The following is a 72,089-nucleotide window of genomic DNA, read 5'->3' as shown; positions in this document are numbered from 1 at the left end:
TAGGCAATGCCGATTCCAGGGACGGCATGGGTTGAGCAAAAAAAAAAAGGATTAAGTAGATAAAGGAGATGTCCATTATTTGGACAACCCCTTCTTATCTGCTGTAATAAATGCTTCTTAAATAACTTTTACTCACTTCCCATACTGGTGCCATTCCAGAAGCATTGGCGCCAAGACTCCCTACACTTGTGTGAAACATAGTATCACGTGAACACAAAGCCAATCAATTGGCTGCTTCACTCATACTTCTCTAAGATGGACTAAAACTAGCATTCAGTGATTGGCTTGATATATAAATGTTAATTAAGTGTAAGGAGACTCGGTGCTTACCGCCTACGATATAGGATGGTGAGTATTAGGTTTTTTGTATTTTACTAGTTGGGCTAAAGCATTTAAGAAAATATTGTCCAAGTGAGAGGATGATTTTATTGTGACCCTCACCAGCTCTTTACCACTCACAACTTTAATTATGGATAACAGTCTCAAGTGGCTTTGGGCTGGAGAATCCTCCTTCTTGTCACACGAGTGCATTTTACTTCCATGTTCGCGGTTCCAGATGTATTTTGCCTGTCGTCAATTCTTTGTGTTTCTTGAATGTTGTCATGAATTGTTGTAAAAAACATTGAAATCAGACAAAACCCAGAAAGAAAAGCAACTAATTTATGGGACTGGAAGCAGTAGCGTTCGGGAGAGGCAGAGTTTATCGGAGGCTTCGTGTTATGTATTCCATTAATTCACTTGTTCGGTTATCAATAACTCAGTATGGGGTTTTCTGTCTGAAATGTGTTTCTGGCCGCAATATAAAGGAGCCGAGCCTGGAAAATGCCATTGTTCTCTAATAAAAGCCTTGTGCAAAGCAAATGACGGATTCCAACCATCCACTTGTTTTAAAGGGAACCTGTCACCCCCCCTCCCCCCCCCAGGCGTTTGTAACTAAAAGAGCCACCATGTGCAGCACTAATGCTGCATTTGGACAAGGTGGCTCTTTTAGTCATGCTCCTTGCACACGCTGAAATAAACACTTATAAAATGTGCCCCCTCATATCGTGAAATCACCAGGAAGGCGGGACTATCCTTCCTTAGCAGATGCAGCACAGCCGTCATTCATGCCCCCTTGGCACCGGGCGCCGCCTCCTCAGCGCTGTTTGAATCTGTCCCGGAGCCTGCGCTGTTATGTTATTCCTTGGCCATGCGCAGTTAACGCTGCCCATCTTCTGACATCATTTGATGTCAGGCTGACTGCGCCTGTGCGGCTGCGCTGCCCGAGATCCCGCCCGCAGTGTCTTCTGATTTATTCACACTGCGGGCCTGGGATTCATGGGCATGTGCTGTGCATATCTTTGCCTCTCACTCATCTCCCTCCGCCTTCTTCAGACTGTGCGGCGTCAGCTGATCCCTAATCGCCGTGGCATGCGCTTAGGGATCAGCTGACGCCGCACAGTCTGAAGAAGGCGGAGGGAGATGAGGGAGAGCTGCAGATAAGTACTGCGCATGCCCATGAATCCCAGGCCCGCAGTGTGAATGAATCAGAAGACACTGCGGGGCGGGATCTCGGGCAGCGCAGCCGCACAGGCGCAATCAGCCTGACATCAAGACGGCCATTATGATTCTCCAGGTCAGTACGAGTTCACAAACACCAAACATGTCTGGGTTATTTTTTATCTAAGTGGTGGAAAAAAATTCCAAACTTTGCTAAAAAAAAGTCGCCAATTTTCCGATACTTGTAGCGTCTCCATTTTTCGTGATCTGGGGTTGGTTGAGGGCTTATTTTTTGAATGGCGAGCTGACATTTTTAGTGATACCATTTTGGTGCAGATACGTTCTTTTGATTGCCCATTATTGCATTTTAATGCAATGTCGTGACGACCAAAAAAACGTAATTCTGGCGTTTCTAATTTTTTTCACGCTATTTCATGTAGAGATCAAGTTGACCCTTTTTTTAATTAATAGATCAGGCGATTCTGAACGCGGTGATACCAAATATGTGTATATGTGATTTTTTTATTGTTTTATTTTGAATGGGGCGAAAAGGGGGTGATTTAAACTTTTATATATATTTTTTTTTTTCATATTTTTTTAAAACATTTTTTTTACTTTTACCATGCTTCAATGGCCTCCATGGGAGGCTAGAAGCTGGCACAAGTAGATCGCCTCTGCTACATAGGAGCGAAGCTCAGATCGCTCCTATGTAGTAGAATTGTTGCATTGCTATGAGCGCCGACCACAGGGTGGCGCTCATGGCAAACTGTCATCAACAACCATAGAGGTCTCAAAGAGACCTCTGGTTGTCATGCCGACGCATCGCTGACCCCCTGATCACGTGACGGTGTCAGCGGTGCGCTCATTTTCCGGCGTGATGGCCAGAACCACTAGTTAAATGCCGCTGTCAGCGTTTGACAACATTGCGGGCACATGTCAGCTGTTCAAAACAGCTGACATGTCCCGACTTTGAGGCGGGCTCACCGACAGAGCCCGCATCAAAGCAGGGGCTCTGACCCTGCTCGTACTATCCTGTCCGAGGTCAGAAAGGGGTTAAAGGTTAGGTGATGACACTTAGGGATGTGACAAATCTGGGGTCTCATGGCAAAATGTAGCAAGAGACCTAACTTTACGACCCGTTAATGTCGTTTCTCATACTACAGTGGCTTGCAAATGTATTTACCCCCTTGGTTTTATTTACCTATCAACCTGTGTGTAAATATTTTTGTAATTCGATTTGTGTGTGATACATCAGCACTGAAAAGTCTAAGTTGGTAAAGTCAGAATAATATGGGAAAAAATTAGATTTATGGCATCAAATAGCTAAAAATTGGCATGTCCATATGTATTCACCTCTTTTTCTATGAAGCCCCTGGTGTAAACAATTCCCATGCTTAGTGACGGGACGTCCCCTTGTGTGGAATCTAAATGTCACATGTCGCTCAGTATATACACTTTACCTTTACTGAAAGGCCACAACATCGTGAATACCAAGGAGATCTCCGAACAGCACCATGAAGACCAAGGAGATCTCCAAAAAACACCATGAAGAACTCCAAACAATATCATGGAGACTAAAGGTACCGTCACACTCAGCAACTTTCCAACGATCACGACCAGCGATACGACCTGGCCGTGATCGTTGGAAAGTCCTTGTGTGGTCGCACACAGACAGCTCTCCAGCGACCAACGATGCCGAAGTCCCCGGGTAACCAGGGTAAACATCGGGTTACTAACCGCAGGGCCGCGCTTAGTAACCTGATGTTTACCCTGGTTACCATTGTAAATATTAAAAAAAAAAACACATACTCACATTCCAGTGCCTGTCACGTCCCCGGCGTCCGCTTCCCTGCACTCCTCCTGCATCCTGTGTAAGCGCCGGCCGTGAAGCAGAGCGGTGACGTCACCGCTGTGCTCTGCTTTACGGCCGGCCGGCGCTGACACAGGATGCAGGAGGAGTGCAGGGAAGCGGACGCCGGGGACGTGACAGGCACCGGAATGTGAGTATGTGTTTTTTTTTTTTTACATTTACAATAATAATCTTAATAATAATAATCTTTATTTATATAGCGCCAACATGGTAACCAGGGTAAACATTGGGTTACTAAGCGTGACCCTGCGCTTAGTAACCCGATAATTACCCTGGTTACCAGTGAACACATCGCTGGATCGGCGTCACACACGCCGATTCAGAGATGTCAGCGGGTGATCCAGTGACGAAATAAAGTTCTGGCCTTCTAGCTCCGACCAGCGATATCACAGCAGGATCCTGATCGCTGATGCGTGTCAAACACAACGATATCGCTATCCAGGACGCTGCAACATCACGGATCACTATCGTTATCATTGTAATGTTGTTCAGTGTGAAGGTACCTTAAGGAGCTCTCCAAATAACACCATCAAGAACAAGGAGATCTCCAAACAACATGATGAAGACCAAGGAGATCTCAAAACAGCACCATGAAGACCAAGGAGATCTCCAAACAACACCATGAAGACCAAGGAGCTCTCCAAACAACACCATGAAGACCAAGGAGATCTCCAAACAACACTATGATGACCAAAGAGACCTCCAAACAACACCATGAAAACCAAGGAGATCTCGAAACTACACCATGAAGAATAAGGAGATCTCCAAACAACACCATGAAGACCAAGGATATTTCCTAACAAGTCAGGGATAAAGTTGTTGAGAAGTACAAGTCAGGGTTGGATTATAAAAAAAATCTCAATCTCACCATCAAATCCATGATCATCAAATGGAGAGAACATGGCACCACAACAAACCTGTCACCCATCAACACTCTCAGCCCAAGCAAGCAAGGAGGACATTAATCAGAGAGGCACAGACCAAAGGTATCCCTGACGGAACTGCAGAGTTCCCAAACAGAGACTGGATTATCTGTCCATACAGCCACTATAGGCCGAGGTGGCCTTTATGAAAGAGTGGCCAGAATAAAAGCCTTTACTTACAAAAATTGTAAGGCTCATTTTGAGTTAGCCAAAAGACGTGTGGGAGACTCCTCAAATGTATGGAGGAAGGTGCTGTGGTTATAGGAGACCAAAATTTTACTTTTTGGCCACCAAGGTAAATGCTATTTCTGGCACCAAACCAACACAGCTCATGACCCCAAGAACACCATCCCCACAGTGAAACATGGTGGTGGCAGCTTCATGTTGTGGGGATGTTTTTCAACAGCAGGGACAGGGAAAATGGTCCTAGTCGAGGGGAATATAGATGGTGCAACATACAGGGATATTCTTGAGCAAAACCTGTTTTAGTTTGTTTGTGATCTGAGACTGGGACGGAGATTCACCTTCTAACAAGACAATGATCTAAATGACAATGATCTAAAGCATACTGCTAAACCAACACTTGAGCACTTGAGTGGTTTAAGGGGAAATGTGGAAATGTTTTGGAGTGGCCAAGTCACAGCCCAGACCTTAATCCAATGGAGAATCTGTGGTCAGACGTGAAGATTGCTGTTCACCAGAAGAAACATATAATGTGAAGGAGCCTTTTTGCCTTGAGGAATGGGCAAAAATTTCAGTAGCAAAATGTGGAAAGCTCATAAAGACTTATCCAAAGCAACTCGTAATTGCCGCACAAAGAGGCTCTACAAAGTACTGACTTTATGGGGCTGAATACTTATGCACACTGAAGTTTTCAGTAATTTTGTTCCATTTTTTTGTTTGCTTCGCACTAAAAAGAAAACCAAATGTTCACAGTTTTGTTTTTAATTTCTTCAACAAGCTACTCTTAAAGAAAACTCAAAAATCTCCTTTTCTTATGGTCTCCTCATTCAAAAATGACAATGCACATCCAACCCCCTTTCACATTGTTCAACAGCCTTTGTCATTAGATGCCAATGCTATATATTAACTTAGCAGATCTGTTATTAACTGCTCTTAAGATCCTCAGGGGCGGAGCTTTTTCCAGATTTGACTGCACAAGGTATGGATGAAGGAAAAATCTTACATCCAGATTGTCTCAGGTCAGATCTTCATATCGATTTATACTAGGGCAAATATAATAAAATGAAGGATCATTGAATTTGAGAAAGTGACACTTTTCCTCCAATTATGTTGTTGTAACCCCAGGCAGAGCATAACTCCTCCCTAAATTATAATACTGGATGGTAGAAAGCAGTTATACATTTGGGTTTCATTGAAAACCCTGAGTCATAAGTGTATAATGTTCCTACTATTGCAGGACACTGCTTCACTAGCTGGCACTTGCTAATTATCACTCATCATGGAGGTATAGAGCAAGAGCTTAAAGATTTGTTAATTAAGTGGCATATTTCAAATGCCCCAATAGCTAGCTCCCTCGGACCTAGATGCTAACCTCTTAGCGCTGTTGACAATCCACTCTTCGTCCTTCCCTGGAAGCCGGATTTTCTGCCCTTGTGCTTGTTGGGTTACTGTATTACTCCACTAGACAACTCTGATGTCAACCACTCAGGCCTTAAAAGGCCACATCAGGCAGCTCTGGTCCGCCTGAGTATTCCGGTGTAAGCTCATGCTACTACCACATGCAGAAACCTCGTTGAGCCAACCAAAAACATCTATTCTGCTATTACTGGGTTCTGCTACAGTCTTCATCAAGTGTGTCTCCTGAAAAAAACACCTCTGCTAAGTCGCACACTCGATTCTGCTGTACCAAGGTTTCTATGTGTAGGCTAAATTGGCTGTGCTGTTCTCAGTTCTGCTATACGTAGGTGCTATATGTAGGCCAACTTCGTATTCTGCGGTGTGGTCCACACTTGACTCTTCCTGTCCACCCCTCTTGCTCTGCTGTTCCAAGGTGCGGTCTGCACACTTGGCTTTGCAATGCAAAGGTGCGTGTCTGTCAAATCAGCTTTGCCATTCCAAGGTGCTTTCCGCATTATCGGCATTGCATGTCTTTCTGCCTACAAAGTTTCACTTCTCCAAAATGCTGTCTGCATGCTCAGCTTTGCTATACCAAGGTGCAGGTCCGTCAGCCCACCCGTGCTGTTCCAAGGTGATGTCCACATATTTGGTCATATGTCAAAGTGCCTGTCCACCAACTTTGCTCCACGGTTTTGCTATATAAAGGTGCCTATCTGCCTAGACTGTTCCACTGCTTCAAGATGCTGTCTGCACATTCGGTTCTGCTGTATCTAGGTACCTGCTTACACATCCAGTTTCACTCTTCCTCACTGATCCATGTGCTCTTGGCCTATCCAACGCCTCCGGTCTGTGTTGCTCCCGTTAATGTGCATCTTAGGGAATCCACCTCACTGGATGAGCCCATACCCTCTTCTTTCCTCAGGGGCGGACTGATGGATATTATATTTATCAGTTTATTTTATAGTTTTGGGTGAAATTATATCTAAGCTCTTGAAGTTTTCTGCCCAGTTGCCTCCAGCTCTTTGTCTTATAAAACATTTAGGAAGTTCGGTTAGATAATTTAAAAGCTCAGGTGAAGACATGAAAATTCGACAAGCTTACGCTACAATATTAACAAGATATACACGACACATTACATCCGAGATGCCGAGAGACTATCAAACATTAAGGAGGTAAATTGTGCCATAAAGCCGAGTGCCGTCTCTCACCAGTCTATTTATGTAACTGCGGAGTATGAGCTTTATTGCCGCACATATTTGTAATTTTCTGACGGGGCTCAGAAGATGCAGATCTTATGTGAAACTAATTAGATCAGGAGAGGATGTAATACTCAAGGACAAGGAGATTATTACATTTCCAGGAGTGTTAATGATGAGAAAGGTTTTCTTTTTCTATAGGGACCTTATACTTATTTTTCAGAAAATATTTACTACGCACATGACTAAGCCATATATAGATGAGGGTGGCCATAAATGTCCACCAAAACCCACCGAAGTTCCTCACCGAGATTCCGTTGACTAGATGTTCCGTGCTATGACTTTGCCATTATAGGGAAGGGACTACCCTTTTGATAAAATGCCCCATAACAAAGTCTACAGGATGGCCAAACTAATTTACACAACAGCTAGAAGTTTAGGTCACCAAAATGTGGGTGCCTGGTTGTCAAATCTTCAACAGAAGACCTTGATTCTTACCTGTTTTTCACCATCTTCAGAGACAATGATATTCGGGTAGTTTCTGATGTTGTTAGTTCTACTGGAAAAAAAGAAGGGACTAATGAGCCATGATGCCCTGTTGACAAACTAAAATTTAAGGACGTCAATAAGATGGTCCAACAATGGTTGTCAGCAGTTGATTGCCTACAGTGTCTATCCATGTCAAGGGTGGGATTAAGGCAACTCCGCTGCCTCCTATCGTCAGGATATTGATGATTGATGGACGAGGCAGTGGCTGCTTTCATTACTAGGATGATTATTGGGGAAATCCCAGTGAGCGTATGGTACATAGATCTCTGATTCCAACACATGGAATATGTATATACCCTCAGTATGGTCACTGCCAGCTCCATAATATCTAAAAAAAACTACTAGCTTCCCCACCAAACATTTATACAGGCCGATTGGACATTCGTTACCAGTAGCATATAACTACAGGGGTGCGGTTCACAGAACAAGAGGAACAGAGCTATTGAATTGTATATTTTTTCAGATAGATCGACATTGTGCATAAAAATATACAAGATGATATGGGTACAAAACAATACGATATATACAATTACATAAAAGAAAAGAGAAACTTATTACTTCTGGTCACAGAATTGGTTCAGAGCTTAGAGAAGGGAATTATTTATATTAGACACATGGACGTTACCCACAGCGAAATGTGACTTCCATGGACTGACAATTGATCCATACCCAGTTTCTGCTTTTTACTACCTCCTACATTACACCAACACACCTCTTCTTGATGACCACATGTCTAGCGGATTGTGGGATGTCATAGGTCTGTTAGAGTTTTATGAGATCACCAACTTACAAATATCTTCACCTCTTGGTATCTGTTTTCAACTGTATTTCTGTTATGCTGTAATGTCTATTGTCTGTACAAGTCCCCTCTATAACTTGTAAAGCGCTGCGGAATATGTTGGCGCTATATAAATAAAAAAATTATTATTATTATTATTATTACATCTGAAGGTTCCAGGTTTTATCATGATTTTACCGTTACATAAAGACTAGTGATGAGTGAATATACTCGAGATTTCCCGAGCTGCGGCAAGAAAAACTAAAACTCCGAGCACTAAAAAATACTCGGAGAACCCCCGAGCGTGCTCGAGAAATCTCGAGTAACGAGTATATTCGCTCAATACTAATAAAGACCAAATATGACAGGTGTAGCATCATCCAATAGGTCATTATTTAATTGGAGGGATTCCAGTAGCCCTATAGTGATTTGAGTGAATACAACACGTCCATCCCTTCTGTGCGATGCCGAAAATATATATCCCATAAATATCTGATCTGGACAAACCCCAATATACCTATCTGTACATCCGAGACACCAAGTCTGAAACACCATCAGAAAAAACCCCTAGATGTTGTTACCTTGGAACAAAGGATGTGCTGCACCTCTCCACTTATACATAAACACTTGTCCTTTTGGTATCTTAACCACAGAAAAGATATTTTCTGTTTAATTACCTAACCACTGCAGACATCCTTGGTTTCAAATGAAGTCATAGCATTATCTTTCTCCTATTACTCTTGTTTTAATTACTTCCTCTCTTACTTGTATTAACTCCGTTTCCTCATACAGTATGTCCAAAGTGTCCCTGATGTTCTATGTGAGGAGGACAGGGGTGAATTTCCCCTCTGTAGCAATCCTATGAATTCTAATCTTTCTCTATGACAAAGACCATTAAAATTTGCATGGATGTCATGATGGTGACCACGGAAGCCTAAATTTGTTTGTCTATATGTCCATGAATATCTTAAAACCTTCTTCTTTGACCTCAGCATCTTGCTAAGTTGCTTCTATCTTGTATGGCCGATACAGCCTTAGTCTTCCGGTCTCATTGCCAAGCAAATGTGATTACGTCAACTTGTTCTCCTGACTTTTTGTCCTTCTTCCATCTCTTTCTATGTTTTTGTCACATAATTTTGTAGTATGCTGAACTTGCTGAGTTTGGGAGGACCAGAGAACCAGCTAATGTCTACTGGGGCCTCCTGATTCTCCACCGAGACAAGATGTCATGGAAGAGATGAAGATTGAATTCAATGCTCAGTACAATTGTTCTCCTTTTAGATAAGCCTCCATAGAGAGCAGTTGGGAGAGTCAGAAGAGTGTATGGGCACCTCTAGAGAAGAAGGCGACCTTTCATTACACCACTTCTGCCTCCTATCAGTGCAGGGATATCATACACTATGCAAGGATAGCCGCCCAACGGAGTGATAGAAACTGCATGTATGATGATGTCCAGGCAGGACAGTACATAGAGATTTCCTAGAGCAATGCCTTCAAAAATCAATAATGTGCACACCCGAAAACAAAAAGTTCCCCAAACATGGGTCGTTTAGAAAATGGTAGCTGAGAATTACAACAGGATCCTAGATGATTCCGCTGGCGCTACCAGTTCACACCGCAACATGGGTCATTGGATCACCTCCAACTAAAACTGATGGCAAATGACCCATTACGGATGAGATAAAATCCCCATGGACATCAGCAATCTCGTCTTCATTTTGTGTATTTCATCACTAACGATGGTAAATTTTCGATAATGATCATATAAGAAAATCCATCTGTTTCCACTCGACGGTAATTAACTCTGAGAAGATCAGCTGGCCTCGACCCCGGTGCAGGAGGCACCGGCAGATTGGATATATACATTCACATTAGTTTTTCCAATTAATCCTTATTTCAATCTTTTCCAATTTTTTAAACCATAAAATTGCTTTTTGGCTTGTTGAGATTGAGAACCTGTAGTCAGGCTGGAACATAAGCTTTATGGAGACGATAGAGTACTTAAAGGAGAAATATGCATACTTCTAGGTAGACTGGTGGGAGTTTGACCACACATAAAGCCTCATTCACACGTCCCTGTATCACGTACATCTTGTTGTCTGCATATTTGTCTCTGCGTCTTTAAAGTCCCTGTCTGCCGACTCATCGCTGCTGTTCCTGGGTACTGTCCGCACACTCAGCTCCACTACTTCAAAGTCTCTGCCACCTCTGCTCTACTGTTCCTGGATGCTGCCAGCACATTTTGCTCTGTTTCTTTAAGGTGCTTGTCTGCTGACTCAGTGCTGCTGTTCTCGGGTACTATCTGCACACTCGGCTCCACTATTTCAAGGTGTTGTCTATACACTCATGTCACGATAATGTATAAAATGGAGTAGGATCTTTCATTTTCCCTGTTATCACGCACGCTGTGGGCTCTGACCCCCCTTCTCTCTTTGTTTCTGCTGTGTGTGTGTGTGAATTCTAAACCTCTCATTCCCTCTCCCCACAAGAATTTTTACGATCTCTGTAGCTGCAATAGACAATTCTCCCATCTAGTACCAGCTGAAACTGGTCTAGTCTCTTTCAAAGACAGGAGGTTCTTTGTTCTATTATAGTGAGATATTGATTCACCGATTTGGGCTAGAAAAATAAGAAGTCCATATTGCGAATTTCCATCGGTAGATCTGTCAACCACTGTAAGCGCTAGCAGTTAAACATGAGTACAAAGTGCGGATTTCTCCGGAACCATGTGGAACAACTAGTACGAATTTGGTATCAATAGAGAGCTAATTTTAATATAACATGAATGATGGGTATGCTGTGACTCTGGCATGTTCTGAAGCCAAGATATAATAATAATAAGTTATGCTGGCAAATCTGTAACTTTGAGGGAAAGGAGAGGGCGGTGGTAAATCAGCCCCTTTCTTGATGTCACAAGCCTGCAGCTAGAAGTGACTGTCAGTGAGCCCAACCTTCAGTCTTGCCTGAGGAGCTGTAACAGAGGTCTTGTCTGATGACCTGGGACATTTGGCTCCGCTACCAGCCTGGTTAGCCTGAAATTACTTAAGTAAAATGTGAGTTTTATCTTTCTTTAATCCCTGTTTATTTTATAATTGCTGTACATACTTTGTCTCATATTGTAACATCTTTCAATATCTTTTATAAACACTGCCTAATCTTTTGGAGTAAAATATAAAATTACTAGTTTCGTCTTCTCCATACTCTGTGTGAATTTTTCACGTACCTAAAGTAATTACGCTACTAATTTGGGTTGGCTCAAACCCCTCTCTGTGAGAAATCTGAAATGGTGGCAGCGAAGTGTGTTCTGGGCTAGGTGGGTGCCGCTGGCAGTGACGGAACGGGGTTTTATAAGATATCGTCTGGCTGCGGCCTGAGCATTTATAATTCCCTCGCTCCAGCATGCCTGCTAGCCAGTCCACAGTAAAGCAGCCCGACCGCCCACTAATTATCCCAGGTGTAGTTCTCTGACTGACCTGAGGGTAAGAGGGGCGGCGGAGAGCTGCAAGTTCCAAAGCGGTACTGGAAAGCGGGATATACATAAATCCCTGCAGTTCGTGATATTGTAGCAGCAGTGGGATCACTAAAATAAGCCCCTGCGGTAAATTGATAGATAAATAGCCTTGCTTGTGTTTTCATCACATTGTAGCAGTGGAGGGATAACTAAGATAAGCCTCCTGCGCATGTGATAGCCATGTGCTGGCCAAAGGTCACCCACGATCCGTGACCGATTGGTGTCGGCACGGTGGGAATTGTGACACCTCAGCTCTGCATGAAGGTGTCTGTGTATACCTCTCTCTAATGACCCTCGCTGTCTGAAGTGCTGCCAGCAAATTCAGCTCCACTTTCCAATTTAGAATTCGACTGACTGTCCCAGCTCTGCCATTCTGTCTGTTGTCCAGCCTATCCAACTCTGCTGCATCAGCCTCACTGTTCCGTGCTTCTCCACATATAAAGTGTGTTGTCTAAGTTGGAGCAGAACTTTAAATGCCACCAATGGGACTAGTTCAGATGAGGAATTATTTGTCTGGCTCCCATTTAAAGACCACAATTGGTCAAAATATCCATTTTTTTAGATGTTGTCCAAACTAGACAGCTGTGACAAAACCCGCCGGTGACCTCCATGGGGAAAACAATGATATTGCTGATTCCAGAATCCCGTAAATGCTCCAGACAACACATTTTACATTTATCCTGCAGATAAAAGTGGATGAAAAGCGTCGGCCGCGCGGAGCGGGGGAGGGGGGCAATCGTCAGCAGATATTTATTTAGTTACAGCTGAAAGTATCACAACAAATCCCGGAACGTCCTGAACAAATCAGTCACTCACCATATGGCACAAACACCTATTGAAGTGATGAAATAATTAGCGGGAAGTAAAATCTGTGGTTTTCTACATCTTTTCATTTTAATTCGATTCCTTCCCGTCACTCTTGGGTGACGGCCATTCTGGCTGCCGGCTCTGCTTCCAAAAAGATTGTCATAAAGGAAAAGAAAAAGAAAAGATGAAACAAAGAGGCTGCAACCCTATTATTCTTATCAGGTACTGTACATTCAGCCCACAAAATACCGCCACATAGTGCCAAGATAATATTACCACATAGAGCCCTGATATTACAGCTATATAGAGCCTAAATAATAGGAACTGTACCCAAAATACTCCTATACAAAGCCCACATAATACCACCACATAGTGCCAAGATAATGTAACCATATAAAGTCCTAATATTACCGCTATATAAAGCCTAAATAATAGGAACTGTACAAAAAAATACTCCTATATAGAGCCCACATAGTACCACCACATAGTGTCAAGATAATACTACCATATAAAGCTCTAATATTAGCGCTATATTGTGCCTCAATAATATGAACTGTGCTAAAAATACTCCTATATAGAAGCTTTATAATTCCTTCGAATTTTGCTAAGATAATACTGACATATATAGCCTTCATAATATCACTATATTGTGTCTAAATAATGTGAAATATGCAAAAAAATATCTACCGCATTTTATAGAGCACAAATAATACCGACATACAATGCCAAGAAAATATTGATGTGTACAGCCATCATGCTATCACTATATTGTGCCTAAATGATGTGAAATATGCACATATAGAGCACATATAATACCGCCATACAACGCCAAGAAAATATTGACATACACAGCCGTCATGCTATCACAATATAGTGCCTGAATAATATGATGAAAATAAAAGCCAACATATTACTGCCATATAGTGCCTGAAAATAGTGCCGCATGCAGCCATCATATTCACCCAAATGATATAAAGAATATAAAATACTTTTCTACAAAGCCCATAAAATACTGCCATGTAATGCCAAGATAATATAGATAATAGTGCCATATGCAACCATCATGTTATCACTATACAGTGCCTAAATGATATCATATATATAAAAATGTATCAATATGCTCTTTTACATACAGCCTATATAGTACCGCCATATAGTGCCAAGATTATATTTCCATACACAGCTAACATAAAATTATCAACCAATATAGTCCAAAATTAGATTGTGATATGTTACAAACATCTAGAATCCAACGATATGACCCAAAGACTAACACAAAGTCAGGGACATATAGTAATAACCACTGTTATCAATGTGTTCGTTTAAAAATGACAATTTATTGAAAAAAACATTAAAAAAACACATCTAAGTATAATTATCAGAATTTAAACAAGGTGCCTTTCGTGTGAGGGAGGCGGTATCAGTCACTGCAGATATTATATCAGCATGAGTATCCAAATAGTTTTAGCTATAGATAGTATCCAAAATAAACAACAACAGGTTTATCCACCATCCAATTAACTCCTTAGTGACAGAGCCAATTTGGTACTTAATGACCGAGCCAATTTTTGCAATTCTGACCACTGTCACTTTATGAGGTTATAACTCTGGAACGCTTCAACGAATCCCGCTGATTCTGAGATTGTTTTTTCGTGACATATTGTACTTCATGTTAGTGGTAACATTTCTTCCATATTACTTGCGATTATTTATGAAAAAACGGAAATATGGCGAAAATTTTTAAAATTTTGCAATTTTCAAACTTTGTATTTTTATGCCCTTCAATCAGAGAGCTATGTCACAAAAAATAGTTAATAAATAATATTTCCCACATGTCTACTTTACATCAGCACAATTTTGGAAACAAAATTTTTTTGTGTTAGGGAGTTATAAGGGTTAAAAGTTGACCAGCAATTACTCATTTTTACAACACTTTTTTTTTTAGGGACCACATCACATTTGAAGTCATTTTGAGGGGTCTATATGATAGAAAATAATGAAGTGTGACACCATTCTAAGGCCGGCGTCACACACAGCGTAAAACAATACGGTCCGTATATTACGGCCGTAATACGCTGAAAAGTCCCGAAAAAAGTGGTCCGTAGCTCCTCCGTAGGCAGGGTGTGTCAGCGTTTTTTGCGCATGGCATCCTCCGTATGTAATCCGTATGGCATCCGTACTGCGTGGTTTTCTCGCAGGCTAGCAAAACCAACATACCGCTATAGAAGTGATCCATGTGTCCCAAAAAGAAAAGAAAATATATATATACTGTCTATATATATATATATATATATATATATATATATATATATGTCAGTAGACACATATATGTATATATATTCATATTTATTCCAGCGCTATACAGCTTGAAAGGCGGTAATTCAATTACCGGCTTTTTCTTTCTCCTTCCTAAAACCCGACATGATTTGAGACATGGTTTACATACAGTAAACCATGTCTTCTCTCCATTTTTTTTGCAGATTCCACACTACTAATGTCAGTAGTGTGTATCTGCAAAATTTGGCCGTTCTAGCTCTTAAAATAAAGGTTTAAATGGCGGAAAAAATTGGGGTGGGCTCCCGCGCATTTTTCTCCGCCAGAGTAGTAAAGCCAGTGACTGAGGGCAGATATTAATAGCCTGGAGAGGGTCCATGGTTATTGGCCCCCCCCCTGGCTAAAAACATCTGCCCCCAGCCACCCCAGAAAAGGCACATCTGGAAGATGCGCCTGTTCTGGCACTTGGCCACTCTCTTCCCATTCCCGTGTAGCGGTGGGATATGGGGTAATGAAGGGTTAATGCCACCTTGCTATTGTAAGGTGACATTAAGCCTGATTAATAATGGAGAGGCGTCAATTATGACACCTATCCATTATTAATCCAATTGTAGTGAAGGGTTAAATAAAACACAAACACATTATTTAAAATTATTTTAATGAAATAAAAACAATGGTTGTTGGAGTATTTTATTCAACGCCCAATCCAGTCACTGAAGACCCTCGTTCTGTGAGTAAAAAAACATAATAAACCAACAATATACTTACCCTCCGCAGATCTGTAACGTCCAACGATGTAAATCCTTCTGAAGGGGTTAAAACATTTTGCAGAAAGGAGCTGTGCTAATGCAGGCTGCTCCTCGCTGCAAAACCCCCGAGAATGAGTCTAAATATAGATCAATGATCTATATTTAGCTTCATTTGCGGTGAGGCTCCCTCTGCTGGCTGTTCATAGATCGTGGGAAATCACCTAGAAAGCTCCCTGGCTTTCTAGGCAAGTTCCCACGATCTATAAACAGCCAGCAGAGGGCGCCTCACCGCAAATGAAGCTAAATATAGATCATTGATCTATTTTTAGCCTCATTCCCTGGGGTTTTGCAGCGAGGAGCAGCCTGCATTAGCACAGCTCCTTTCTGCAAAATGTTTTAACCCCTTCAGAAGGATTTACATCGTTGGACGTTACAGATCTGCGGAGGGTAAGTATATTGTTGGTTTATTATGTTTTTTTACTCACAGAACGAGGGTCTTCAGTGACTGGATTGGGCGTTGAATAAAATACTCCAACAACCATTGTTTTTATTTCATTAAAATAATTTTAAATAATGTGTTTGTGTTTTATTTAACCCTTCACTACAATTGGATTAATAATGGATAGGTGTCATAATTGACGCCTCTCCATTATTAATTAGGCTTAATGTCACCTTACAATAGCAAGGTGGCATTAACCCTTCATTACCCCATATCCCACCGCTACACGGGAATGGGAAGAGAGTGGCCAAGTGCCAGAATAGGCGCATCTTCCAGATGTGCCTTTTCTGGGGTGGCTGGGGGCAGATATTTGTAGCCAGGGGGGGGCCAATAACCGTGGACCCTCTCCAGGCTATTAATATCTGCCCTCAGTCACTGGCTTTACTACTCTGGCGGAGAAAATTGCGCGGGAGCCCACGCCAATTTTTTCCGCCATTTAACCCTTTATTTTAAGAGCTAGAACGGCCAAATTTTGCAGATACACACTACTGACATTAGTAGTGTGGAATCTGCAAAAAAAATGGAGAGAAGACATGGTTTACTGTATGTAAACCATGTCTAAAATCATGTCGGGTTTTAGGAAGGAGAAAGAAAAAGCCGGTAATTGAATTACAGGCTTTCAAGCTGTATAGCGCTGGAATAAATATTAATATATATACATATATGTGTCTCACTGACATATATATATATATACCTATTCTATGTGTACACATTTATTCTACCTATTCTACTGTAAGCTGTCAGTGTGATTTTACTGTACACCGCACTGAATTACCGGCTTTTCTCTCTAACAGCGCTGCGTATTTCTCGCAAGTCACACTGCTTGTCCGTGTGTAATCCGTATTTTTCACGCTTCCATAGACTTTCATTGGCGTATTTCTTGCGCAGTACGGTGACAAACGCAGCATGCTGCGATTTTGTACGGCCGTAGAAAGCCGTATAATACTGATCAGTAAAATACGGCAAATAGGAGCAGGGGCATAGAGAACAATTGTGCCGTATTTTTTGCGAGTTTTACGGACGTAGATTCTGCGCTCTTACGTCCGTAAAACTCGCATGTGTGACGGCGGCCTAAAAACTACACCCCTCAAGGTTCTCAAAACCACATTCAAGAAGTTTCTTAACCCTTTACGTGCTTCACAGGAACTTAAACAATGTGGAAGGAAAAAATGAACATTTAACTTTTTTTTGCAAACATTTTAATTTAGAACCATTTTTTTTATTTTCACAAGGATAAAAACAGAAATGTAACCATAAATTTTGTTATGCAATTTCTCCTGAATACGCCAATACCCCATATGTGGGGGTAAACTACTGTTTGGGCGCACCGCAGAACTTGGAAGTGAAGGGGCGCCGTTTGACTTTTTCAATGCAGAATTGGCTGGAATTGAGATCGGACGCCATGTCACGTTTAGAGAGCCCCTGATGTGCCTAAACAGTGGAAACCCCCCACAAATGACACCATTTTGTAAACTAGACCCCTTAAGGAACTTATCTAGATGTGTGGTGAGCACTTTGAACCCCCAAGAGATTCACAGAAGTTTATAACGTAGAGCTGTGAAAATAAAAAATCGCATTTGTTTACACAAAAATGATCTTTTCGCCCACAAATTCTTATTTTCACAAGGGTAACAGGAGAAATTAGACCACAAAAGTTGTTGTGCGATTTCTCCTGAATACGTCGATACCCCATATGTGAGGGTAAACCACTGTTTGGGCGCACCGCAGAGCTTGGAAGTGAAGGAGCCCCATTTTACTTTTTCAATGTAGAATTGGCAGGAATTGAGATCGGACGCCATGTCGTGTTTGGAGAGCCCCTGATGTGCCTAAACAGTGGAAACCCCCCACAAGTGACACCATTTTGGAAACTAGACCCCTTAAGGAACTTATCTAGATGTGTGGTGAGCACTTTGAACCCCCATGTGCTTCACAGAAGTTTATAACGTTGAGCCGTGAAAATAAAAAATCGCATTTTTTCTACAAACATGATCTTTTTGCCCCCAAATTTTTATTTTCACAAGGGTAACAGGAGAAATTAGACCACAAAAGTTGTAGTGCAATTTCTCGTGAGTACGTCGATACCCCATATGTGGGGGTAAACCACTGTTTGGGCGCACTGCAGAGCTTGGAAGAGAAGAGTGCCGTTTTACTTTTTCAATGTAGAATTGTCTGGAATTGAGATTGGACGCCATGTCGCGTTTGGAGAGCCGCTGATGTGCCTCAACAGTGGAAACCCCCCACAAGTGACCACATTTTGGAAACTAGACCCCCCATGGAACTTATCTAGATGGGTAGTGAGAACTTTGAATGCCCAAGTGCTTCACAGAAGTTTAGAATGCAGAGTCGTGAAAATAAAAAATATTTTTTTTTCCACAAAAAAGATTTTTTAGCCCCCAAGTTTTTATTTTCACAGGGGTAACAAGAGAAATCGGACCCCAAAAGTTGTTGTCCAATTTGTCCTGAGTATGCTGGTACCCCATATGTGGGGGTAAACCACTGTTTTGGCGCACGGCAGAGCTTGGAAGGAAGGAGCGCCGTTTTGGAATGCAGACTTTGATAGAATGGTCTGCGGGCGTTATGTTGCGTTTGCAGAGCCCCTGATATACCTAAACAGTAGAAACCCTCCACAAGTGACCCCATTTTGGAAACTAGACCCCCCATGGAAATTATCTAGATGTGTGGTGAGAACTTTGAATGCCCAAGTGCTTCACAGAAGTTTAGAATGCAGAGTCGTGAAAATAAAAAAATATTTTTTTTACACAAAAAAGATTTTGTAGCCCCCAAGTTTTTATTTTTACAAGAGTAAATGGAGAAATTGAACCCCAAAAGTTATTGTCCAATTTATCCCGAGTATGCTGATGCCCCATATGTGGGGGTAAACCACTGTTTGGATGCACGGCAGAGCTCGGAAGGGAAGGAGCGCCGTTTTGGAATGCAGACTTAGATAGAATTGTCTGTGGGCGTTATGTTGCATTTGCAGAGCCCCTGATGTACCTAAACAGTAGTAACCCCCCACATGTGACCCCATTTTGGAAACTAGACCCCCAAGGAACTTATCTAGATATGTGGGGAGAACTTTGAATGCCCAAGTGCTTCACAGAAGTTTAGAATGCAGAGTTGTGAAAATAAAAAAATATTTTTTTTCCACAAAAAAGATTTTTTAGCCCCCTAGTTTTTATTTTCACAAGGGTAACAGGAGAAATTGGACCCCAGAAGTTGTTGTCCAATTTATCCCGAGTACGCTGATGCCCCATATGTGGGGGTAACCCACTGTTTGGGCGCATGGCAGAGCTCAGAAGGGAGGGAGCACCATTTGACTTTTTGAGCGCAAAATTGGCTGTCGTGTTTGGAGACCCCCTGATGTAACTAAACAGTGGAAACCCCCCAATTCTAGCTCCAACCCTAACCCCAACACACCCCTAACCCTAATCCCAACCCGATCCATAATCCTAATAACTAACCCTAACGATAATCACAACCCTTACCCCAAAACAACCCTAATGTCAACACAAACCATAACCCTAATCAAAACCCTAAATCCAACACACCCCTAATCCTAATCTCAACCCTAACCTCAAATCTAACCCTAATCCCAATACACCCCTAATCACAACCCTAATCTTAACCCTAATCCCAAACCTAACCCTAATCCCAAGCGTAACCCTAATACCAACCCTAACCCTAATACCAACCCTAATCCAAACCCTAACCCTAATCCCAACTCTAACCCTAACTTTAGCCCCAACCCTAACCCTAACCCTAAGGCTACTTTCACACTTGCGTCGTTTGGCATCCGTCGCAATCCGTCGTTTTGGACAAATAACGGATCCTCCAAATGTGCCCGCAGGATGCGTTTTTTTGCCCATAGACTTGTATTGCCGACGGATCGTGACGGATGGCCACACGTCGCGTCCGTCGTGCACTGGATCAGTTGTGTTTTGGTGGACCGTCGGCACAAAAAACGTTCAATGTAACGTTTTTTTGTACGTTGCGTCCGCCATTTCTGACCACACATGTGTGGCCGTAACTCCGCCCCCTCCTCCCCAGGACATAGATTGGGCAGCGGATGCGTTGAAAAACTACATCCGCTGCCCACGTTGTGCACAATTTTCACAATGTGCGTCGGTATGTCGGGCCGACGCATTGCTACGGCCCCGTACCGTCGTAAGTGTGAAAGAACCCTGACCCTAAATTTAGCCCCAACCCTAACCTTAGCCCTAACCCTAACCCTAGCCCTAACCCTAACCCTAGCCCTAACCCTAGCCCTAGCCCTAACCCTAACTCTAGCCCTAACCCTAGCCCTAACCCTAGCCCTAACCCTAACCCTAACCCTAGCCCTAACCCTAACCCTGGCCCTAACCCTAGCCCTAACCCTAGCCGTAACCCTAGCCCTAACCCTAACCCTAGCCCTAACCCTAGCCCTAACCCTAACCCTAGCCCTAACCCTAGCTCTAACCCCAGCCCTAACCCTAGCCCTAACCCTAGCCCTAACCCTAACCCTAATTTTAGCCCCAACTGCTGTTCTCCTGCCGGCCGGCAGATGGAGACAGATGGCGGGCGCACTGCGCATGCGCCCGCCATTTTCTTTTGCCGGCGGCCAGGAGGAGCAGCAGGAGGACCCAGGGACACAGGTGAGTATGATAGGGTCCCCGAATCCCCCTTTTTCTCTGTCCCCTGATGTGCGATCACATCAGAGGACAGAGAATTACACTTTGATTTTTTTTTTTTTTGCTGTCGCCGGTAAACAGTTAATTACCGGCGATCGCAAAACAGGGGTCGGTAAAACCGACAACGATCATGTTCTTTGGGGTCTCGGCTACCCCCGGCAGCCGAGACCCCAAAGATTCTCCCGGTGCCGGCCGGCGGGCGCACTGCGCATGCGCCCGCCATTTTGAAGATGGCGGCGCCCACCGGAAGACACGAGGAGCAACGGGGGAGATAGGTGAGTATCGGGGGGCTATCTGGGACTCCTTTTCTCTGTCCTCTGATGTGCGATCACATCGGAGGACAGAGAAATTAAAAAGAGATCGCATTTTTTTTTTGCGATCGCCGGTAAATGGTTAATTACCGGCGATCGCAAATGCGGGGTCGGTAAAAAAAACCCCGAATCATGTTCTCTGGGGTCTCGGCTACCCCCGGCAGCCGAGACCCCGGAGAAAATCTGACTCTGGGGGGCGCTATTCACTTTTTCCACAGCGCCGTTAATTAACAGCGCTGTGCTTTAAGTACCCTTAGCGGCCGCCGTTAAAAGGCGTATCGGCGGTCGCTAAGAGGTTAAAATATCAAGAGCTAGGTTAAATTTGCCATGCTAAATTGTCTAATTTCAGTCAGGATGCCAGAAAGCAGAGGTACAAGTGCCTATGTTAAGTCAGCAGTGTGAACTGTTATATAACGCAGTGCAGGCGTGTAAAGAAATTGTAAAGGAGGCAGGTTTACCTACAGTAGTAAATGTCCAAGTATGGAGTCCAGCTTGTTGATGCGGAGCTGATAGTGCTTCCCTCCACCCCGACGCACGTTTCGTGTATTCTTCTTCAGGGGGTGTGTACAGGGAAGGGGAAGTGAAGGTCCTTTTATGCTGCCATCAGCCAATCAGAGTATTGATATGTTAATTACATGGGAGCTGTCTAGAGTACTGATCGGGTTTGTTATTTGGCCAGGTGAATGTCAGCGCACCGCCCCTTTTACACGTGACTCAAACATGTGACCTGTGACCGCTGGCAGTAACGACGCAAGCCAGCAGCGCCGTCATAGTGAAGACGGCAATGCGTTCCAGCGGGCCATAGAAACCGGAAACCAACGCGGTCAGAGTTTGTACACAGATAGGAGTGCGCAGCACCTGGACAAAGTATACAGCGCAGATTATTTTGCATAAGAGGTGTAAACATGGAGCGCCAGTTGTCTTGCATAGGGGATATGTGTATAAAACACCAATAACATGAAAAAAGTATATAGCAGATGCCAATAACTATGTCTAGCATTTCTCATGATCCAGTTCTGAATTTGTGTTCAGCTGTCTTATCTCTGGACTGGTCATGTGGAAGTTAATCCTCTTTGCCTCACTTTGAAGCTGGCTGAGCTATTTAAGTCCTCTGCAGCCTGTGGGTCAGTGTCAGCTATAGTTCATGCTGCACGGTTTGAGCACCTGACCAGGATACTTGTACTAGTGTTCCTTTTGCCTCTGACTGCCTGCACCCATTTATGACTTGTTCTGACCTCTGGCTTGTACCCCGACTCCGTCTTACGTCTCATGTTATGGTTACCACGTTCCCGGCAGGCTCTGACTTCTTGCTTGTCCCTGACTATTCCTCTGACACCCCCTGTGTGCTGTGCTGATCTCTCTGTGTATGACCTTGGCTTGTCTGACTTCTCTTTCATTACCTGTGACACCTGTGTTGTTGTTCAGTGTTGCTGCGCTGTGTGTACAACCTCTTTTCCTTAACCAGCACCCCCTGGTGGAGGTTGCTCTATACTGCACTGCAGCAGCACATTACAGCATTGATGTGTAATATATATTAAAAGGACCTCATAATGCGTGTAAAATATTACTGTGTTTGAACTGAAATTGCATACACGAGTGAATAGGTGAATGCAACCTCAGTGTTAATGTATACTGTTGTTGCACAGATATCCATATATATGTTAAAGTGACTTGTGCTACAGTAAAAAAATAATGCAAATCAAGAAAAAAATATAAAAATAGAAAATAATTAGGTAGAATTAGTAAGATTGGTGTGATAAAAATACATGAATGAAAAGTGACATCATTAAAAATCCCTTAAAATTATCAGCAATACGTAAACACGTACTTAGTTATAGATATTGCTGTATGTCGTAAACACATATCAGTAAACAGTACATTCCCATTTCTATATATGAGAAAGTCTTAATTTTCCAAGGCTCTTTCAAGTCTCTGATAGTCGTATATGATTTCAACAGCCACATCAAACGTCCATAAAAGCTCAGCAGCCAAAAGCGACCAAATGGAAAGGGGTATCCAAGCATACGTTCAAAAGTTTTTTGACCAGGTCTGTCAACCAAGCATAACCGGATAACTGTAATGTACATGAATTTCTATGAAAATAAAAAATAATGTCAATTTCAAATAATTCAAGCAAGAATACGGGGATTATTGAAATCCACTAGACAATATGTGCATATGTACCATGTACCCATGCACATATATGATGTGCTCATTAAAAACCCAAAAACCATCCCTTAAAGGGAACCTGTCACCCCGAAAATCGCGGGTGAGGTAATCCCACCGGCATCAGGGGCTTATCTACAGCATTCTGTAATGCTGTAGATAAGCTCCCGATGTTACCTGAAAAAGGAGAAAAAGACGTTAGATTATACTCACCCAGGGGCGGTCCCACTGCTGGTCAGGTCGGATGGGCGTCTCCGGTCCGCTGCGGCGCCTCCTATCTTCTTTCCATGACGTCCTCTTCTGATCTTCAGCCACGGCTCCGGCGCAGGCGTACTTTGCTCTGCCCTCTTGAGGGCAGAGGATAGTACTGCAGTGCGCAGGCGCCGGAAAGGTCAGAGGCCCGGCGCCTGCGCACTGCAGTACTTTGTCTGCCCTCAAGAGGGCAGAGCAAAGTACGCCTGCGCCGGAGCCGTGGCTGAAGATCAGAAGAGGACGTCATGGAAAGAAGATGGGAGGCGCCGCAGCGGACCGGAGACGCCCATCCGACCTGACCAGCAGCGGGACCGCCCCTGGGTGAGTATAATCTAACGTCTTTTTCTCCTTTTTCAGGTAACATCGGGGGCTTATCTACAGCATTACAGAATGCTGCAGATAAGCCCCTGATGCCGGTGGGATTACCTCACCCGCGATTTTTGGGGTGACAGGTTCCCTTTAAAAAGTGATGCTACAGATATTTAAAATTATTGTGAAAAAATTACAAAAAGGCATTGAACCCAAAATTCTCGTTTAAGCCATGTGGTGACATAGAGCTCAGCCTAAAAAAATCCATTTGCTCTCCATCTGAGCGAGAGCCCTACCGATATCCCCACCCCTAGAGCCAAGAGACACTATGTCAATGCCTTTGATTTTGAGAAGATTGACATTTCTTTGATGGTGAATGAAAAAATGTCTAGGTAGTGTTTTTAATTTAGAGGGATCTTCTGCCGTTAAATTCTTCTCAATATCCCTGACATGTTCTCTGGTTCTAACCATGAGTTCTCTTGTGGTCAAACCGATGTAAATTTTGCCACAGGGGCACTCCACAAGATATACAACTCCCTTGGAAGAGCATGATAAATGATATCGAATAGTATAGACACGATCCCCTTTTGCATTTCGAAAAGTTTTACTTTTTGTCATATTTGAACAGGCCTTGCAATGGCCACATGGGAAGAAGCCCTTAGTATCCAGCCAATTGTAACCATCATTACTTTTTGAAGGTTCATAATGGCTGTGAACCAACAGATCTTTTAAATTTTTTGATCTTCTTGCCGTAATTGATGGCCTTTTAGGTAGGCATTTTTGTAGGACAGGATCAGACATCAGTATCTGCCAGTGTTTGTGAATGATTTTTACTAGCTCTGACCATTGGTTGTTATAGTTGGTAATTAGTCTGATGTCATTTAATCCCTCCTTCTTTTGGTCATTTTTATAGAGCAATTCTTGATGGGAGATGTTTTTGGCATGATTATAACCATTTCGTATAGTTTTACAAGTATAGCCTCTATTTTTAAATCGCCGTTGCAAGTCAGCAGCCTGTTTTTCATAGAGTTCATTGTTTGAGCAAATGCGTTTTATACGCAGGAATTGTCCTACGGGAATTCCTTTTATAGTAGATGGCAGGTGGGACAAGGAAGTGTGTAGTAAGGAATTTGTTGCTGTAGGCTTGCGGTATACATCGGTGGTTACATTTCCATCATTGGTGGTACTGATCTGGATATCCAAGAATTCCAGATCATGACCAGTTTTGTAAGTTAGTTTAATGTTTTTATCATTTGTGTTCAAGGTTGTCATCAGTGAATCCAGCTCAGTTTTACTCCCCTCCCATCTAAAACACACATCATCAATGTATCTCATCCATTGATGGATGTGTTCACTTCCTGCTATTGGGTTACATTGGAAGATGTCTCTATCCCAGGCACCCAAAATAAGTTTGCATATAATGGGGCGCAAGATGCACCCATGGCGGTGCCTTGTAGTTGAAGATATATTTGCTTATTAAATAGAAAGCAATTATGGGTCAGGACAAATTCAAGGAGGGTCAATATTAATGTTCTTAAATGCAACTCCATATTGCTTGAGCGTAGAAACAAAGAAACTGCTGCAATGCCATCAGAGTGTCTAAATGATGTGTATAGAGACTCCACATCTGCTGTGACCATGACCTTGCTATCAGTTAGATTAACATGATCAAGTCGTTGTAAGGCAGACATGGAGTCTCTTATATATGATGACAAAGTAGCCACCAGTGGTTTGAGAAAGTAGTCAATTGTATGGCATACAACCTCACACAGACCCCCATTCCCTGAGACAATAGGTCTTCCCGGGGGGTCCTGGGGGTCCTTGTGAATCTTAGGGACAAGATAAAGGGCGGGTGAGCAGCCTAGGTGTTAAATTTTGGAAAAACTCAAACTTTTTTTTAGGAATAATCCCTTCTTGAAATGCCTTCTCCAGGATGTGTTCTAATTCCATTTGGAAAACAGCAGTTGGATTAGTAGGAAGTTTTTTTATAACATCTGCTGTCATTAAGAAGTTTCTTGGTCTGTTTTTCATACATGGCACATGGCCATATTACTAGGTTGCCCCCTTATCGTCAGGTTTGAAAATGACATCATCCAACTGTGGGAGTTCATTTATAGCCACTTGCTCATTCCTGCTGATGTTAAAATGTGGTTTTTTTTTGTTTTTGTAAGTTCCTCTAAGTCAGATACAACAAGTTGGGTAAAGATATCCACTGCTGGACAAATGCTCAAAGCGGGAAATCTCTTGGATCTGTTGTATAGTTGCATGGGAAAATCACTAACTTCGGAAGGTGTCTCATTGGCTTCAAGATAGAGGGTTTCCAAAATTTCTAGTGCCTCTTGATCCTCTTTAGTTGGGAACAATGCCTGTTGATCAGTTTTTTGGTGTAGTTTGCGCTGGATAATTTTCTTTGCAAATAGATGTACATCTTTGGTGACTAAAAACGGGTCTAAGGAGTGAGATGGGGAAAATATTAGACCTTTTTCAAGGACTTACATTTGTGGACCGGAGCGTTCATGTGTAGAGTGTTAGAAGTCGAGTTCCCGCCGCTGCACAGGGGAAACTGTTATGACCTGGTGGTTAAGAGGCCACACTGAAATGACCTGGTGGCTAAAACGCAACATAGAACGAGCTCTGAGGAGGTGGTATCTCTACTGACCGCAGTCCCTAATCCTAACAACACAACTAGAAATAGCCGTGGGATGTTCCTGACACTCCCTAGACACCTTGTCACAGCCTCAGATATAACTACCCCTAAAGAAGAAAATAGAAAGCTATCTTGCCTCAGAGAAACCCCCAAAAGGAAAGGCAGCCCCCCACAAATATTGACTGTGAAAGGAGAGGGAAATGACGAACACAGAAATGAAATTAGGTTTCAGCAAAGGGAGGCCAAAACTAAACTAGATAGACAGAGAGCAAAGGATACTGTGCGGTCAGTATAAAAAACTACAAAATCCATGCAGAGTTTACAAAAATGAACTCCACACCGACTCACGGTGTGGAGGGGCAAATCTGCTTTCCCAGAGCTTCCAGCTAGCCTGAATAAGACATAGTGACAAGCTGGACAAAAGAGACAAAATGCAAAGCAATAGAGTCCAAACAAATGGATAAACAAAACTAGCAAAACTTATCTTTTGCAGACAAGGACTGGCCAAATGAGAAATCCAAGGGAAGAATCAAATCCAACCAAGAACATTGACAGCAGGCATGGACTAAGGCTCAGAGCAGGTTTAAATAACAAACCCAGGCAAGGCGATTAGTGAAGGCAGCTGCTACAGCCACCCAATGGAGCAGCAGTTCCACTTGAAACCACCAGAGGGACCCAAGGGCAGAACCCGCAAAAATACCATTAGCAACCACAGGAGGGAGCTCCAGAACGGAACTCACAACAGGGAACCTCGAGCCGTGTCTGCTGCGGTCTCCCATTCTGCATCAGCCGCAGTGGAGCCTGCTCAGTGGAGAAGTCGGTCCCAGCATCTCTAACTTTATCTGATACTGTGCAAAGAGTTACTGCTGCCTCTCCAGGCTCTACTATTGTACCCTGCACTGGTCTGCGGCGAGCAGGCTTTTCTGGGACTAAGTCCTGCTTTGCACACACTGAGCATGCCCAGGGTAAGATCTCTCAGTGGAGATCAAGGGTCACATGCTCATGTACTGCAGCAACTTCCATTGGTCCTCCAGGAAGGCCCTGTACCTGATCAAGTTCTGTGGCAGCCTTCCAGTGGTTCTTCTAGGAAGGTCCTGTAGGTGCTACAGCTATAAAAGGTTCTCATGACCGCACGGCTATGCGCTAGTATCAAATATGTACGAGCTCAGCGCCAGTGTGGTCGTGTGTGTGGTCAGGGACCCGGCTGAAATAAGCCCCTAGAATGCTGGTACCTCCGGCGAGGAGTTTTGTGTATGCAGTCAGGGACCCGGCTGAAATAAGCCCCTAGAATGCTGGCACCTCCGGCGAGGAGTTTATGTCTGAATTCAGGGCTGGCTAATAGCCATTAGAATTCTGGCTCCACCGGAGGGGAGCTGCGTGTTGGCTGGAGTTGGACTGCATGACCACTGTCGGCTCTACTCAGTAGCTGTGTCCCCTGTGAGCTAAACAGGGCACAGCGTTCTCTTTACTACGGGCTCTGTGAAGTAACAGAGTTCGTTTGTACTAATTTGCTTCGCCGCCTTGCTTAGCAGCAGGTTCTTTCCTGCACGGTGGATCCCGGGTTGCGAACGCACCTATTTCATTTAATAAATATATTCGGTACGTTCCGCCAACCTTAACAGTATACTAGTGCCAGGATCTGGCTAAGTAATGGTGGATGAACAGCGATTGCAGGGGTACATCCAGCTGCTGGAGGGCCGGTTGGCGTCTCTTGAGCGTGCAACCTCGGTGGTGGATGTTACCGCAATAGCTGTTCAGGCTGCTAGCGTGGCTGCAGCAACTTTACCCACTGCCACCTCTGTTCTGACTTTATCTCACCTCCCATTGCCTGAAAAATACTATGGGGACAGTAAGTCCTGTAGGGGTTTCGTGAGCCAGTGTGGTATACACCTCGAGCTCCTGGCTGCACGTTTTCCCACAGAGCGGGCAAAGGTGGGATTCATAATCTCTCTCCTGTCGGACAGAGCTTTGGAGTGGGCTATGCCGCTGTGGGAGCGCAACGATCATGTGGTGCGGAGTGTTCCTTGGTTTCTGGACACTCTGAAACAGGTCTTTGTAGGACCTCAAGTCAACCAAGATACAGCACTCCAACTGCTGGCTTTGACTCAGGGTTCGACCATGGTCAGCCATTTTGCCGTCCACTTCCGGACATTAGCGTCTGAGTTGGAATGGCCAGATAAAACCCTCATTCCTGTATTTTGGAGGGGGCTGGCTGACCATGTGAAGGATGCTTTGGCCACTAGGAAGATTCCCGCCACACTGGAGGAGCTCATACCTGTATCAACTCACCTAGACCTTCGTTTTCACAAGCGAAGGTTGGAGCGAGCCCAGTGTAGGCAGAGGTTTCGGCTGGCTCCCACCTTCGCCAGACCTTTGGAATCTCAGTCCAGGCGTCCAAGTCACATGAGGCCATAGAGGTGACACGAGCGGGGTCTAAGTCCCAGTCCGCTCGTGCACTTAAGGTCTGTCATGTTTGCCGGCAGTCAGGACATCTTGCCTCCAAGTGTCCTCAGCGGTCGGGGAAATGTCAGCGTCTAGTGGCAGTTGGAGGAGGTACACTAGACACGGCGACGTTTGCCTCTAAGTTGTCCTTCAAGGGGACAATTACCATAGGCCCATCCACTCTTATGGTAGAGCTATGCGTGGACTCTGGGTCGGAGGGTAATTTTATGTCATCCGCTTTCGCCCAGTGTCACACAATACCCCTGGTGATGCTCGCCAAACCAGTAACCGTTCGAGTGGTAAATGGGTCGACACTACCCTCACATATTACACACCAAACCATTCCTTTCACTCTTTCTGTGTCTCCATCACGTCAGGAGATTATCTCTCTATTAGTCATTCCTGAGGGAATTGATGAGGTCCTGTTGGGGATACCATGGCTACGCTATCATTCTCCTCTTATAGAGTAGTCCTCAGGGAGAATTTTGGGATGGAGTAAATCCTGTGAGGGTAGATGTCAGAGGGAGTGCGTTCAGGTTGCTACAACAGAGGTACCCGCAGATCTTTCCTCTCTCCCCAAGCACTATTGGCCCTATGCGGATGTGTTCTCCAAAAGGGCTGCGGAGACCCTTCCGCCTCACCGCCCCTATGACTGTCCTATTGACCTCTTGCCTGGTGCTGAGCCTCCCCGGGGTCGAGTCTATCCGTTATCTCTCCCGGAGACGGAGGCAATGTCTCAGTACATCCAAGAGAATCTGGCAGGAGGATTCATTAGGAAGTCAGTGTCAACAGCAGGGACTGGGTTCTTCTTCATGCAGAAGAAGAGTGGAGACTTACGTCCATGCATAGACTACAGGGGTCTTAACGCCATCACCGTTAAGAACAAGTACCCACTATCCCTGATATCTGAGCTTTTTGATAGGCTACGGGGAGCAAGGGTATTTACTAAATTAGATCTGCGGGGTGCTTACAACCTGATTCGCATCCGTGAGTGGGACGAATGGAAGACGGCTTTTAACACCAGGGATGGGCACTATAAATATCTGGTGATGCACTTCGGGCTCTGTAATGCCCCAGCCATTTTCCAAGACTTTGTGAACGACATCTTCCGGGATATGCTCACCACCTCGGTCGTAGTCTATCTGGATGATATTCTCATCTACTCTCCAGATATTGACTCCCATCGGAGAGATGTTCACAAAGTCTTCAACCTCTTACGGGCAAACTCCCTCTACGCCAAGTTGGAGAAGTGTGTGTTTGAGCAGGAGTCCTTGCCTTTCCTTGGTTATATCATCTCTGCCCAGGGTTTGGCTATGGATCCTGCCAAGCTACAGGCTGTGATGGACTGGCAGGAACCCCATTCACTTAAAGTGGTGCAGTGCTTTATGGGGTTCATTAATTACTATCACCAGTTCATCCCACACTTCTCAACTTTGGTAGCTCCCTTGGTTGCCCTCACCAAGAAGGGAGCAAATCCCAAGTTGTGGTCGGAGGATGTCTCCAAGGCCTTCCTCTCGGTTAAGTCACACTTCGTTAGCGCTCCCATTCTACATCGCCCTGATGTAGATAAGCCATTTATCATGGAGGTGGATGCCTCATCCGTTGGTGCTGGAGCAGTCCTCTTCCAAAAGGATGCTCAAGGTCGGAAGCATCCTTGCTTCTTCTTCTCCAAGACCTTCACACCGGCGGAGAGGAATTTATTCCATCGGGAACAGGGAGTTGCTAGCCATGAAGTTGGCTTTCTCAGAGTGGAGACACCTCTTGGAGGGAGCTCGCTTTCCCTTCCAGGTTTTCACTGACCACAAGAACTTGGTATATCTACAGACAGCCCAGCGGCTGAATTCTCGCCAGGCTAGATGGTCCCTGTTCTTCTCCCGGTTTCATTTTACTCTTCATTTTCTATCCGGGGAGAAGAAAATTCGCGCTGACGCTCTCTCTCGCTCTCTAGTGTCATCTGAGGAGGAGGAGCCTCGGCTTTTTGTCCCTTCTGAGAGCCTGAGAACTGTAGCTCCGGTTTAGCTAGAGTCTGTGCCCTCGGGCAAGACTTTCGTGCCAGCGAATTTGCGACTGGAGGTTCTCTCTTGGGCTCACTCGTCCAGAGTGGGTGGGCATTTTGGGACCAAAAGGACATCTGAGCTTTTGGCGAGAACGTACTGGTGGCCGCATATGGCCCGTGATGTCGGGGACTATATTCGGGCGTGCGTTTCCTGCGCCCAGAATCGGTCTCCTCGGCAATGGCCTGCTGGGTTGCTTTACCCCCTACCGGTGGCAGACAGGCCCTGGGAAATGGTTGGGATGGACTTCATGGTGGGCTTACCTAAGTCTCGTAGCTGCACCGTTATCTGGGTTGTCACCGATCATTTCTCTAAGATGGTGCACTTGGTGCCGCTTCCACAGTTACCTTCTGCACGGGCCTTGGCAGCGTTATTCATAAAGCATATTTTCCGTTTACATGGAATGCCTGATAAAATTGTCAGCGACCGGGGTCCCCAGTTCGCGTCTCGGTTTTGGAGAGAGCTCTGCCGTTTACTCAGCATAGGTTGAATCTCTCCTCTGCATACCATCCCGAGACGAATGAGTTGGTAGAGAGGACCAACCAGACTCTGGTGACATACTTGTGGCATTTTGTCTCTGCTAGGCAGGATGACTGAGCATCTTTGCTACCTTGGGCGGAATTTGAAGACACAAAAGAGAATAGTAAAACCAAAAACACTCAGTTTGAAAAAATGTTGCAGTAATCCGCAAGTGCTAGTAAAAGATGTAAAAAACAGGGTATTTGGTTGATACGTTTTTTGCAAAAAATGTATACTAAGCTGCTCTACCAATCTTCACGGTATACCCTTATCAGAGCAGTCCTAACTAATGTATGCAATCCCTATCTGATGTATTTAAAAACCTGATCATCTGTATATAACCTGTGTGAACAGGGTTCAGAGAGGAAAAATCCATGTGTGCATACAGGGTAGAACAGCTTTTGTGCAGATAGCCCAAGAGGAGTGGTGGAACTCCCCAGTCTTGTAAACACAAGAGAACAATTATGGAAACAGGAACACATGGGCTACTTGCACAGTGAACAAGTCTGTATGATCATGTTCACACACCACCAAGAAACCTGAAGACACAAAAGAGAATAGTAAAACCAAAAACACTCAGTTTGAAAAAATGTTGCAGTAATCCGCAAGTGCTAGTAAAAGATGTAAAAAACAGGGTATTTGGTTGATACGTTTTTTGCAAAAAATGTATACTAAGCTGCTCTACCAATCTTCACGGTATACCCTTATCAGAGCAGTCCTAACTAATGTATGCAATCCCTATCTAATGTATTTAAAAACCTGATCATCTGTATATAACCTGTGTGAACAGGGTTCAGAGAGGAAAAATCCATGTGTGCATACAGGGTAGAACAGCTTTTGTGCAGATAGCCCAAGAGGAGTGGTGGAACTCCCCAGTCTTGTAGACACAAGAGAACAATTATGGAAACAGGAACACATGGGCTACTTGCACAGTGAACAAGTCTGTATGATCATGTTCACACACCACCAAGAAACCTGAAGACACAAAAGAGAATAGTAAAACCAAAAACACTCAGTTTGAAAAAATGTTGCAGTAATCCGCAAGTGCTAGTAAAAGATGTAAATAACAGGGTATTTGGTTGATACGTTTTTTTGCAAAAAATGTATACTAAGCTGCTCTACCAATCTTCACGGTATACCCTTATCAGAGCAGTCCTAACTAATGTATGCAATCCCTATCTGATGTATTTAAAAACCTGATCATCTGTATATAACCTGTGTGAACAGGGTTCAGAGAGGAAAAATCCATGTGTGCATACAGGGTAGAACAGCTTTTGTGCAGATAGCCCAAGAGGAGTGGGCTCTTGTGTCTACAAGACTGGGGAGTTCCACCACTCCTCTTGGGCTATCTGCACAAAAGCTGTTCTACCCTGTATGCACACATGGATTTTTCCTCTCTGAACCCTGTTCACACAGGTTATATACAGATGATCAGGTTTTTAAATACATCAGATAGGGATTGCATACATTAGTTAGGACTGCTCTGATAAGGGTATACCGTGAAGATTGGTAGAGCAGCTTAGTATACATTTTTTGCAAAAAACGTATCAACCAAATACCCTGTTTTTTACATCTTTTACTAGCACTTGCGGATTACTGCAACATTTTTTCAAACTGAGTGATCGTTCTCTTTTACTATTCTCTTTTGTGTCTTCAGGTTTCTTGGTGGTGTGTGAACATGATCATACAGACTTGTTCACTGTGCAAGTAGCCCATGTGTTCCTGTTTCCATAATTGTTCTCTTGTGTCTACAAGACTGAGGAGTTATCCACCACCACTCCTCTTGGGCTATCTGCACAAAAGCTGTTCTACCCTGTATGCACACATGGATTTTTCCTCTCTGAACCCTGTTCACACAGGTTATATACAGATGATCAGGTTTTTAAATACATCAGATAGGGATTGCATACATTAGTTAGGACTGCTCTGATAAGGGTATACCGTGAAGATTGGTAGAGCAGCTTAGTATACATTTTTTGCAAAAAACGTATCAACCAAATACCCTGTTTTTTACATCTTTTACTAGCACTTGCGGATTACTGCAACATTTTTTCAAACTGAGTGTTTTTGGTTTTACTATTCTCTTTTGTGTCTTCAGGTTTCTTGGTGGTGTGTGAACATGATCATACAGACTTGTTCACTGTGCAAGTAGCCCATGTGTTCCTGTTTCCATAATTGTTCTCTTGTGTCTACAAGACTGGGGAGTTCCACCACTCCTCTTGGGCTATCTGCACAAAAGCTGTTCTACCCTGTATGCACACATGGATTTTTCCTCTCTGAACCCTGTTCACACAGGTTATATACAGATGATCAGGTTTTTAAATACATCAGATAGGGATTGCATACATTAGTTAGGACTGCTCTGATAAGGGTATACCGTGAAGATTGGTAGAGCAGCTTAGTATACATTTTTTGCAAAAAACGTATCAACCAAATACCCTGTTTTTTACATCTTTTACTAGCACTTGCGGATTACTGCAACATTTTTTCAAACTGAGTGTTTTTAGTTTTACTATTCTCTTTTGTGTCTTCAGGTTTCTTGGTGGTGTGTGAACATGATCATACAGACTTGTTCACTGTGCAAGTAGCCCATGTGTTCCTGTTCTTGGGCGGAATTTGCCTTGAACAACAACGTAGCCGATTCCACTGGGCAGGCTCCTTTTCTCCTTAATTACGGCCAGCATCCGCATGTCCCTGTGCCCGTGCCCATGTCATCCACCGATTCTAGGGTGGTGACTGGGCGGTGGAGGCACGTGACATTTGGGACCGCACACAGGATGCCATCCAGGTCTACAAGGAGAGAATGAATGTTTCTGCTGATACACACCGGCGCCCCTCTCCGACCTTTGCTCCTGGCGACTTAGTGTGGCTCTCCGCCCGTAACATCAGGCTGCGAGTTGAGTCCACTAAGTTTGCGCCTCTCCACATTGGCCCGTTCAAGGTTCTGGAACAGGTCAACCCTGTGGTCTACCGTTTGGCTATTCCTCCACGCCTTGGTATCACCGACACTTTTCACATTTCTCTCTTAAAGCCCGTTCATTTGTCCCGGTTTTCTGAGTCATCTGCCGGGACATTGGGTTCATCCACGGATGAGTTTGAGGTGAATGCTATCGTGGGGTGCAAGGTGGTACGTGGCAAGAAATTTTATCTGGTGGACTGGAAGGGTCACAGTCCAGAAGATAGAACCTGGGAACCTGTGGAGCACATTCAGGCTCCGCTGCTCATTGCAGCTTTTGAGCATAGCGAGGCTCAAGGAGGGGGGCTCTAGGAGGGGGGGGTAATGTTAGGAGTCGAGTTCCCGCCGCTGCACAGGGGGAATCTTGAACCATGCCTGCTGCGGTCTCCCATTCTGCATCGGCCGCAGTGGAGCCTGCTCAGCGGAGAAGTCGGTCCCAGCGTCTCACTGAATCTGATACTGTGCAAAGGGTTACTGCTGCCTCTCCAGGCTCTACTATTGTACCCTGCAGTGGTCTGCGATGAGCAGGCTTTTCTGGAACTAAGTCCTGCTTTGCACACACTGAGCATGCCCAGGGTAAGATTTCTCAGTGGAGATAAAGGGTCACATGCTCAGGTACTGCAGAAACTTCCATTGGTCCTCCAGGAAGGTCCTGTACCTGATCAAGTTCTGTGGCAGCCTTCCATTGGTCCTTCTAGGAAGGTCCTGTAGGTGCTACAGCTATAAAAGGTTCTCATGACCGCACGGCCATGCGCTAGTATCAAATATGTACGAGCTCAGCACCAGTGTGGTCGTGTGTGTGGTCAGGGACCAGGTTGAAATAAGCCCCTAGAATGCTGGCACCTCTGGCGAGGAGTTTATGTCTGAATTCAGGGATGGCTAATAGCCATTAGAATTCCGGCTCCACCGGAGGGGAGCTGCGTGTAGGTTGGACTGCATGACCACTGTCAGCTCTACTCAGTAGCTGTGTCCCCTGTGAGCTAAACAGGGCACAGCATTCTCTTTACTACGGGCCCTGTGAAGTAACAGAGTTCGTTTGTACTAATTTGCTTCGCCACCTTGCTTAGCAGCAGGTTCTTTCCTGCATGGTGGATCCCGGGTTGCGAATGCACCTATTTCATTTAATAAATATATTTGGTGCGTTCCGCCAACCCTAACATAGAGATATTAATTACCTTGCTTTTGTCGCAATTGGAATTCCTCTCCTTCCTTTGTTGTTTAGGTTGTGGGAAGAACTTTTTTCCTTTCTCTCCAAATCTGGTGTTTGGTCCAGAATATGATGATGTTTCCACACCATCCCTGGAGTAACTGCTATCGGCCATGGATACTTTGGAGTTAGTTGACTCGCTCCTTGACATTGATGGTCCTTTGGTCTTAGTTACATATTGCCATCTAAACCTTTGTTAGTCTCATAGTCCGTAAGGTCTCTAGTACATTTTTTCAATTTACCATTGATGTTCCGACTCCCATTTTTCCAAATACTTATCAATTTCTTTGAGATGTTTATCGAGCATATCACCCTGAATTTCTTTATTAATAGATTGTTGTAATTTTCTCATCAACTGTTTTTAATAACAGGGTGTTATGCTCAATAATTATCTAGTAAAAAATGGAGTTGCAACATACATTTTACACACATGGAGTAGAATCATAATATATAAAAAAAGAAGAAATAAGTATCCCATGTATGCATGTTAGGACCATATAGGGACAACTGCTTACGACAGATATCCTAATCACCACACAAATGGAGTCACAAAATCCCATAAAATATCACTTTATTCAATACATGATTAAAACCAATCCCTAGAAACAGATACAGCGGCTAAAGTGGGGACAGTAGAGCCCTATATGGCAGTATATCAACAAACAAGGGCCAAAGGTAACCCACTACATAAACACACCACAAAGTAATATATGTTGGCTAGCGGACCATAAATATGGAGGAGTAAATATATACATACGGCATATATCACTAATTAATAATCATTATCAAGCCAATTAGAGCTGAAATAACCAAATAGTACCTGGTATGTGTAGCAGTGGGGGACCCAGAGCCCCACCCCGACGCGCGTTTCGGAGCACCAAACAGCTCCTTCCTCAGGGGGCGTATCGGTATAAATGATAGAGAGCAGTTAGTTGCTGCTTCTATCCAACGTTTTGTAAGGGACTCATTCTCAAGGTTGAAAGAGTGATGTAACTGCACACGCAACCCTCTGCGAATAATACGACGCTCATACTAGTTGTCTAGAGATGTTTTAGTCCACCAAACCTTAGTTTTCTTAAGAAGTAGGGCTTTGTATTGACGTAATAAGTCTTTACCAGAAACCATAGCATCATTAAAAACACTCGGGGCACCTTGTTTGAACAAATCAGTAGCTTTTGCTTGCCAAGCCGTTTCTCTGGCTTTCTCGTGTACAGCCATCGTGCTATCACTATATTGTGCCTAAATGATGTGAAATATGCGCATATAGAGCACATATAATACCGCCATACAACGCCAGGAAAATATTGACATATACAGCTGTCATGCTATCACAATATAGTGCCTGAATGATATGATGCAAATAAAAGCCAACATATTACTGCCATATAGGGCCTAAAAATAGTGCCGCATGCAGCCATGATATTCACCCAAATGATATAAAGAATATAAAAAACTTTTCTACAAAGCCCATAAAATACTGCCATGTAATGCCAAGATAATATAGATAATATTGCCATATGCAACCATCATGTTATCACTATACAGTGCCTAAATGATATCATATATATATAAAAATGTATCAATATGCTCTTTTATATACAGCCTATATAGTACCGCCATATAGTGCCAAGATTATATTTCCATACACAGCTAACATAGTCTGACAATATAGTGCTTAAATAATGGGAAGTATTTTGAATGCTGCTCTATGGAACACACATAATCCTGCCTTATGCAAAATAAATATATAAATAATACCGCCACACACTGCTATATAATATTAGGAAGCTTTACATTGCCCCTGAAATTCCTGGTTTTGAGGCTACCATTTTACAAGTTGAATCCTCTCATTCCAGATCTGGTTATTACTCCACTATGCAGGGCTCCTGAATGGGGAATGCACTGTATTGCGGCACTATTACACGTTTTTGGCTTTCGAGTCTCTGACGATGGTTATGAGCCCGTGAAGTGGAGCTGAGTCGTCACTCAAGTGCTAATGAGTTGTCAGAGTGTCGATTTCTCAGGGAGCTCGAATCCGGGCCATGTGGGTACCACCGTCACTCATAATCACTTTTTTCCACCCAAAAGAGCCCTTGAAGCAGAAAACAAAGGCGACAATCTTATCCGATCGAGACTCAGCCACTTACTGCTCTGGAGCCCAAACTCCCAGCGCTATTATTGTGCCTTTCAGCGATGCCTCTGGGGGTTGTGGGTAATGATATGCAAATGAGCAGAGCAAAAAACTATAATTTCACTCAGATTACTGTCATGTGGGAAAATGCCAAAATATAGTGGTGCTATTCAGACTGCAGGAAGAGCGGAAGGTGTGCAGGGGTCAAGATGTGCCACCATTGCCTTCAGGACCATACATAAGGTATAGCCTGGTCTCATAATATTAATTGTGTGGCGGTATTATTTGGACACTTGATATCTTGCATTATGTATATAGCATTTTTTAGGTAACTGTGTGTCGGTATTATTGAGAAATGTGATGGTCATTACATTATATAGCACTGTGTGTTGGTATTATTCTGGCACTGTTTTGTGGCATTTATATTGCCTGGCACTATATGTTGACATTAATTTGTAATCTGTATGGTGGCACTTACTAAGGCAATATGTGAGACAGTATGTTGCTATTACTTGGTATTTTCCTATGTGTGACACAGTATGTGGGTATTATTTGAGCACTGTTTGGTAGTATATACTTATATATGACACAGCATGGTGGTGACTATATTGTGTGGCACTGTATGTTGGTATTATTTGAGCTCTGGTTGGTATTATATGATTTATATGACAGTATGGTGGTATATACATTGTGTGACACTGTATGTTGGTACTATTTGAGATCTGTTTGGTAGTATGTACTTTGTGACACAGTATGTTGGCATATACATTGTGTGGCACTGTATGTTGGTATTATTTGAGCACTGTTTGGTAGTATATACTTTATGTGACACAGTATGGTGGTATAAACATTGTGTGGCACTGTATGTTGGTATTTTTGAGCTCTTTGTGGTGGTATATACTTTATGTGACACAGTATGGCGGTATATACAATGTATGGCACTGTATCTTGGTATTATTTGAGCTCTCTTTGGTGGTATTTACTTTATGTGACACAGTATGATTGTATATACATTGTGTGGCACTGTATATTGATATCATTTGAGCACTGTTTGGTAGTATATACTTTAATGTGACACGGTATAGTAGTGCAGCGCCCCAGAGACCTGGTCGTTGCAGTATGGCGCTCTGCCGCTAAGGGGGGCTGCGGTACGTCTGATGGCACTAAGGAGTTCTCCTGACCAGGTATCACTAGAACACATTACACTTCACACTCCGGCCACTAGGGGGAGAAAAAGGCTTTATTTATTAGGCCACTCCTCACACTGGTAAAACTAGGGGCTGGGGAGGAAGTTAGTTAGGAGCTGACTGGGTTGGAACCAGGCAACATCCCGTGGCAGGGGGTGTTGCAGGGAGAAGACACAGGGGGGTCCCTGTCAGGCGTGGGAACCTGGCAGGTGCCTAGCGAACAGAACAGAACGTAACGGAACCGCACCTGCACACCCTGCGGCGGTATCCAGGAGAGAGACACGAAGGGAAGGATATTGTGGAACAGTGTAAACGAGATCAGCACAAAGGAGAGCCAGTAAGAGTCGTGCCAAGAGAGACAGGCAACATCTTACTGAGGCGCGTAGTGGATGGACCCTGTTAAAGTCCAGGCCATTTACGATTGGACTCAGCCGACATCTGTGAAGAGCCTGCAAAAGTTCCTGGGCTTTGCTAATTTTTATCGGCGCTTCATCGCTAATTTTTCTACTGTTGCTAAACCGTTGACTGATTTGACCAAGAAGGGTGCTGATGTGGTCAATTGGTCTTCTGCGGCTGTAGAGGCTTTTCAGGAGTTGATGCTTCTGAGATTGGAGCAGGGGCTGTTTTGTCGCAAAGAAGTTCTGATGGCTCGGTGATGAAGCCATGTGCTTTCTTTTCTAGAAAGTTTTCGCCTGCTGAGCGTAACTATGATGTTGGTAATCGTGAATTGTTGGCCATGAAGTGGGCATTCGAGGAGTGGCGTCATTGGCTGGAAGGAGCCAAGCATCGCATGGTGGTCTTGACAGATCACAAGAATTTGACTTATCTTGAGTCTGCCAAACGGTTGAATCCGAGACAGACTCGATGGTCGTTATTTTTCTCCCGTTTTGATTTTGTGGTTTCGTACCTTCCGGGCTCTAAGAATGTGAAGGCTGATGCCCTGTCAAGGAGTTTTGTGCTTGACTCTCCAGGTGTTCCTGAGCCGGCGGGTATTCTCAAAGAGGGGGTAATTTTGTCTGCCATCTCCCCTGCTTTGCGGCGGGTGCTGCAAAAATTTCAGGCTGATAGACCTGACCGTTGCCCAGCGGAGAAACTGTTTGTCCCTGATAGATGGACTAGTAGAGTTATCTCTGAGATTCATTGTTCAGTGTTGGCTGGGCATCCTGGAATCTTTGGTACCAGAGATTTGGTGGCTAGATCCTTCTGGTGGCCGTCTTTGTCGCGGGATTTGCGTTCTTTTGTGCAGTCCTATGGGACTTGTGCTCGGGCTAAGCCCTGCTGTTCTCGTGCCAGTGGGTTGCTTTTGCCCTTGCCGGTCCCGAAGAGGCCCTGGACGCATATTTCTATGGATTTTATTTCGGATCTCCCCGTCTCTCAAAAGATGTCGGTCATTTGGGTGGTTTGTGATCGCTTTTCTAAGATGGTCCATTTGGTACCTTTGTCTAAATTGCCTTCCTCCTCTGATTTGGTGCCATTATTTTTCCAGCATGTGGTTCGTTTACATGGTATCCCAGAGAACATCGTTTCTGACAGAGGTTCCCAGTTTGTTTCAAGGTTTTGGCGATCCTTTTGTGCTAGGATGGGCATTGATTTGTCTTTTTCCTCCTCTTTCCATCCTCAGACAAATGGCCAAACCGAACGAACTAATCAAACTTTGGAAACATATCTGAGATGCTTTGTTTCTGCTGATCAGGATGATTGGGTGTCCTTTTTGCCTTTGGCTGAGTTCGCCCTTAATAATCGGGCCAGCTCGGCTACTTTGGTTTCGCCGTTTTTCTGCAATTCTGGTTTCCATCCTCGTTTCTCTTCAGGGCAGGTTGAGTCTTCAGACTGTCCTGGTGTAGATACTGTAGTGGATAGGTTGCAGCAGATTTGGACTCATGTGGTGGACAATTTGACATTGTCCCAGGAGAAGGCTCAACGTTTCGCTAACCGCCGGCGCTGTGTGGGTCCCCGACTTCGTGTTGGGGATTTGGTTTGGTTGTCTTCTCGTTATGTTCCTATGAAGGTTTCCTCTCCTAAGTTTAAGCCTCGTTTCATTGGTCCGTATAAGATTTCTGAGGTTATCAATCCTGTGTCATTTCGTTTGGCCCTTCCTGCTTCTTTTGCCATCCATAATGTGTTCCATAGGTCGTTATTGCGGAGATACATGGCGCCTGTGGTTCCATCCGTTGATCCTCCTGCCCCGGTGTTAGTTGAGGGGGAGTTGGAGTATGTGGTGGAGAAGATTTTGGATTCTCGTGTTTCGAGACGGAAACTCCAGTACCTGGACAAGAGGAAGGGTTATGGTCAGGAAGATAATTCCTGGGTTTTTGCCTCTGATGTTCATGCTGCCGATCTGGTTCGCGCCTTTCATTTGGCTCATCCTGGTCGGCCTGGGGGCTCTGGTGAGGGTTCGGTGACCCCTCCTCAAGGAGGGGGGGGTTACTGTTGTGAATTCTGTTGTCGGGCTCCCTCCTGTGGTCATGAATGGCACTTCGGCTGGTTCTGTCCATGGACTTCCTCTGGTGGGTGTTTCTGAGTTTCCTTTCACAGGTGACGAGGTTAATTCGTTAGCTGCTGCTCTATTTGACTCCACTTAGATCTTTGCTCCGGGCCACCTGTCAATGTTCCAGTATTGGTCTAGTTCACTCCTGGATCGTTCTTGTGACCTGTCTTCCCATCAGAAGCTAAGTTCCTGCTTGTATTTCTTTGGTTTGCTATTTTTCTGTCCAGCTTGCTATTTAATTTGTTGTCTTGCTTGCTGGAAGCTCTGGGACGCAGAGGGAGCGCCTCCGCACCGTGAGTCGGTGCGGAGGGTCTTTTTGCGCCCTCTGCATGGTCTTTTTGTAGGTTTTTGTGCTGACCGCAAAGTAACCTTTCCTATCCTCGGTCTGTTCAGTAAGTCGGGCCTTACTTTGCTTAATCTATTTCATCTCTGTGTTTGTATTTTCATCTTTACTCACAGTCATTATATGTGGGGGGCTGCCTTTTCCTTTGGGGAATTTCTCTGAGGCAAGGTAGGCTTTATTTTTCTATCTTCAGGGCTAGCTAGTTTCTTAGGCTGTGCCGAGTTGCATAGGGAGCGTTAGGCGCAATCCACGGCTATTTCTAGTGTGGTTGATAGGTTTAGGGATTGCGGTCAGCAGAGTTCCCACGTCCCAGAGTTCGTCCTTTATTATCAGTAACTATCAGGTCATTCCGTGTGCTCTTAACCACCAGGTCTATTATTGTCCTGACCACCAGGTCATAACAGCGTAGTCGGTGGCCGGATCACCGTAGGAGTAACTGACTTCAGGCCTTACTTCAAATTCTGCTGGACAGTTAATCATAGGTTGGCTGTCTACCTTCTACACCTACGAAGACATAGGGGGCAACATTGGGAGAGGGGCGTCTCTAGGGTCCCGGAAGACCTCCAAGCCTTCCCGTCAAACGGGTGGCATCCTAGCCATAACATATCTGGGGGACGTTAGAAACTAGTAACATCTGGAACCAAAGAACGAGAGAGAGAAAGAAAGCTGTAGAGAATGAACGAACGAGAGCAGCAGTTGTGAGGACTATTCCGAATGCTCCGCAGAGTAGGACTACAACACACAGGCGCTATTGGTAGGCAACGATTTCCATCTGCGAAGGAAACTCTGGATGTGCCCATCGGACCGGCCGGTCTCTGATAGCCCGGTTGAACGTGCTCTGGACTGAAGATATCGAAGCCTTCAGTAAAGAGGTATAGAGACTGCAACTTTGTGTCCTCGTTATTGCCTGCACCTCACACCATCACTATCTGCCTTACTGGGAAGCCCTGGGGACATACTTCACCTGTGGGAAGGTATACCATCCAGCTGCCAGTCCATCACCCCAGCGGACCCCACAGCAGCGTCGGTCACCCTGACTGAACACCACAGGTGGCGTCACGAACCCCTGACAGACTGTACTATCACCTTTATTGGACGCCCCTTAGCAGGGTCACGACCAGGTCCAGCCACCGTGACAACCGCATAACTGAGCAGAAAGGACCGGTACCGAGTGACTTGTGGCCCTGTGTCTGGGGCCGATCCAACTTGGCGTCACGAACAGGATCGTACTTAAGCCTGAAGAATTGGGTCATGTGTGCCTTGGAACTGTGATTGAGACGTGTTGGATTATTGCAAGGACTGTGCATTGCTATTGACGCATGATTCCCGCCCAAACTGCCGCCATTACCGCGCCACGAGGAGCGCAGGAAAAGAAGGAGGGCGTGCCTGTTGCAGAGTGCGTCTTCTTGCAGTCACCGCTGTACTTAGGAAAGCTTCAATCAGCAAGATATCTTGAGTAAACAGTATTTACTTCATACTGGATAAACATGAGATACAATTCAGTGTCACACAGTCCGTGCACTGAAGACAACACATTCATGAAGAAAAGCAAAACCGAAAGTAAGAAAACAACCAACCACTGAGAGCTTCCCTCCCCACATTACAGCAAGTATATAACTTTACACACTATCGCCATCTGCTGTCTGGTTAGTATAAAGTCCTCCTTTTACTTATAATAAGTCCCAATCTGTTGCGTATGCCAACACCCTTTCTCAACAGTAAGGACTTATTCAATCAAACCCAACTTTTTTATTAGTCTCTGATGTTTATCAGCATTCAACGCCTTCGTGAAAATGTCTGCTGTCATTTCTTCAGTAGGACAGTACTCTAACTTCAAGACTCCTTGTTCCTGATGATCTCTCAAGAAATGATATTTCACATCAATATGTTTGGTTCTTGGATTGACTCTTTCCATCTGAGCAAGAACAAGACATCCTTGATTGTCCTCTTTTAGTTTTGTTGGTGCCAACTGTGGCTGTCCTAATTCTGTCAACAATTGTCTTAACCACAGTACTTCTTGACTCGCGTGTGCTGCGGCAACATATTCTGCTTCTGTTGAAGATAGTGTGTTTGACAACTGGAGCAAATGTCTCATCATAGTCTTCTCCAACAGGCAGTTTAGATATTTCTTCCCAAGAAGTAGGCTCATAGATTTTTCTTGTGCTTGTCTTGTATGAGAGACGTTTTGGTGGTTTTCCTTTGTTCTCTCTCATTGAACGTCTTGGTTCTGTGTCTGTTTGTAGTTGTGATTCTTCACTTTCAGTATTTTGTTCTTCATTAACTTCTACTTCTTTCTCATCAGATATTTCTTCAGTTGTGTCATTATTGGTTTTCTCATTTTTAGTTTCAACTGAAATCATAATATCTTCATTCAAATCTTCAATGAATGTCACACTGTTACTCACCGTAACTCTGTCTGTTTTGGGATCTAGGATTCTGTATCCTTTGCAATTTTCACTATATCCAACAAATATTCCTTCCATGGATCTGTTTTGAAGTTTGGAACGTTTTTCTGTTGGAATGAATATGAAAACTTTACATCCAAAAACTTTTAAATGATTGACACTTGGTTTCATACCTTGCCACAGTTCATATGGAGTTTTCGTCAGTTTTCTGGAAAAAAGTCTGTTCTGTAGATAAGTAGCTGTCATTGCTGCCTCATCCCAATATTTCTCTGGTAGTTTGGAATCCGTCAGCATACATCTTATCATCTCTGTTAGAGTTCTGTTTTTCCTTTCTGCTACTCCATTTTGTTCAGGTGTGTATGGAACCGTTTTCTGGTGTTCTATTCCATTTTGTCTTAAGTAGTCTTCTATTCTGTGACTTGTAAATTCACCTCCATTATCACTTCTGATGACAATTGGCTTCCTTTGAAATTTGTTACTTGATCTTGTTACATAGTCTACAAGTTTATCAAAAACTTCACTTTTGTTTTTAATTAAGTATGTGACTGTGTATCTTGAGTAATCGTCTATAAAAGTCAACATGTATCTATTGCCTCCTGATGTAGTCACTTTCATGGGTCCACATATGTCAGTATGCACCAAATCAAGTGGTCTTTCGCTTTTCATCTCACTTTCTTTTGGAATAGATATCCTTGTGGCTTTGGATTTTATACAACAATCACATCTTATGGTAATTGAGCAATCTGATATCTTTAAATCTTTTGTCAATTCTTTTCTCTGTAGTTCCCTTATACTGTCAGGGTGTCTATGTCCTAGACGTCTATGCCACATGTGAATACAGTTTTTGTGATCATGTGTACATACCTTCATCTGTTCCTTTGGTGTGTCAAAATGATATAATTGTTCATCTGCCTTGACTTTGGTTATCACCTTGTTTCCTGCAATAATTGCACACTCATTGTCTTTGAATTTCACTGTAAGTCCTTTTGCTGTTAAACGTTTCACAGATAATAATCCGCCTTCCAATGTTGGAACATACAACACATCTTGTACAAGTATCTTTGAATCTTGCCCGAACTTGTTTGAACAATTTAGCATACCTTGTCCGATACCTTCTGCGGTTATTTTGCTTCCATCTGCGAGATAAATGGCTTCTTTCTTATCTAAATCAAGATCAGTAAAGAAATTCTTGACACTTGTCATATGACTCGTTGCTCCTGAATCAATAAACCAACCAAGTGATGATTTCTTGTCTGTTACTTTAAATGTTCCATTCCAATTATTCTCACATGAATCGGAAATTGTGTTTTTTACTTTCTCTGTATGCTTTTTATGTTGTAATTTTTGTTGTTCTGCTTTCCATATGGTACAGTCTTTCTTTAAATGACCTTTTTTCTTACATCTGAAGCATTCTCTTGTCTCTTTATTATAGGGTTTTTGGAATTCTGTAGCTTTAAGAGCGTTTTCACTGTCCTTTTCAGTAGAAGAATCATTTCTTTGTTCTTTTCTTCTCTGATATTCATCTATTAGTCTTGTTTTCACAAAATCTAATGTAATGTCAGTTTCTGGTCTCGTCTCAAGGGCATTTATCAAGGCTGTATATGAATCTGGTAAACTGCACAACAATATAACCTCAGAATTAGATCATGCCTAGGTTTCAGGCAGCTCATGAAAATATATACATCCAAGAAAACGAAAAAAAGCTATAGCCTTAAAATACAAAACGTTTTATTTCAATCAATAGTTAAAATCAACATTTTAAATACGACAAAAAATAAGAAGTTGCGGAGATATAGTGTAAACCATATACGGACCAGCCTACAGGTAAATGGCACTATTGGGCTTCATGTGAAAAGGGGGCATATAGGTATTCAGAAGAAAGTAGTGAATCTGCGGTGAGAAGAAAACCTCTCCTTAAGTAGATATATTTATACCTATATGGCTTAAGTAAGGATAGTAAATAAGCCTAAGTAAAATATGGCCAAGTGTAATAGCTATATTCACAGCGGTGAGATTTATAAGGTGCAAGTGCAGGTGCAGCTTATTGAGACAACAAAGGGTTAAATTGCCCAATCAGATAGAAACCTGAGGGTTAAATCGCACAGTGGCGTAGGCACATTACCTTGGTTGGCGTGGACCGGTTCCCCAACGCGCGTTTCGCGTGTGGCTTTATCAAGGGGTTAGTGTGGAGTGTGCTACATGTACGGAGCTTATATATCATGCAAGAGGCGGGCATTGGTGGCAGCGGTTGTAAAGGCGCTCCAACGAGGAAGATCCGCCGACGTCATCGGGACTCGGCGTCATGCGGCGCCGGAACTCCTCCCCGTCCGACGCGTCAGAGCGGGGGGGGAGAGAACCAGGCCGCTACAGACGCGTCGCCCCGGCAACCCCGAAGCAGAAAAACCCGGAAGGAGCGCTCACCGCTATTGCAGTTAAGTGTGCTGCGGGACGAGTGACTTCATTGCCATGGATAGAATAGAAAAGGAGAAGTGTCTCTTGTAGTGGGCATAAGTGTGGAAAAACCCTGTTATGGGACAGTATGCCTTACTACGTATATGCTATTGGGGGAAAAAAAAGATATTTTTCGGTGGGAGTAAATGCAATAGGGAATCATAGGGTGGAATTGTGCCAAGCCTATAGGTTTGGACTGTGTGGGACCAATGTGAATACTAATGTGTGTCCAAGTGGGCGTAAAATATAATAATGTGAATAATAAAACCCGTGAATGGGATTTTATCAAAAACCATTAATAAGGGTGTAATTCCCTAGGATTAAAGATGGAATAGCGAAATTAGGATTATTTAGTCTAGAAAAAAGACGACTGAGGGGCGATCTAATAACCATGTATAAGTATATAAGGGGACAATACAAATATCTCGCTGAGGATCTGTTTATACCAAGGAAGGTGACGGGCACAAGGGGGCATTCTTTGCGTCTGGAGGAGAGAAGGTTTTTCCACCAATATAGAAGAGGATTCTTTACTGTTAGGGCAGTGAGAATCTGGAATTGCTTGCCTGAGGAGGTGGTGATGGCGAACTCAGTCGAGGGGTTCAAGAGAGGCCTGGATGTCTTCCTGGAGCAGAACAATATTGTATCATACAATTATTAGGTTCTGTAGAAGGACGTAGATCTGGGGATTTATTATGATGGAATATAGGCTGAACTGGATGGACAAATGTCTTTTTTCGGCCTTACTAACTATGTTACTATGTTACTATGTAATATAAAACACAAAAATGTATATATATGTATACAAAAAGGCAAAGAATTAATACAAATATTACAAATATGAATATGCAATGACAAAAGATACAAAACATGTATATGTACAAAATGTGAACAAATGAGTGAAATTCAAGAATAATGAATAATAGATGATAAATAATACCTGATGATAAACCTAAAATTAGTAAGATAATTACAAGGTGATAATCAGTGACGTGGGGCAAAGTCCGTAAACAGGGGCACCAGTGGCATAATGGAGATGATTCATATTATGTAAGTCCAGGAATGTTGCAGAGCAATGATAAGCCGCCAGCAATGTCCGGATAATCGATGATATGGATGAAAAATTAGTGTAGATGAAGGATACAAATCCAATCTATAGAGAAGGAACATAAAGAATGTTAAAAACATGATAAAAACAGCTAAAAAGTTATATGAGACTAAAGAAATGGGGCAAAACTGAGTACTTCGTTAAGACCAACTGGTTGAACTGATCCCACCCTGTAAATCCAGCGAGCCTCTAATTGTGCAAGCGATTTTCTCCAATTCCCCCCTCTGGCATCTATGTGTATTTTATCTATGCCTATGGCTTTCAGGAGGGAGGCATCGCAGTTGTGGGCCGTCTTAAAATGTTTGGGCACCGATTTATGGAGCAAAGGGTCGTCAATTTCCTGAGCATTAATAATGTCCCGGTAGTGTTCTCTGATTCTAGTTTTGAGGGGTCTGGACGTAAGGCCTACATAGACCTTAGGACAGGGACAAGAGATGTAATATACCACCCCAACAGTATTGCATGTGATGTGCTGTGTGATGGAGAATGTTGTTTTGCCATCGCAAGATTGAAAGGAGGTGGACCGGAGCATGTTAGGACAGGCAATGCAGTCACCGCATGGGTAAAAACCCCATTTAGGTCCCCTCGCGGAAAAAGCCTTTTCCAAGGAAGGGCCAGGATAGTAACTCCTAACCAATTTGTCTTTGAGGTTAGGTGACTTTTTGTATGTGATGGAGGGGTGGTCAAACAAATGTTTGGAGAGAGTCTTGTCTATCTTCAGTAGCGGCCAATACTTTGTTAAAGCCGTTTTCATATCCCGCCAACCGTTGTTATAAGTGGTGATAAACCTCACTGGAGCGTCATGAGTGGTCTTAGTGCGTTGTTTTAATAATTCTGTCCGGTGCGCTTTCTCAGCCCTTTTCAAGCCCCTCTTAATGCTTCTATTAGAATAGCCTCTTTCTTGAAATCGAGTGGTTAGGATGTCAGCCTGCTCTTTAAAATTCTCTTCACTTGAGCAAATACGTTTTGCTCTGAGAAATTGCCCAACTGGTATGCTGGAAATAAGGGGCTGTGGGTGAGAGGAGGAGGCGTGGAGAAGGGAATTCACCGCGGTGTCTTTGCGGTATACATTGGTTTCCAGACAGCCGCCGGGAAAGCCTGAGATTTCGATGTCAAGAAAGTCGATTGATGTTTGGCTGTATTTGTAAGATAGTTTTATATTGTAAGGATTATGATTTAGAAGTCCAATAAAGTCGAGAAGGTCCTGCTCTGGGCCCTGCCATATCATCAAGATATCATCTATGTAGCGGGCCCAGAACAGGACCTGCTCAATATGAGCCACTGGTTTAGAGAAAAAGATGTCCCTCTCCCACATGCCCATAAACAAATTCGCGTATGAAGATGCGAAGGCCGCCCCCATTGCGGTCCCTTGCTGTTGTAAATAAATGCTCTGTTTAAAGATAAAATAATTGTGTTCAAGGGCAAATTAGAGTAGAGTGAGGAGGAACTCCGTAAAATCAGGCTGCAAGTCTGACATCCCTAGAAAAGTTTTGGAGGCCCGGATACCGTCTTGGTATTGGATAGAGGTATATAGGGATTCTACATCCATAGTCACCAACCACATATCGGGGTCCAGAGGAATGCCCTCAATATAGCTGCTACATGACTTTCTTTAATATCTTCACCAATAGATCTTAGCTGTGATATCACTTCCATCATTGAGAATATGTGCTTCTGGATATCGTCATTTGCACTCAATCTCATACTGTACAGCTTTCTTAATAAAAACAACTTGTGATTCAAGCTAGGTCTTTCATACAGTTTTCTTAATGCTTCCCACATTCCCTTAGCTGTTTCTTCATTTCTTATATGTATTAATTGAGCATCATCCACTAATAAGCTAATGGTGGCTCTCGCTTGTATATCCTTCTTATCCCATGTCTGATTATCTTGATCTGGTCTTGCTGTAACAATTACTTCCCATAGATCATCCTTAGATAACAACATCTCTACTTTGAATTTCCATAACTGATAATTTTCACTATTCAGTTTAGCTACTGTAAATTTCAGTTCTGTGTTACTCATCATCTTTATATAGTCTTACTTGTTTAGAGAGTTGTACTGAAGATATTCTCCTGTATGTCCTGTGAATTCTCTGCAATTATATCCAGCTCCTGGGATGGTAAATTCCTCTGTCACTCTGTATCTGGATTTAGTTCCTTCTGTTTACAGAGCTTATCTGTGTGCTCCGTTATCTGGGCTATAAACCAGGATCCTTCTGCCTGAGCTTGTAGTGCAGACCTGTAGTGTCTGGGGTGCCTGGGGTTATCTGGGGTGCCTGGGATGTCTGGGGTTATCTGGGCCCATAACCTGTTGCAGAGTGCGTCTTCTTGCAGTCACCGCTGTACTTAGGAAAGCTTCAATCAGCAAGATATCTTGAGTAAACAGTATTTACTTCATACTGGATAAACATGAGATACAATTCAGTGTCACACAGTCCGTGCACTGAAGACAACACATTCATGAAGAAAAGCAAAACCGAAAGTAAGAAAACAACCAACCACTGAGAGCTTCCCTCCCCACATTACAGCAAGTATATAACTTTACACACTATCGCCATCTGCTGTCTGGTTAGTATAAAGTCCTCCTTTTACTTATAATAAGTCCCAATCTGTTGCATATGCCAACAGTGCCATGGGAGGAGATCGAGAAAACGGCGCGAACAGCAAGAACCGCCCACTCCGTCTACGGCTGCAGGATGACGAGCTCAGGAATGGAGGAGCTCAAACCCCAGAAAATGACAGAGCCTCGTGTATGTGCCGTTGTAGGCCCAGGAGCGGAGCCGATGACCAGCGGGTACCCGAACGACGACGAAGTAATCCTGGAGCACCGCAGCCTAGCGGAGCTGGACCAGGGCTTGCCGTCACTGAGGAACCCGGATCCGCCGGAGTTGCCGGAGGAGGCCTCGGACCACCCGACTCCAGACGGGGGGGTCGGCGATGGTGAGGAAGTGGAAGTCGGAACTGTGCTGGAAGGCCGCCCAAGGGAAGCCGTGGTCAGGGCCGCCGCAGATTCCAGCGTCCTCATCAGCGGAGCCGACCGACATCGGCAGAACCACATCGGACGCAGGTACCAACAGCGCCCCTGCCCCATCGACCGCTCTGGCTCCGGTGACCGCTCCCCTACCCACTGATGACTGGTCTCCCGCTACCGAGATCGTGGTGGCGGCCCTTTCCACCATAAAGGGGATCTTGCCCCCACTACCGACACCTCTGGGCACACCAATCAACATCAGCCAAAGGGGAGTGGTCTTCGAGTGGAATGCCCCCCAGTTTCAGCCGGACGGGTCCCGACTAGGGTTGAGCAACCTTGACCTTTTTAGAGTCGAGCCGTGTTTCGCGAAACCCGACTATCTTAGAAGTCGAGTCGAGTGGAATCGGCCGATTATCGCGAAAAGTCGGGTATCGCCCGAAACACGAAACCCAATGCAAGTCAATGGGGGAGCATAGTCGGCAGTGAGTGGAGGCCAGGAAAACACCTACACTGCCCATTTTAATGGCAAAAACATCCATTCTTGTTAAGGAAGCTTGTCAATCGTAATTTACCTTATAATAATTGGAAGGCATTTGAAATTGGGGGTCATTTGGCTAAAGTTGTGGGGGGTAGGGCTGGTTCAAGTAATTAGTGGGCCCAGTAAATCTGGACCACGTCACGGCAGTGGAGCAGGGAGAGGTAAGTATTTCAACTTTGCAAGTGCTGTGATCCTGAGCAAGCAGGGGGGGCCCACTCGTTGGCATTGGCACTGGCACAGGGCCCCTCAAAGTACAGCGGTGTGTTTGCATGGCGGGGGCGCCTCCCACCGGCAGCAACACTTTTGCGTACTATGAGAGGCCCTGTGCCAGTGACGTCGCCAACTAGTATTCCTCCCCCCACCTGATGAAGGAACCTGCACTTTCATCTGCACCTTCCTCTTTGTCCCCGTGTAAGGTGGTATGGTATGCGGGAAGAGGAACCTGACTTTCAGCAGGGTCACAATCTTGCTGTGTAGCGTGCACGGGGAATTTTGCGTTATGGGTCAATGTACCAGCAGACTCATCTATCACTGGCTGGGCAATGGGCAGGATGAGGAGGAAACACAGATATAGGCCCAAAGAATAAAGTGGGCTAAATGCAGTTCAAAATTGGTAACACAGGACTAACCAGGGGGCATTGCAGTGGAGGACAACTGGAATGAGAGGCTGACACAGAGAGTAGGCCCAAATCAGTAAGTAGTCGAAATGCAGTTCAAAATTGGCAACCGTAGTAAACAGGCGGCACAGCTTTGTTCAGTGGAGGAGAACAGCAAGGAGTGGCAGACACCGATAGTAGGCCCCAACCCAACTAGTAGGCCAAATGCAGTCTAACATTAACAACTACTTAACGAGAGCCTGAAAATGGAATTTCAGGACAGGAAACCAGGAGAACAGCAAGGAGTGGCAGACACCGATAGTAGGCCCCAAACCAACTAGTACGCCAAATGCAGTTGTTCCGTTTAACCACAATTTAATGAGAGCCTGAAGATAGAAGTTCAGGAAAGGCAACCTGGAGAACACCTTGGAGTGTAACACACCATCTCTCTACACCCCATACCCAATTTGTAGGCCTAATGCAGCGTAGTTTCCAACAACTACTAAACGAGAGCCGGAAGATCGAAGCTCAGGAAAGGCAACCTGGAGAACACCTTGGAGTGGAACACACCATCTCTCTACACCCCATACCCAATTTGTAGGCCTAATGCAGTGTAGTTTCCAAGAACTACTAAATGAGAGCATGAAGATCGAAGCATTGGCGAGGAAACCTGGGGAACACCTTGGAGTGGAACACACCATCTCTCTACACCCCATACCCAATTTGTAGGCCTAATGCAGTGTAGTTTCCAACAACTACTAAACGAGAGTCGGAAGATCGAAGCTCAGGAAAGGCAACCTGGAGAACACCTTGGAGTGGAACACACCGTCTCTACACCCCATACCAAATGTGTAGGCCTAATGCAGTGTAGTTTCCAAGAACTACTAAATGAGAGCCGGAAGATCGAAGCTCAGGAAAGGCAACCTGGAGAACACCTTGGAGTGGACCACACCATCTCTCTACACCCCATACCCAATTTGTAGGCCTAATGCAGTGTAGTTTCCAAGAACTACTAAACGAGAGCCGGAAGATCGAAGCTCAGGAAAGGCAACCTGGAGAACACCTTGGAGTGGAACACACCATCTCTCTACACCCCATACCCAATTTGTAGGCCTAATGCAGTGTAGTTTCCAAGAACTACTAAATGAGAGCCGGAAGATCGAAGCTCAGGAAAGGCAACCTGGAGAACACCTTGGAGTGGAACACACCATCTCTCTACACCCCATACACAATTTGTAGGCCTAATGCAGTGTAGTTTCCAAGAACTACTAAACGAGAGCCGGAAGATCGAAGCTCAGGAAAGGCAACCTGGAGAACACCTTGGAGTGGAACACACCGTCTCTACACCCCATACCAAATGTGTAGGCCTAATGCAGTGTAGTTTCCAAGAACTACTAAATGAGAGCCGGAAGATCGAAGCTCAGGAAAGGCAACCTGGAGAACACCTTGGAGTGGAACACACCATCTCTCTACACCCCATACCCAATTTGTAGGCCTAATGCAGTGTAGTTTCCAACAACTACTAAACGAGAGCATTAAGATCGAAGCAATGGCGAGGAAACCTGGGGAACACCTTGGAGTGGAACACACCATCTCTCTACACCCCATACCCAATTTGTAGGCCTAATGCAGTGTAGTTTCCAAGAACTACTAAACGAGAGCCGGAAGATTGAAGCTCAGGAAAGGCAACCTGGAGAACACCTTGGAGTGGAACACACCATCTCTCTACACCCCATACCCAATTTGTAGGCCTAATGCAGTGTAGTTTCCAAGAACTACTAAACGAGAGCCGGAAAATCGAAGCTCAGGAAAGGCAACCTGGAGAACACCTTGGAGTGGAACACACCATCTCTCTACACCCCATACCCAATTTGTAGGCCTAATGCAGTGTAGTTTCCAACAACTACTAAACGAGAGCCGGAAGATCGAAGCTCAGGAAAGGCAACCTGGAGAACACCTTGGAGTGGAACACACCATCTCTCTACACCCCATACCCAATTTGTAGGCCTAATGCAGTGTAGTTTCCAACAACTACTAAACGAGAGCCGGAAGATCGAAGCTCAGGAAAGGCAACCTGGAGAACACCTTGGAGTGGAACACACCGTCTCTACACCCCATACCAAATGTGTAGGCCTAATGCAGTTTAGTTTCCAAGAACTACTAAATGAGAGCCGGAAGATCGAAGCTCAGGAAAGGCAACCTGGAGAACACCTTGGAGTGGAACACACCATCTCTCTACACCCCATACCCAATTTGTAGGCCTAATGCAGCGTAGTTTCAAACAACTACTAAACGAGAGCCGGAAGATCGAAGCTCAGGAAAGGCAACCTGGAGAACACCTTGGAGTGGAACACACCATCTCTCTACACCCCATACCCAATTTGTAGGCCTAATGCAGTGTAGTTTCCAACAACTACTAAACGAGAGCATTAAGATCGAAGCAATGGCGAGGAAACCAGGGGCACACCTTGGGGAGGCAGACACCGTTAGTAGGCCCTACCAAAGTTGTACCCCCAATGCAGTTTTAAAATTCCTAGAGGCTGAAAACAAGACTATTGACGCTCAGCTTTTTTCAAAGGAACACAGCTGAATTGAGTGGCGCAGACAGACACAGGTAGTAGGACTTAACCCAAAAATGTGGCTCACTGCAGCTTAAAAAAGTTACAGGGGTACACAAGCAGCAGTGCTCTGGGCAGTGGAGGACAATTTCAATAGTGGACCGCAGACAGACTTTGTACGCCTACTATTAAAAAAAGGATGCTCTATGCAATTAAAAATAGGTTCCAGGGGTCCACGGGCAGCAGTGGTGTGGTCAGTGGACGAGTATTGGAAGGAGGGACCGCAGACAGGCGTAGTAGGCCTAACATAACAAAATTAGGCTGTAGACACTGTAAAATTGGTTCCAGGGGTACACGGGCAGCAGTGGTGTGGTCAGCGGAGGAAAATTGGAATTAGGGACTGCAGACAGACTTTGTAGGCTGTCCCCTGTGGACCATGCATCCAACACATTAACCCAGTGCGCCGTAATGGACACGTAACTTTTTGTGGACATGCCTACTGGTCCATGCGTCTCTTGTCAGGTGCACCTTTCTACTGTTTGATTGCCTGAGTGCTATGACAATGCAGACTTTTTCATGCCGGTGGAGGGCTGGGATGGCTTTTCTCGCAAAAGAAATGTCGACTGGGTAGCTTGAACCGTTGCACAGCGTAGTTCATCTGGGCTTTCTAAATATAAAACAAAGAAAAAAAAGGAGGCTACATGCACTTTCAGCTGGGTTCCAGGGGTACACGGCCAGCATTGGTCTGGTCAGTGGAGAACTATTGGAAGGAGTGACCGCAAACAGGCATCGAAGCCCTAACATAATAACACATTGCTGTTGGCAATTTTAAATTGGTTCCAGGGGAACACGGGCAGCAGTGGTGTGGTCAGTGGAGGCCTAGTGGAAGGAGTGACCGCAGACAGGCATCGAAGGCCTAAAATAATAACACATGGCTGTAGGCAATTTTAAATTGGTTCCAGGGGTACACGGGCAGCAGTGGTGTGGTCAGTGGAGGCCTAGTGGAAGGAGTGACCGCAGACAGGCATAGAAGGCCTAAAATAATAACACATGGCTGTAGGCAATTTTAAATTGGTTCCAGGGGTACACGGGCAGCAGTGGTGTGGTCAGTGGAGGCCTAGTGGAAGGAGTGACCGCAGACAGGCATCGAAGGCCTAAAATAATAACACATGGCTGTAGGCAATTTTAAATTGGTTCCAGGGGTACACGGGCAGCAGTGGTGTGGTCAGTGGAGGCCTAGTGGAAGGAGTGACCGCAGACAGGCATCGAAGGCCTAAAATAATAACACATGGCTGTAGGCAATTTTAAATTAGTTCCAGGGGTACACGGGCAGCAGTGGTGTGGTCAGTGGAGGCCTAGTGGAAGGAGTGACCGCAGACAGGCATCGAAGGCCTAAAATAATAACACATGGCTGTAGGCAATTTTAAATTGGTTCCAGGGGTACACGGGCAGCAGTGGTGTGGTCAGTGGAGGCCTAGTGGAAGGAGTGACCGCAGACAGGCATCGAAGGCCTAAAATAATAACACATGGCTGTAGGCAATTTTAAATTGGTTCCAGGGGTACACGGGCAGCAGTGGTGTGGTCAGTGGAGGCCTAGTGGAAGGTGTGACCGCAGACAGGCATCGAAGGCCTAAAATAATAACACATGGCTGTAGGCAATTTTAAATTGGTTCCAGGGGTACACGGGCAGCAGTGGTGTGGTCAGTGGAGGCCTAGTGGAAGGAGTGACCGCAGACAGGCATCGAAGGCCTAAAATAATAACACATGGCTGTAGGTAATTTTAAATTGGTTCCAGGGGTACACGGGCAGCAGTGGTGTGGTCAGTGGAGGCCTAGTGGAAGGAGTGACCGCAGACAGGCATCGAAGGCCTAAAATAAAAAAATTGGGCTGGCTGTAGGCAATTTTAAATTGGTTCCAGGGGTACACGGGCAGCAGTGGTGTGGTCAGTGGAGGCATATTGTAAGGAGTGACCGCAGACAGGCATCGAAGGCCTAAAATAATAACACATGGCTGTAGGCAATTTTAAATTGGTTCCAGGGGTACACGGGCAGCAGTGGTGTGGTCAGTGGAGGCCTAGTGGAAGGAGTGACCGCAGACAGGCATCGAAGGCCTAAAATAATAACACATGGCTGTAGGCAATTTTAAATTGGTTACAGGGGTACACGGGAAGCAGTGGTGTGGTCAGTGGAGGCCTAGTGGAAGGAGTGACCGCAGACAGGCATCGAAGGCCTAAAATAATAACACATGGCTGTAGGCAATTTTAAATTGGTTCCAAGGGTACACGGGCAGCAGTGGTGTGGTCAGTGGAGGCCTAGTGGAAGGAGTGACCGCAGACAGGCATCGAAGGCCTAAAATAATAACACATGGCTGTAGGCAATTTTAAATTGGTTCCAGTGGTACACGGGCAGCAGTGGTGTGGTCAGTGGAGGCATAGTGGAAGGAGTGACCGCAGACAGGCTTCGAAGGCCTAACATAACAAAAATGTCAATACAATGGTATTGTCAGTGGCAGGCATTGAAGGATGTCAGCGCATAGACTAAACATTGGTGGAGCTGGGAGATAATTTTGCAAGTGGTAGAGCACTGTTTGAGCTGGGGGGGGGGAACTGTCTTGTGGCCGGCGGTACAGGCCCAGGGCCCCTCATATTACAACGGTGTGTCTGACGTTGGGTGCGCACCACCACCGCCAGAGACACTTTATTGTACTAGGAGGGACCCAGTGGCAGTGCCGTCGACCAAAAGCGGGCACACCCACCTCTTCAGACAAACAGCACTCTCACGGGTGCTGTCGCCAAGTGTCGATACCACGGCCCCATGTGGGGAGTTTGGCCATTTAGTGAGGTGTAAACATGTCGTATGCTGGACAATCAGGTGCAGAAAATTACGAGATTGGAAAAGGCATTCAGAATAGTCCACAGGCAAGACCTTTTCATAGGAAAGCTAGGTGTCAGCCGGGCAAGGTGGGGCAAAAGATTTCGAAATCCAGTTGTGGTTCATTTTAATGAAGGTTAGATCATCTACATTTTGGGTAGCCAGACGAGTCCTTTTTTCTGTTAGTATTGAACCTGCAGCACTGAATACTCTTTCTGATAGGACACTAGCTGCCGGGCAAGCAAGCTCCTGCAATGCATATTCTGCCAATTCTGGCCAGGTGTCTAATTTTGATGCCCAGTAATCAAATGGGAATGACGGTTGAGGGAGAACATCGATAGGGGATGAAAAATAGTTTGTAACCATACTGGACAAATGTTGTCTCCTGTCACTTTGAATTGATGCTGCAGTACCTGTCCTGTCTGTGGTCATAGCAAAATCACTCCACAACCTGGTCAGAAAACCCCTCTGGCCAACGCCACTTCTGATTTCTGCCCCTCTAACTCCTCTGGTCTGCTGGCCCCTGCAGCTCGTGTGAGAACGATCACGGGCGCTGTATGCAGGGAATGCCAGAAGCAAACGGTCAACAAGAGTTGATTGTTTGGTTGCTAATATTAGTTCCAAGTTCTCATGTGGCATTATATTTTGCAATTTGCCTTTATAGCGAGGATCAAGGAGGCAGGCCAACCAGTAATCGTCATCGTTCATCATTTTAGTTATGCGTGTGTCCCTTTTGAGGATACGTAAGGCATAATCCGCCATGTGGGCCAAAGTTCCAGTTCTCAAATCTGCGGTTGTGCTTGGTTGAGGGGCAGTTTCAGGCAAATCCACGTCACTTGTGTCCCTCCAAAAACCAGAACCCGGCCTTGCCGCGCCACCAATTTCCAGTGGCCCCGGAAAAGCTTCCTCATTAAAAATATAATCATCCCCATCATCCTCCTCGTCCTCCTCCTCCTCTTCGCCCGCTAACTCGTCCTGTACACTGCCCTGGCCAGACAATGGCTGACTGTCATCAAGGCTTTCCTCTTCCTCAGCTGCAGACGCCTGATCCTTTATGTGCGTCAAACTTTGCATCAGCAGACGCATTAGGGGGATGCTCATGCTTATTATGGCGTTGTCTGCACTAACCAGCCGTGTGCATTCCTCAAAACACTGAAGGACTTGACACATGTCTTGAATCTTCGACCACTGCACACCTGACAACTCCATGTCTGCCATCCTACTGCCTGCCCGTGTATGTGTATCCTCCCACAAAAACATAACAGCCCGCCTCTGTTCGCACAGTCTCTGAAGCATGTGCAGTGTTGAGTTCCACCTTGTTGCAACGTCTATGATTAGGCGATGCTGGGGAAGGTTCAAAGAACGCTGATAGGTCTGCATACGGCTGGAGTGTACGGGCGAACGGCGGATATGTGAGCAAAGTCCACGCACTTTGAGGAGCAGGTCGGATAACCCCGGATAACTTTTCAGGAAGCACTGCACCACCAGGTTTAAGGTGTGAGCCAGGCAAGGAATGTGTTTCAGTTGGGAAAGGGAGATGGCAGCCATGAAATTCCTTCCGTTATCACTCACTACCTTGCCTGCCTCAAGATCTACAGTGCCCAGCCACGACTGCGTTTCTTTCTGCAAGAACTCAGACAGAACTTCCGCGGTGTGTCTGTTGTCGCCCAAACACTTCATAGCCAATACAGCCTGCTGACGTTTGCCAGTAGCTGCCCCATAATGGGAGACCTGGTGTGCAACAGTGGCAGCTGCGGATGGAGTGGTTGTGCGACTGCGGTCTGTGGACGAGCTCTCGCTTCTGCAGAAGGACGAAGAGGAGGAGGAGGGGGTGCGAACGGCTACAGCCAACTGTTTCCTAGACCGTGGGCTAGGCAGAACTGTACCAAACTTGCTGTCCCCTGTGGACCCTGCATCCACAACATTCACCCAGTGTGCCGTGATGGACACGTAACGTCCCTGGCCATGCCTACTGGTCCATGCATCTGTTGTCAGGTGCAGCTTTGTGCTCACAGATTGCCTGAGTGCATGGACGATGCGCTCTTTAACATGCTGGTGGAGGGCTGGGATGGCTTTTCTGGAAAAAAAGTGTCGACTGGGTAGCTCGTAGCGTGGTACAGCGTAGTCCATCAGGGCTTTGAAAGCTTCGCTTTCAACTAACCGGTAGGGCATCATCTCTAACGAGATTAGTCTAGCTATGTGGGCGTTCAAACCCTGTGTACGCGGATGCGAGGCTAAGTACTTCCTTTTTCTAACCATAGTCTCATGTAGGGTGAGCTGGACTGGAGAGCTGGAGATCGTGGAACTAGCGGGGGTGCCGGTGGACATGGCAGACTGAGAGACGGTGGGAGATGGTATTGTTGCCGCCGGTGCCCTAGATGCAGTGTTTCCTACTACGAAACTGGTGATTCCCTGACCCTGACTGCTTTGGCCTGGCAAAGAAACCTGCACAGATACTGCAGGTGGTGCGGAAAATGGTGGCCCTACACTGCCGGAAGGGATGTTGCGTTGCTGACTAGCTTCATTGGCCGAGGGTGCTACAACCTTAAGGGACGTTTGGTAGTTAGTCCAGGCTTGCAAATGCACGGTGGTTAAATGTCTATGCATGCAACTTGTATTGAGACTTTTCAGATTCTGTCCTCTGCTTAAGGTAGTTGAACATTTTTGACAGATGACTTTGCGCTGATCAATTGGATGTTGTTTAAAAAAATGCCAGACTGCATTCTTTCTAGCATCGGATACCTTTTCAGGCATTGCAGACTGAGCTTTAACCGGATGGCCACGCTGTCCTCCAACAGGTTTTGGCTTTGCCACGCGTTTTGGGCAAGATACGGGCCCGGCAGATGGAACCTGTTGCGATGTTGATGCCTGCTGCGGCCCCTCCTCCTCCGCTTCAGAACTGCTGCCGCCTGCACCCTGTTCCCCCAATGGCTGCCAATCGGGGTCAAGAACTGGGTCATCTATTACCTCTTCTTGTAGCTCGTGTGCAACTTCGTCTGTGTCACCGTGTCGGTCGGTGGTATAGCGTTCGTGATGGGGCAACATAGTCTCATCAGGGTCTGATTCTTGATCATTACCCTGCGAGGGCAATGTTGTGGTCTGAGTCAAAGGACCAGCATAGTAGTCTGGCTGTGGCTGTGCATCAGTGCACTCCATGTCAGATTCAACTTGTAATGGGCATGGACTGTTAACTGCTTCACTTTCTAAGCCAGGGACGGTATGTGTAAAGAGCTCCATGGAGTAACCCGTTGTGTCGCCTGCTGCATTCTTCTCTGTTGTTGTTTTTGCTGAAGAGGACAAGGAAGCGACTTGTCCCTGACCGTGAACATCCACTAACGACGCGCTGCTTTGACATTTACCAGTTTCACGAGAGGAGGCAAAAGAGCTAGAGGCTGAGTCAGCAAGATAAGCCAAAACTTGCTCTTGCTGCTCCGGCTTTAAAAGCGGTTTTCCTACTCCCAGAAAAGGGAGCGTTCGAGGCCTTGTGTAGCCAGACGACGAACCTGGCTCCACAGCTCCAGACTTAGGTGCAATATTTTTTTTCCCACGACCAGCTGATGCTCCACCACTACCACTACCCTCATTACCAGCTGACAATGAACGCCCCTGGCCACGACCTCTTCCACCAGACTTCCTCATTGTTTTAAAAACATAAACAAACTAACGGTATTTGTTGCTGTCACACAACTTACACGGTGAGCTATAACTTCAGTATGATTTAGCTACCCCTTTACAGGTGAGTGAGACCACAACGAAAATCAGGCGCAATGTTACACACTCTGTTGTTGGTGGCAACAAATGAGAGAGATGCCACACACGCAGGACTGTCACTGAAGCACAAATGTAAATATTAATCTCCCACTGATTTGATTTTTTTTTTTTTTTTTCAGGGAGACTTTAGGAAAAAAAAATAATAGAATAAAATGATTTTTTCCGGAAGAATTTAGAAACCAAATAAAACAAAAAAAGGCTTTCTATGGCCCACTGAGTGAGAGATGACGCACACAGGAGTCAGGAGTGGCACACAAGCCCAGAGGCCAATATTTATCTCCCACTGATTGATGTAGTGATTTTTTCAGGTAGATTTTGGAACCCAAATCAAGCTAAAAAAATAATAGGCTTTCTATGGCCCACAATTGGAGAGAGAGAGAGAGAGAGATGGCACACCCAGGAGTCAAGACTGGCACACAAGCAGAAAGGGCAATATTAATCTCCCACTGATTTGTTTTTGTTTTTTTTCAGGGAGACTTTAGGAAAAAAAATAATAGAATAAAATGATTTTAACGGAAGAATTTAGAAACCAAATAAAATAAAATGATTTTTTCAGGGAGAATTTAGAAATCAAATAAAACAAAAAAAGGCTTTCTATGGCCCACTGAGTGAGAGATGACGCACACAGGAGTCAGGAGTGGCACACAAGCCCAGAGGCCAATATTTATCTCCCACTGATTGATGTAGTGATTTTTTCAGGTAGATTTTGGAACCCAAATCAAGCTAAAAAAATAATAGGCTTTCTATGGCCCACAATTGGAGAGAGAGAGAGAGATGGCACACCCAGGAGTCAAGACTGGCACACAAGCAGAAAGGGCAATATTAATCTCCCACTGATTTGTTTTTTTTTTTTTTTTCAGGGAGACTTTAGGAAAAAAAAATAATAGAATAAAATGATTTTTTCAGGAAGAATTTAGAAACCAAATAAAAGAAAATGATTTTTTCAGGGAGAATTTAGAAAACAAATAAAACAAAAAAAGGCTTTCTATGGCCCACTGAGTGAGAGATGACGCACACAGGAGTCAGGAGTGGCACACAAGCCCAGAGGCCAATATTTATCTCCCACTGATTGATTTATTGATTTTTTCAGGTAGAATTTAGAACCCAAATCAACCAAAAACATAAATAGGCTTTCTATGGCCCACTATTTGTGAGAGAGATGGCACGCTCAGGACTGGCACACAAGCCCAGAGGCCAATATTAATCTCCCACTTTTTATTTTTTTTCAGGGAAAATTTATAAACCCAATAAAAAAAAAAATAAATAGGCTTTCTATGGCCCACTATCTGAGAGAGAGAGATGGCACGCTTAGGACTGGCACACAAGCCCAAAGGCCAATATTAATCTACCTTTTTTTTTTCAGGGAGAATTTATAAAACCAAAAAAAAATAAATAAATAGGCTTTCTATGGCCCACTATTTGTGAGAGAGATGGCACGCTCAGGACTGGCACACAAGCCCAGAGGCCAATATTAATCTCCCACTGATTGATTTATTGATTTTTTTCAGGTAGAATTTAGAACCCAAATAAAGCAAAAAAAAAAAAAAAAAGGCTTTCTATGGCCCACTGAGTGAGTGATGATGCACACAGGAGTCAGGAGTGGCACACAAGCCCTGAGGCCAATATTTTTCTCCCACTGATTGATGTAGTGATTTTTTCAGGTAGATTTTAGAACCCAAATCAAGCAAAAAAATAAATAGGCTTTCTATGGCCCACTATTTGTGAGAGAGATGGCACGCTCAGGACTGGCACACAAGCCCAGAGGCCAATATTAATCTCCCACTTTTTTTTTTTTTGTTCCAGGGAAAATTTATAAACCCAATAAAAAAAATAATAAATAGGCTTTCTATGGCCCACTATCTGAGAGAGAGAGATGGCACGCTTAGGACTGGCACACAAGCCCAAAGGCCAATATTAATCTCCCACTGATTGATTTATTGATTTTTTCAGGTTGAATTTAGAACCCAAATAAAGCAAAAAAAAAAAAAAGGGCTTTCTATGGCCCACTGAGTGAGTGATGATGCACACAGGAGTCAGGAGTGGCACACAAGCCCTGAGGCCAATATTTTTCTCCCACTGATTGATGTAGTGATTTTTTCAAGTAGATTTTATAACCCAAATCAAGCAAAAAAATAAATAGGCTTTCTATGGCCCACTGAGTGAGAGATGGCACACACAGGGATGGCACTCTAGCAGAAATGTCAATCTTAATCTCCCACAAAAAAAAAAAAAAACAGGGAGTGTCCAACAATTACTATCTCCCTGCAGTAATCTCAGCCAGGTATGGCAGGCAGCAATAAGGAGTGGACTGATGCACAAATTAAATAAAAAGTGTGGACAAACAAAAAAGATAGCTGTGCAGAAAGGAAGGAACAAGAGGATTTGTGCTTTGAAAAAAGCAGTTGGTTTGCACAGAGGCGTACACACAGCAATGCAGCTATCAGGGAGCCTTCTAGGGCAGCCCAATGAGCTACAGCGCTGAGGGGAAGAAAAAAAAAAATGTAGCTTCCACTGTCCCTGCACACCGAAGGTGGTGTTGGGCAGTGGAAATCGCTACAGCACAAGCGGTTTGGTGGTTAATGGACCCTGCCTAACGCTATCCCTGCTTCTGACGAAGCGGCAGCAACCTCTCCCTAAGCTCAGATCAGCAGCAGTAACATGGCGGTCGGCGGGAACGCCCCTTTATAGCCCCTGTGACGCCGCAGACAGCAAGCCATTCACTGCAATGCCCTTCTCTAAGATGGTGGGGACCAGGACCTATGTCATCACGCTGCCCACACTCTGCGTTTACCTTCATTGGCTGAGAAATGGCGCTTTTCGCGTCATTGAAACGCGACTTTGGCGCGAAAGTCGCGTACCGCATGGCCGACCCCGCACACGGGTCGGATCGGGTTTCATGAAACCCGACTTTGCCAAAAGTTGGCGACTTTTGAAAATGAACGACCCGTTTCGCTCAACCCTAGCCCCGACAGGAAGGTTCCTACGTCATCAGGCTCACCTGGGATCAGTATAGGTGAAGCCTGATCTCACAGTGGGAGGATCGGGAAAGAATGGAACAGACTGTCCGGCCCGAGGAACGGGTGCCCCTTTTTAATTGTTGTCCTGAGAGTTTGATAAAACAGGGGATTGTGCTGGCCTTCCACCGGGGGAGAGGTTGTGGCTTCATATTGGAGCCAGGGCTGCTGACCGAAGTCTATGTGACTAGCTGCAACGTGGAACCCCAGTCCCGCAGTGTACCTCCACTCCAAAATTTGTACAGAGGGGACCATGTGACCTACACCCGCCACTGGAGTGAGCGTGGGTGGTATGCCAAGAGAGTCAAACGCTGTGCCCTAGTGGTCGCGCCATCTACGATCACGATCGAAACTGGTGGCGGGACTCCCCTGACCCCTGATCCCACAGGACCCAGCACTACCACCCTAGCGTATGATGCCCAGACCGCTGCTGGTCCGATGGAGACGGTGCTGGACGGTGGCACAAGGCCAGACCTTCCCCGGGTGGGACGTGGTCACCACCGGCTAATGTCGTGCCACCTATTACAGCACTAAACCTCGAAACCCCGAGATTTGTATATAGTTCATTGTGTTCCTGCTGCTACCTTCAACCCGTCCAGGGTTAACACCTAGGGATCCATTCGTTTACCCGGGATCCCTATTGTTTTCCATTGTTCTTCTACTGTTACACCACGTTCATCATTGTTTTAAAGACTGCCGGATCATGGACGGTGAATGATTCAGAACTGCTTTGTAAATAGTTTGCACCTTCTTAAAGGTGCTCCCTACTGGTTTTATAAGCCAAAGAAGACTTTGGGGAGACATGATGCAGAAGGACTTGCTTGCTGTGAACTTGCTTGCTGAAAGAGAAGCTGCACCAGAGACTTGGGTCCCTCTTAAAGGGAATGTTTGATGATTACTTTGATAAAGGTTGAAACATTAATAATGTTGAAGAATTTAGATAGTTTAATAATGTTGACAAAGATTGAGGACAGGAAAGTTTGGAAGTGAACCCGTAGGGGTTAGAGAGAGAGTCCTCCTGAGAGATGTAGAAAGATGGTCGGTACAATGACAGTAGGCCCAGCCAAGGAGCTAGGCGGTCCTGCATTGGGGAAGTTGGAACAGAGAGAAAAGTTGAGTTATGTAGCATTCTATGGTAGGCCTTTAGTGGGTTCAGCGAATACGCCCTTAAAGGAAGAGTTAGTTTATTGTTCAAAAATTTGCACTTAGTAGAATACCCGGCTGGGTACTGAGAGTTATTTATAGTCAGAAATGTTATTTAAAAATATTTAATCTTGTTTTTGTTTGCAACGTTCAAGTGTCCTTACCTCCCATAAAGGGAAGCACCTTTTCTATTTACTTGTTCTAAGCATTCCAAAAATTTGTATGTCTTTTGCTGTATTATGGTGTTGTTCTTCTTCCCAGTCCAGGAGTACTGGATTTAACCGGGGGGGAGTGCAGCGCCCCAGAGACTTGGTCGTTGCAGTATGGCGCTCTGCCGCTAAAGGGAGCAGCGGTACGTCTGATGGCACTAAGGAGTTCTCCTGACCAGGTATCACTAGAACACATTACACTTCACACTCCGGCCACTAGGGGGAGAAAAAGGCTTTATTTATTGGGCCACTCCTCACACTGGTAAAACTAGGGGCTGGTGAGGAAGTTAGTTAGGAGCTGACTGGGTTGGAACCAGGCAACATCCCGTGGCAGGGGGTGTTGCAGGGAGAAGACACAGGGGGGTCCCTGTCAGGCGTGGGAACCTGGCAGGTGCCTAGCGAACAGAACGTAACGGAACCGCGCCTGCACACCCTGCGGCGGTATCCAGGAGAGAGACACGAAGGGAAGGATATCGTGGAACAGTGTAAATGAGATCAACACAAAGGAGAGCCAGTAAGAGTCGTGCCAAGAGAGACAGGCAACATCTTACTGAGGCGCGTAGTCGGTGGCCGGATCACCGTAGGAGTAACTGACTTCAGGCCTTACTTCAAATTCCGCTGGACAGTTAATCATAGGTTGGCTGTCTACCTTCTACACCTACGAAGACATAGGGGGCAACATTGGGAGAGGGGCGTCTCTAGGGTCCCAGAAGACCTCCAAGCCTTCCCGTCAAACGGGTGGCGTCCTAGCCATAACATATCTGGGGGACGTTAGAAACTAGTAACATCTGGAACCAAAGAACGAGAGAGAGAAAGAAAGCTGTAGAGAACGAACGAGAGCAGCAGTTGTGAGGACTATTCCGAATGCTCAGCAGGGTAGGACTACAACACACAGGCGCTATTGGTAGGCACCGATTTCCATCTGCGAAGGAAACTCTGGATGTGCCCATTGGACCGGCCGGTCTCTGATAGCCCGGTTGAACGTGCTCTGGACTGAGGATATCGAAGCCTTCAGTAAAGAGGTAAAGAGACTGCAACTTTGTGTCCTCTGTTGTGAATTCTGTGGCTGAATTCACTCCTGTGGTCACAAGTGGTACTGCAGCTTCTGAGCTTCCTCCCTCAGGTGTTCTGGTGAGCTCGTTAACTGCTTGATTACTTAACTCCGCCTGATGCTGCTATCCTTGCTCCTTGTCAATGTTTCAGTGTTGGATCTGAGCTTCTCCTGATTGTTCCTGTGACCTGCTGCTCTGTATAGCTAAGTGCTTTTTGCTTTTTTGTTACTTTTTTTCTGTCCAGCTTGTCTTTTGTTTTGCTGGAAGCTCTGAGACGCAAAGGGTGTACCGCCGTGCCGTTAGTTCGGCACGGTGGGTTTTTTTTGCCCCCTTTGCGTGGTTTTGCTTTAGGGTTTTTTGTAGACTGCAAAGTTCGCTTTACTGTCCTCGCTCTGTCCTAGAATATCGGGCCCCACTTTGCTGAATCTATTTCATCCCTACGTTTTGTCTTTTCATCTTACTCACAGTCATTATATGTGGGGGGCTGCCTTTTCCTTTGGGGAATTTCTCTGGGGCAAGTCAGACCTATTTTTCTATCTTCAGGCTAGCTAGTTTCTTAGGCTGTGCCGAGTTGCCTAGGTAGTTGTTAGGCGCAATCCACAGCCGCTTTTAGTTGTGTTTAGGATAGGATCAGGTGTGCAGTCTACAGAGTTTCCACGTCTCAGAGCTTGTTCTTGTATTTTTGGGTATTTGTCAGATCACTGTGTGCGCTCTGATCGCTAAGCACACTGTGTTTCTGGATTGCCTTCATAACACCTGTCATTAGCAAACATAACAGTACAAGGAGCCTAACTAAGGATTCTCAATAGAGGGAAAGAAAAAGTTCTGACATCATTTTTTTTTTTTTTTGCTCTGTGTTCACTTTTTTTTTTTCCCCTAGACATTTGGGTGATTCTGGACACAGGTGTGGACATGGATATTCAGGGTCTGTGCTCTTCAATGGATAATCTCGTTATAAATGTACAAAAAATTCAAGATACTATTGATCAGAAATCTATGTTAGAACCAAGAATTCCTATTCCTGATTTGTTTTTTGGAGATAGAACTAAGTTTCTAAGTTTCAAAAATAATTGTAAGCTATTTCTGGCCTTGAAACCTCATTCTTCTGGTAATCCTATTCAACAGGTTTTGATTATTATTTCTTTTTTGCGCGGCGACCCTCAAGACTGGGCATTTTCTCTTGCGCCAGGAGACCCTGCATTGAGTAGTGTCGATGCGTTTTTCCTGGCGCTCGGATTGCTGTACGATGAGCCTAATTCAGTGGATCAGGCTGAGAAAAATTTGCTGGCTTTGTGCCAGGGTCAGGATGATATAGAAGTATATTGTCAGAAATTTAGGAAATGGTCAGTACTCACTCAGTGGAATGAATCTGCGCTGGCAGCTTTGTTCAGAAAGGGTCTCTCTGAGGCTCTTAAGGATGTCATGGTGGGATTTCCTATGCCTGCTGGTTTGAATGAGTCTTTGTCTTTGGCCATTCAGATCGGTCGACGCTTGCGCGAGCGTAAATCTGTGCACCATTTGGCGGTACTGCCTGAGGTTAAACCTGAGCCTATGCAGTGCGATAGGACTATGACTAGAGTTGAACGGCAGGAATACAGACGTCTGAATGGTCTGTGTTTCTAATGTGGTGATTCCACTCATGCTATTTCTGATTGTCCTAAGCGCACTAAGCGGTCCGCTAGGTCTGCCGTCATTGGTACTGTACAGTCCAAATTCCTTCTGTCCATTACCTTGATATGCTCTTTGTCGTCGTTTCCTGTCATGGCGTTTGTGGATTCGGGCGCTGCCCTGAATCTGATGGATTTGGATTATGCTAAACGTTGTGGGTTTTTCTTGGAGCCTTTGCGGTGTCCTATTCCATTGAGAGGAATTGATGCTACACCTTTGGCCAAGAATAAACCTCAATACTGGGCCCAGCTGACCATGTGCATGGCTCCTGCACATCAGGAAGTTATTCGCTTTCTGGTGTTGCATAATCTGCATGATATGGTCGTGTTGGGGTTGCCATGGCTACAAACCCATAATCCAGTATTGGATTGGAATTCCATGTCGGTATCCAGCTGGGGTTGTCAGGGGGTACATGGTGATGTTCCATTTTTGTCGATTTCGTCATCCACCCCTTCTGAGGTCCCAGAGTTCTTGTCTGATTATCAGGATGTATTTGAAGAGCCCAAGTCCGATGCTCTACCTCCGCATAGGGATTGTGATTGTGCTATCAATTTGATTCCTGGTAGTAAATTCCCTAAAGGTCGATTATTTAATTTATCCGTGCCCGAACACGCCGCTATGCGCAGTTATGTGAAGGAATCCCTGGAGAAGGGACATATTCGCCCATCGTCATCACCACTGGGAGCAGGGTTCTTCTTTGTAGCCAAGAAGGATGGTTCGCTGAGACCGTGTATGGATTACCGCCTTCTTAATAAGATCACTGTTAAATTTCAGTATCCCTTGCCATTGTTATCTGACTTGTTTGCTCGGATTAAGGGGGCTAGTTGGTTCACTAAGATAGATCTTCGTGGTGCGTATAATCTGGTGAGAATCAGGCAAGGAGATGAATGGAAAACTGCATTCAATACGCCCGAGGGTCATTTTGAGTATCTAGTGATGCCGTTCGGACTTGCCAATGCTCCATCTGTGTTTCAGTCTTTTATGCATGACATCTTCCGTGAGTATCTGGATAAATTCCTGATTGTTTACTTGGATGACATTTTGATCTTCTCAGATGATTGGGAGTCTCATGTGAAGCAGGTCAGAATGGTTTTTCAGGTCCTGCGTGCTAACTCTTTGTTTGTGAAGGGATCAAAGTGTCTCTTCGGTGTGCAGAAAGTTTCATTTTTGGGGTTCATCTTTACCCCTTCTACTATCGAGATGGATCCAGTTAAGGTCCAAGCCATCCAGGATTGGATTCAGCCGACATCTCTGAAAAGTCTGCAAAAGTTCCTGGGCTTTGCTAATTTTTATCGTCGCTTCATCTGTAATTTTTCTAGCATTGCCAAACCATTGACCGATTTGACCAAGAAGGGTGCTGATTTGGTTAATTGGTCTTCTGCTGCTGTGGAAGCTTTTCAGGAGTTGAAGCGTCGTTTTTGTTCTGCCCCTGTGTTGTGTCAGCCAGATGTTTCTCTTCCGTTCCAGGTCGAGGTTGATGCTTCTGAGATTGGAGCAGTGGCGGTTTTGTCACAGAGAGGTTCTGATTGCTCAGTGATGAAACCATGTGCTTTCTTTTCCAGGAAGTTTTCGCCCGCTGAGCGTAATTATGATGTGGGCAATCGAGAGTTGCTGGCCATGAAGTGGGCATTCGAGGAGTGGCGTCATTGGCTTGAAGGAGCTAAGCATCGCGTGGTGGTATTGACTGATCATAAGAACTTGATTTATCTCGAGTCTGCCAAGCGCTTGAATCCTAGACAGGCCCGTTGGTCGTTATTTTTTGCCCGCTTCGACTTTGTGATTTCGTACCTTCCGGGCTCTAAAAATGTGAAGGCGGATGCTCTGTCTAGGAGTTTTGTGCCCGACTCTCCGGGTTTATCTGAGCCAGCGGGAATCCTCAAGGAAGGAGTCATTGTGTCTGCCATCTCCCCTGATTTGCGGCGGGTGCTGCAAAAATTTCAGGCGAATAAACCTGATCGTTGTCCAGCAGAGAAACTGTTCGTCCCTGATAGGTGGACTAATAAACTTATCTCTGAACTTCATTGTTCGGTGTTGGCTGGTCATCCTGGAATCTTTGGTACCAGAGAGTTAGTGGCTAGATCCTTCTGGTGGCCATCTCTGTCACGGGATGTACGTACTTTTGTGCAGTCCTGTGGGATTTGTGCTAGGGCTAAGCCCTGCTGTTCTCGTGCCAGTGGGTTGCTTTTGCCCTTGCCGGTCCCAAAGAGGCCTTGGACACATATTTCGATGGATTTCATTTCTGACCTTCCCGTTTCTCAAAAGATGTCAGTCATTTGGGTGGTCTGTGATCGCTTTTCTAAAATGGTCCATCTGGTGCACTTGGCTAAATTGCCTTCCTCCTCTGATTTGGTACCTTTGTTCTTTCAGCATGTGGTTCGGTTGCATGGCATTCCTGAGAATATTGTTTCTGACAGAGGTTCCCAGTTTGTTTCAAGGTTTTGGCGAGCCTTTTGTGGTAGGATGGGCATTGACCTATCCTTTTCCTCGGCTTTCCATCCTCAGACTAATGGCCAGACCGAACGAACCAATCAGACCTTGGAAACATATCTGAGATGTTTTGTTTCTGCAGACCAGGATGATTGGGTGTCCTTTTTGCCGTTGGCTGAGTTCGCCCTTAATAATCGGGCCAGCTCGGCTACCTTGGTTTCTCCATTTTTTTGCAATTCTGGGTTCCATCCTCGTTTCTCTTCAGGACAGGTTGAGTCTTCGGACTGTCCTGGTGTTGGTTCTGTGGTGGATAGGTTGCAGCAGATCTGGACTCAGGTAGTGGACAATTTGATCTTGTCCCAGGAGAAAGCTCAACTTTTCGCTAATCGCAGACGCCGTGTGGGTCCCCGACTTCGTGTTGGGGATCTGGTTTGGTTATCTTCTCGTCATATTCCTATGAAGGTTTCCTCTCCTAAATTTAAACCTCGTTTTATTGGTCCGTATAGGATTTCTGAGGTTCTCAATCCTGTGTCTTTTCGTTTGACCCTCCCAGACTCCTTTTCCATACATAATGTATTCCATAGGTCGTTGTTGCGGAGATACGTGGCACCTATGGTTCCATCTGTTGAGCCTCCTGCCCCGGTTTTGGTGGAGGGGGAATTGGAGTATATTGTGGAGAAGATTTTGGATTCTCGTGTTTCTAGACGGAAACTCCAGTATCTGGTTAAATGGAAGGGTTATGCTCAGGAAGATAATTCCTGGGTTTTTGCCTCTGATGTTCATGCTTCCGATCTTGTTCGTGCCTTTCATGCGGCTCATCCTGGTCGGCCTGGGGGCTCTGGTGAGGGTTCGGTGACCCCTCCTCAAGGGGGGGGTACTGTTGTGAATTCTGTGGCTGAATTCACTCCTGTGGTCACGAGTGGTACTGCAGCTTCTGAGCTTCCTCCCTCAGGTGTTCTGGTGGGCTCGTTGGCTGCTTCATTACTTAACTCCGCCTGATGCTGCTATCCTTGCTCCTTGTCAATGTTTCAGTGTTGGATCTGAGCTTCTCCTGATTTTTCCTGTGACCTGCTGCTCTGTATAGCTAAGTGCTTTTTGCTTTTTTGTTGCTTTTTTTCTGTCCAGCTTGTCTTTTGTTTTGCTGGAAGCTCTGAGACGCAAAGGGTGTACCGCCGTGCCGTTAGTTCGGCACGGTGGTTTTTTTTTGCCCCCTTTGCGTGGTTTTGCTTTAGGGTTTTTTGTAGACTGCAAAGTTCGCTTTACTGTCCTCGCTCTGTCCTAGAATATCGGGCCCCACTTTGCTGAATCTATTTCATCCCTACGTTTTGTCTTTTCATCTTACTCACAGTCATTAGATGTGGGGGGCTGCCTTTTCCTTTGGGGAATTTCTCTGGGGCAAGTCAGGCCTATTTTT

The sequence above is a fragment of the Ranitomeya imitator genome, chromosome 2 (genome assembly GCF_032444005.1).
Source record: "Ranitomeya imitator isolate aRanImi1 chromosome 2, aRanImi1.pri, whole genome shotgun sequence".
NCBI lineage: Eukaryota > Metazoa > Chordata > Amphibia > Anura > Dendrobatidae > Ranitomeya > Ranitomeya imitator.
The sequence above is the reverse complement of the archived record's forward strand: the minus strand, read 5'-3'. Positions refer to the sequence as shown.